General features: G+C 49.9%; 2 protein-coding genes across 3 annotated transcripts; both read left to right on the top strand.

Annotated features, from left to right (window-relative positions):
* The first annotated feature begins 2,680 nt into the window (after positions 1-2,680).
* LOC137670322 (regulator of G-protein signaling 9-like) lies at positions 2,681-31,616 on the top strand. 2 transcript variants are annotated; one of them, XM_068413085.1, is made up of 17 exons: positions 2,681-2,743; positions 9,159-9,255; positions 11,886-11,936; positions 12,107-12,213; positions 12,974-13,025; positions 14,079-14,137; positions 14,533-14,609; positions 16,157-16,238; positions 16,641-16,703; positions 23,275-23,304; positions 23,978-24,039; positions 26,330-26,443; positions 27,427-27,542; positions 28,033-28,120; positions 28,633-28,771; positions 29,819-29,904; positions 31,295-31,616. In XM_068413085.1, the coding sequence occupies exons 1-17, from the start codon at positions 2,681-2,683 to the stop codon at positions 31,467-31,469; spliced, it is 1,461 nt and encodes a 486-aa protein (XP_068269186.1). In that variant the 3' UTR covers positions 31,470-31,616. The 2 variants fall into 2 exon arrangements, with proteins under 2 accessions (XP_068269186.1, XP_068269187.1); XM_068413086.1 differs by lacking the exon at positions 2,681-2,743 and adding an exon at positions 10,169-10,278 and having other exon boundaries at positions 9,200-9,255.
* An 85-nt stretch (positions 31,617-31,701) lies between these two features.
* RGS9 (regulator of G protein signaling 9) lies at positions 31,702-37,400 on the top strand. Its single transcript, XM_068413568.1, has 3 exons — positions 31,702-31,842; positions 35,333-35,703; positions 37,096-37,400. The coding sequence occupies exons 1-3, from the start codon at positions 31,702-31,704 to the stop codon at positions 37,250-37,252; spliced, it is 669 nt and encodes a 222-aa protein (XP_068269669.1). The 3' UTR covers positions 37,253-37,400.
* The last annotated feature ends 18,353 nt before the right edge of the window (positions 37,401-55,753 follow it).

Genomic DNA, 55,753 nt, shown 5'->3' with positions numbered 1-55,753 from the left:
GGCTTTATTTTAGCTTGTCAGAGAAGACTAGAAATGGGAAAAAATCCACCCCTGCCCTAAGAGGGCATGTCTGTGGGGGATCAGCAGGATTTAAAATTACCAGGAGCTCTGGAGCTCAGCAAGGTTGAAGAGCTCACATCTCAGCTTGAGCTCTTCAGAGCTATTTCTCCTGGATCTCCTGCATGGAAATGTTGTTCTTTCTGAATTCATTTGTAGACCCAGTTTTCAAATGTTTCTCATGAATAAGACACCTGTATTCCTCAGTGGAACTTTTAAAGGCAGTATTTTGGAATGAAATGACCATTTTTATTCCTCTTAAGTATGTGGGGCACGTGCAGTTGGTGGTGACTGATGCTTTACTTAGGCCAATGTTTGCACCTCACCTAGAGCACTTCGAGTCCTTGCACCACCCAGGAGGGGAAGGAAAGTAGCTGTTTAGAGGAACCATTTGTAGTTTATAACAAGTTTTCCTGGTTTGCCTAACAAACCAAGAAACTGAGCTACATCCTTTGCGCGCTATTTACCCTGCTGTTACGTCCAAAAGAATTACTTCCATATATAGAGATCCCATTCTCCTGGCAGTATCTGTCTCTCTCAAACAGAGATGGAATCACTTTGGTTAGCTAGCATTGTCAAAAAGCCCACATGCCTTCACTGTCCTTTCTCTTGCTTCCTCTGACTTCACACTGAATTCCCTCTCTCCTGCTCTTTGCCTCCAGAACCTGCCGTGCTGCTGGAGTTTCTGTCACCTTTGCCACCTTAACCTCCGGGATCTGTGCTTGGTTTGAAAGAACCAAGCAGCACCTCAACACTTGAATTACGAGACACTGCAAACGTGTGAAGAACCTTCCTCCTGCTCCTTTTGGCCGTCAGCTGATGCCTTGAGGCATGAGGTATGATAACTTTGATACCAGCATGTGGAACGACAGAGGTTACTCATAATCATTAAATTGCCTAGCAGCACGGAGCAGAGAAGGGTGGAAAAGCCTTCTGGAAAGTAAGGAGTGTGTTAGCCAGCGGCTGCTGTGACTCACAGCAGGGATTTCATAAGGGAATGACTACGAGCAGACACAGGAGAAAGGCCTTCCAAAGCACTGGCTTGCACAGATACTGTGAAAGAGCAGAGATAAAGATAAAACACTTCCATAAGGGCAGCAAAGCAAGAGGGAAAGCAGCCCCTGCCTTCAGGGTATTACTGGGAATGGAAAAAGCATTCAGCTCTGAGCTCAGAGCCAGCGTGCTTTCCTCAAGCGTGCGAACCACAGATGGTAACGTCAGAACACTCACAAACACCGTGGAGGGGAAGGCACTGCCCCGAGAAACAGCGACGCATGTGTATGGGAAGTGTGGGCACTCCCTGTGCGGCTTGGAAACGCAGGTGGGTAGTGTGTGATGCGCACACGGATGTTGGGGTGTAAATGTGCCTGTATGACCTGTGCCCGCGTGTCCGTGGGACGCATGGGAGCATGCTAGCAGTGTTGGGTGGGATCTGCTGCTCGTGGTGAGCGTGGTGTGAGTTCCTGCTCCATACATGTACACGTGGCACTCCGTGCACGCTGAGCTGTGAGCGCACACTCCCGCGGGTGCTCACTCTCTGCGTGGTGTGCAGGAGGTAGGCACCCAGCACGTGTAGGGGTGTGATGTGCAAAAGGCAACACGCCCACATGGCTGGCAGGAATTCCTGGGAATGCCTCAGATGAGCCTTGGCACAATTAGATTCTGTAGGAGTGAGGACCCAGGACCCAGCCCTCCCCTCCGGCCCGGCTGGGCTGTCAGGCCAAGCCCCAGGCAGCAGGAGGGAACTACACTGTTCTCTGAAGGAAACCAGAGAGACGGAGCTCTTGGTTTCCAGTGCTGCCACTGCCCGTACTGTTCCCCCACTCACTGGCACGAGACAGCTCCATCGTGAGGAAGCACTCTGTAACCCCGTGGTCTTCCTCTGGTCACCGTTAGTCACAATTTTCTCACATGGCAAAGCCACCGACTCCCCAAAAACCACCCGGCTGGCTCCTGACCCGCAGCAGGGCTGAGCTGACCAAGGCTGCTGCCATTCAAGGCACAGATGCCTAGAGCACCGCTTACCTCTTGCACACGCACGACGCTTGGTCACAACAGCTTGGTCTTTGGTGCCCTTGTGTTACCCGGGCTTCACACTAGCAGGGTTTTGGGGAGGGATTCTCCTCTCTCAGGAGGAACCAGTGGTGAGTGGGGGCTTTGCCAGCTCCTGCCTCCCCCTCCCTAATGCCACCTGCTCTGCACAAACACCCTCTTTCTCTAAGGACCGTTTCCAGTGTGACTACCAAGCTCGGTTCACACGGACAGCTGCAGGCACCCAGCACCTTCCAGGACCACGTTACACCTCCAGCACCGCCTGCCCTGCTCCCAGCCCCGGCCCCCTCCTTCCGCGCCACGCCCCCGCCACGCCCCCGTCACGCCCCCGTCACGCCCCCGCCGCGGCCCGCGCGGGCTCCCACTAGCGCCCGAAGGCGGCCGCCGCGCCGCCCCTCGTCTTCATGTAAATGAGCGTGGGGCGGCGGGCGCTGATTGGCTGCGGCGCGCAGCGCTGGCTCCGCCCCGGCAGGGAGAGGAGGCGGTGGCGGGTGGCCGCAGCCAGGTGCGCCCGGCCGGGGCCGCCGCTCCGCCAGCCCGTTCCTCCCGCAGCGCTGCCCGGCCCGGCACCATGACGGTCACACGGCTCGACCAGGGCCAGCGCTACCGGCCGCGGATGGCCTTCCTGAAAAAGGTGAGGGCTGAGCGGCGCTGGGGAACAGCCGCAGCGCTCCGGGCATCAGCACCGGCGGGCGCGTCGGGGCGGTGTCCGGGCGGGGCGATGCGGTGCCCGGGGGCAGTGCTGACCTGTGCTCCGGGTGGGGGGACCCGTGTTCATAGCATCCTGCCCGGACACGGCTCTCCCGGGATGTGGGCTCTGAGGAGTGACAGTCCCATCCCCGGGAGTCTGGGGACTGTGACCTGTTGCAGAGCCCCGTGGTTCCCTTCTGGCTCCGGGGTTCAGGCTGTGGGACTGAGGGGCAGCGTGTACTGAAGGAAACAGAACTGTAATTTTGTGTATTTTTGTAGCTTAGCCTCAGCTGAATTATTACTCTGACACGTTTTCTCCCTCTCCCATCTTCTTCCCCAAACACCCTCAAAACTATGTCATTTCCCAAGGGAAAAACCATCATCTGTGGCACCAGGCCACTTGGTTCGGTTCTGGGCCACGGTTGGTCCAGCACACGTGTTTCCAGCTGATGTCCGCTTTCAGAGGATGTATTGTGGCCAACTGTCTGCCTCTTTCCACTTCTTCAGAAACGAGCATGTTTGTGACCAGAAACAGTTGAAAGAGTGGGAAGATGTATGCCTACGCTTTTGGATGTGATGTGTAATTTTGTAAAGCGTTTGGTGTTCTTTTTTTTGTAGCATTCATTCAAAAGTGTAGCCAGTTTTAGTATAACTTGTATCTGCAGATTTTAAAAAGAAAGGTGTTAAGCTAGCTTTCCTCCCACCCGCCTCTCCTGCCTGTGGCTTATCCTGTTGAGTGGAATTAGCTGAATTTCCAGTGACAAGTACAGGCAGACAGTTGTTGTTCGAGTTGTAGTTAGCTCTCCTGCAATGCCCACGACCTGAGGAGGATTCCAGGGGGAGAAGGGGGGGAAATTTGGGGCTGTTCAGTGCTAAGGTATGAGCCTGGCAAGACAAGCACTGTGCATTTTGTGCTAGAGGAGGTAAAGAAGGTATTTTCTTTGGTGTTGAGTCTTTCAAGGTAAATTTGGCTGGGGAGCTCAGCCAAAGGAAATACTCTGGGACAAATTCTGCACCGAGTAGTACTCTTGTGGAGTTGCATGCGGGGGTGCAGAGGAGAAGCTGTGTGATTTGAGCAAACAACCTCCAGCAGCTGTGCTTTCGCTGCTCTGTAGGAGCATAGCAGCCTTTGCAGAGTGCTCCGAGTTCCTCAGGTGGGAAGATCCGTTAAAATACAGCGAACCGCTGTTACAGAGCACGCGCCACTCGTGCTGTGAGCAGCGAGAGCGTTACACAGCGAGTAGTTACAGTGCTTTGCAAGTCTAGACCTGTTAGCCCTAGGAAAGGAAGCTCCCAGAGAAAGGTTTTGGCTTTCATCTCTGCTTTCCTTCCTTCTGTGTTTCGTTCAGACCTCAGGGGAGCCGTGGATGGAGCCTCGGCTGTTACATGGCAGCGTGGTCTGTATGCAGATGGCCGTGTCCTCAGAGCTGCCCTGAAATACTGAGTACCTTTACTGGTCGCCTGCGGTGGGAGCTGAGGATGCTCAGCACGCATCGAGCGAGCACCTTGCGGGCTTAGATCCGCAAGGAGCTAAAATCCTAGAGAGAAGCTTTCTTAATTGCTTAAGTCTGTGCTCAAGCTTTGTCACCAGCTGGCACATAGGCTGTACCGGTGGGCTTGCTCCAGGTGCACGAAGGGATTCCTGCCCTGCTGTCAGGCTGCTGGCCCTGTGGTGCCTTTGCAGCTGTGATGCGTTGCCGTGGGCTGGTTCTCCAGCAGGCAGGTTGTGACCACAGCAATCCTGCCATCAGAGAGGGGGAGAGGAAAGGGGGTTGCTTTGGGGGCAGTGGGCAGTGCTGTGTACTTGCTGTGAGGCTGCTGTGCACGACTCGGGCTGGATGTAGAGCTTGGTCTTCAGGGCTGAACCATGGGGGAATCAGAAAGCACCCTCCAAGGCCCTGCTGGTCCATGAAATACCCATGATTAACACTTAGGTTGTTTTATCCTATTTTTTTCCCCTCATAAACTGTCTTGGTAGGAAGAATACTGGCACAAAAGTCTGTGGGGACAGGGAGGAAGCCTCTGAAATGCATTTTGGTTGTATGTGCTTGGCCAGATGCTGGGAGAGCTTGAATCCACCCAAGCTCTTGGTGCCTGTGCCTGCCCCAGCAGCCAGGATCTGCCCTCCATTGGGCATCAGCTGGCAAAACATGAGGCAGTGCCGGGCAGGGGCGTGCTCTCCAGCAGCTGCTGGGCTGTGTATTTTTCCTTGCTGTGCTACATGAGCTGCATCGTGACTCATGCCTCGTGGGTAGGGCTGATGGATGCCACTCGCCTTTTTCCTCTGCCTCCTCCTTGCTCTGGTCGCTGGTGGAGCTGGTGGCTCCTCCCGAGGCAGTACTGCAACTGGGAGGGACTGGCTGAGGGCTTCTCCAGCCTGGCTTTGATTCTCCAGGCTTAGACTCTCCAGCAGCTGCTGGCCCTCATCTGCTTGGATGTTTCTCGAGGTGCGTGAGCATCTGAAGTGCATTTTTGCTGGGAAGAGCTATCCATTGGACTCCTGCTCTCTGTTAAAGTGAGGCCCTGGATATGGCTGGAGCTGAGCCTTAGGCTGAGCTCAACCTCGTCCCATCCTCCCTCTCCCTGTTCCAGGCAGGGAGGTGCTGGTGCTACTCGTTGCTGTGGAGCATCATTGCACCGAGCAGCCCCGGTGAGAGGCAGTGTGCTTGGCCAGGAGGGACTGTGCTTCGCTTTGGTTTCTGTTGCCACGTGGGGTTGGGTAGGAGGCTCAGCCGGAGGGGTGATGGCAGCACAGTGAGGGGAGAGGGAGCACATGGAAAGAGTCGGCTACAGCCCAGCCCTCCCAGTCACAGATTTACTTCCTTTGGGTGTGGGATCACTGTGCACTGGGTGGTAACAGGCCTCCTTCTCTCAGCTTTAATTAACAAAAACCAGGAAGTTTTAGGTGGTTAACGATTTTTTTTTAATTTCTTCTTTTTTTTCTGATCATCCATGATTGTGCAAAGCAGGATTGGTAGTTGTAGACCTAGAAAACAATTGAATTAGCCTTCTGAGGCCAGAGTTGTGATGAAGGACTGTATTGCTAGCTTGGAAATCAGAGCAGGGAGTACCAGGCAGTGAGGGGGGCTAGAGCTGGGCAAGTACTGGTGATGGAGAAAGCAGATGTTTAATTATAGCACTTGGAGTGGGCACTCAGCTGTGAGCTGGACCCTGCTGGGAAAATTGGTCTTCTTACACCTGAGGCAAAGATGCCCCTGTCTGGGTTAATGCTGAGAGGGGCTGAACTCCTCACCTTGGAAATGTTTTGCTGTTGTGTATCAGAATCTCAGCACCCGGAGCCTGGCGCTTCTGTGGTGCGGATGCCCTGCCCCTGGGGAGCTGGCGGGTGCCCGAAGGGTAAAGCTTGGAGAAACAAAGATGGGAAACACACTCAGGGTAACTCACCCAAGCAATCCATCGGCAGTGATGTGCCCCCACTGCTCCCTCCCATGGGAGAGCATCCATGCTGGATCCATCCTCCTTCTCCAGAACCATGGGTGCCCTGTAAATTTTTGATCATTCATGGGTGAGCACTGCACAGAGAGGACCCTCACCCTCCCTGGGGCTTCCCACGTGCTCCTGAAAGGCAGCGATACTTTTTCTTACCGTTCATGAGTTCAAGTTTTGCTTCGCACTCAGTGAACCCAGTGACTTCTTGTGATCACGTGGAGGGCAGACAGTTTTCCTGTTGTCTCCTCTGTGGCTTTTGGGGTGAGCTCACCTTCGTGCAGAGATTCCGGTTGATCTGAAGGGAGACCTTGGTGGGACTCGTGCCTCCCAGTGGCTCTGTGCTTGAGGTGAGCTCACCCCAGAGCCTGGCTCCTTCAGCAGTCCTGCTGATATTTACTTCAGCGCCCATCTCTACCCATCAACCAGCATCGGGAAGTGGCTTCTGGCGCTACAAAATTCAAACAGACAGTGCTTCCCTGGCTGAAAGCCTGACAAAATGTGCTAGACCCCTTAGCAAAACAAGAAAATGTTCCCACTGTGTTTTAACCAGCCTTCCTGGCCTCCCGGCGGCAGGCTGGTGCTGATAGCAACTTCGAATCGCCAGCAACCCGTAATCAGCAGTGTTCCCTTAGGAGAAGAGGAAGAGACAGGCTGAGTTTTGATCAGCAAAGTGCATGATTTGCAGCCACAGCAGCAGGCACCTCCCAACAGCAGCTCCCTGGCTTATCTCACTGGTTTCTTTTTAATACATGTTATTTCTTCAACGACAAGAGGGAGCCTGGTGGGGTATGAACGTGACAAGAGTCTGGAGCTCTTTGCTTGTTGAAGAAAGGGAACATGCTGTGCTGGGAGGCTGTGTGGGTTTCTGAGCCAATTCCTCCCATCTCTCGAGCCCACTGGGGAGTGAACGGCAGCCCTGTGCCGGGGCAGGGTGTACTGTACTGCTTGGAGGGAACAAGTCCTGCGTGAGCCTGGTGGGACCTGGTGTGGTGGTGATGAGCAGCGCTGTGTTTACCCCCAGTATCCCTGCGTGCTCACGAGGCGCTGTCTGCGGAGCGGACATGCTGTTATGGAGAGAGTAGGTGACTTCCCCAAGATCAGCCGTGTTTGCTTAGAGGGAACTGAATCTGAGTTGCCTAAATTAGCGCCCTGCTGCTGGACTGTCCGGCCTCGCCTCATCTCGCACAGCTACATGGGCATCTCTCCATGCCCAGCCTTGAGCTTGCTGAGGTCAATATCGGGGGTTCAGTTAAAACGTCTAAAAAAGTCTTCATGTTCCATTGCTTTGGGTCTGGTTTTGCTATTTTAAAATATTTTATGTAAGTATTTATACAAATATTTGTGTGAAATTTTACCAGGCTTCTCCATTTTAGTATTAATTTGACACTGGCTTTAAAAGCAGTTGAAATTCCATTTTTACTGTCAGGCCCAGAGTGCATCCTGTCACTACAGGCTTAAATCCTCACTAAACTTGGCAAGACTTAGGACCAAAGTCACTGTGGTGCCTGTGAAGACAATACCCTTCAATATGCGTGAGTGTCATCAAGTCACACTCATTAAATCCTCTAATCCTAGTTAAAAAGCTACAGCCTCGCCCAAAATGAATGTGCAGAGAGGCCAAATTGGTCCTGTTGGGCCAGTTTTGATTTAATATCCCTGGAAGCAGAAGACAAAAAGAAGAGCATCTTCCACAAAGCTAGTGCTCTCACGGCACTCAGATAGTATAAAAAAAGGAGATGAGGAGCGTGCACAACCCCACCGTCTGAGCAGAGGATCCCCAGGGCGAGCAGGAGGCTCTTGCACTTTTAGGGTGGTGCTAGCAAGAAGTCAAATATAAGAGGAGGAGAATAGCTTTGAAAGTCTTAATCTTTAAAAAAAAAATATATATAATTGGGAACCAGAAGTAAAAGAAGTCTGGCCCTGAGGGTGAGACTCATCCTCCATAATATGATCTGTTGAAAGCTTGGGTGGTGAGTCTATAAACGAGTCAGCAGCATCCCTCAGGAATCAAACGTGGGAGATGCTGCCAGGGAGGAGGGTGCCTTGCTGCTGATGGCGTGTCTCTGGCTGGACCCCAGAGGGACTGAGCTTTGCTGCCCACAGACAGGGCTGTCCACAGGAACAGGGGACAGTCCCTTGGACACCTCCTTCCTACGAGCTGGGCTCTATTTCTGTGTTTGCAGTCTGCTTTCCCACACAGAAATTCTGGTCCCTGCTGTAGTCAGCCCTTGGCCAGCTTTTCAAAGCCTTGGCTCGGGTGGTGGCTCTGCTTTCTCCAAGGACAGGCTGTTCTCATCTCCCCCGGGTTTGAGCTTCTTGCTCAGCCCCCGAGCAAAGCGGTGTGCCTTTCCTGTTGTTCTTCTCAAGTCCTGTCTGGCTGTTATCTGCAGACCAGAAACAGAACCTTTGCTGTTTGGTCTTCAGCCAAAATATTGCTTATTTTCTTAGTGCGTGGTGCAATATCTACAAGTCTGTGCACAGCTGGGCTATTTGTACAACAGAAGCACAGATTTTATTTCCTCCCCCTTTTTTTCTTTCTTATTGCCCCAGCAAATAGTCCACTGAGCCAGAGAAGAACGTTTATGGGTAGCAGAGATTTTATTTTTTTTTTCTTTTTTTTTTTTTTAACTCAGCTCTTGTGGAGTGGTTACATCCCATCCCTTGTCTGCTAACCCTGGCTGTTTGTGTGTCTTCTGTAAGAGGGAGTGATACTGTGAGACAGTGTGAAAGCTGACATGGTTTGGAGGTGGCATCTCAGATGGGAGGTTTGGAGATGACTGTGGTTATTGTATCTGCTCCTGTGGCACGCCATTGCACACCCCTCTGGGATGCTGCCCAGATCTGTGGTGGTCCTGGGGCTCCCTCCTGTCCACTCCTGTAGCGCGTCCCATCCCTGCCATGCTTTGCAGGTTGAAGCACTTATGATGGAGATGCAGAATCCAGACACGGGCGTCAAGACGCAGACACAGACGGTGATGATCACAAGCATCCCACATGCTGTGGCAGGTAAGAGCTTCACCGGGGGCAAGGACCGGGCCAAGGAAGTCTGTCAAAGAAAAGCTGTGTGTGGACCCCATGACCACCCCAGAATGACCACTGCCTGGGTGCATACTGGAGCCAGTGCTCCCAAAAATATTTGCTGTACATCCTTTGAGACATATCTGCTCCCTTTATCTCGTTCTCACTCGTGTCTCCTTTCACTCCTAGCCCTCTGAATCAGAGGCACAAAGGTTGATAATCACGCAGTTTTAGGTGTCTCACGTGAGTTTAACTGGAGTGACCTTGCTTTCCCTTAGCGTACAGTTGAATAGGTGCTCTTGTATTCCTGGTGGGACTGGATCACAAATAAGGCTAAATATTAAAAACCAATTAAAATAGGCAGACTGGGGTCTAGAAATGAACAACAATTAGTCTCCCTTTTAATGTTTTCTGCTAATAGTAATTTTTCTTCAGTACACAGGAAAATAATTAAATATTCAAACTACTTCTTTGCCTCTAAATGACAGCTTTTCCTCCTTCAAGCAGGCTGAAGAAGAAACAGGCGGGGAGCTGTGCTGTGTCACATATGGCATTACGGGCAGCTCCTATCTCAGCCTCCTTTGTGCCTCCAGGCTTCTTTCACAGGGTGCTGGCAGTACCTCTGCTTCCCTGTCGTCCAAGCCTCCACAGGCTTGCGAGGGATCCTCCACTATAAATATTCACACGTACTGTACCAAAGTTTCCTCCTTCTGCTTTGGTCTTTCTGCAGCACTTTGAAATTCAGAACAAAAACTCCCAGTGAAACCAGTGAGCTTGCTCCAGGCAACTCAGGAGTAAACTTAGCCAAATAGATTAATTTTTCCTGACCGCATTTGCGAAGCCCTGTAGGCCCTGTGTGTTGTTTGACCCATTTTTTTTTTGTTTTTTCAAAACGAGGAAGCAGAGGCACTAAGATGAAGTCACTTGCCCATGGGTACAGTCAGTGAAAGGGTAAGGAGAACTTGGACGACATCTGAAGCTTGTTCTCGGCAGCACCCTCCATGCATTACGGTACAAACCACCTTCTGGCTTACATAGCTGTCATGCAGCTGAATTTGGTGGAGTGCTTTGCAGCTGGAAAGGATCTGGCCTTGCCTCCCTTAGCTGTTAGTGAATAGTTAAGGCAGCACTGCAGAAAAGTTTCCCCTGTACTGAAGATGACATGCCACCTAGATTAAGTGCAGGGGGAACAAGTACTTCTCTTGATGTCTGACCAATGTAAAATACAACTTCCTAAAAGTCCGTGGCTAGATGATGTGGAGGGAAGATGCCCGTTGGTGCTCATCCTCTTTGCGTGCTGTGTGCTTTGCTCTGGTTCCTTAACCAGAATTGCTACAAGTTCCCTCTTGCATAAGTCATAAATTCTACTCAAGTTCTGACAGGCGAGTTCCAGTCTCCTTGTGTGGCAGACATCGCTCTCTAAACTAGGATATTTTTAGTGCTGCACAAGTTGCACGTATGCTGATTGGCTTCTGGGTGTTGCAAAAGAGACTGATTCATGTTTAGTGAGGGAATGGTGAAGACATTAGAGCAGTGGACACAGATCCACTGAAGAGAGCTTTGCTCTTCATGTGCAGGAAGATAACTAGTTAAATTCTGTGTCAGTAAAATGGCTCACAACAGAAAAGGCAAATAAACCTCCATGCTAAATGCACACCTTTGGGGGACAACACTTACAGAGAGAGCTGTCTAGAAATGAGTGATGAGATAATCCTTTAATTTCATCTATTTCAGGAAGCACGTGGTAGGATAAGAGCTCTGAGCCCCTATTAGAAAGTTAAGTCATCACTGCAATGTCAAGAAAGGTCAACACCTCAGTCTGCAATCCTAGGGGACGTTTGGAGGAAAAGACCAATAACTGATCAGGGAATGAGTGCATTTGGAAGGAGGTTCGTGAAACTTGCCCCCACAATATAAAACTAAAACAGCTGGAGGTTTATGCTGACTGTGGGTATGACTGGCCACACCCCAGCAGAAGAACTGGGAGAGATAAAGTGTTTGTGAATGCAGAAATCTTGTTTCCCTTGGATATGTCCTGTGACCACTACAACTTGGATCTGAGACTCGGGCATCCCTTCTGCGCTGAAAGTTGTGTCTCTTAAAGGACTTGAGAGGACCGGTCACTGGTCTCTTACTAAAACTGAGACAGGACCATGCTCTGTGAATCTGGAGATACTTTGCAGTGAATCTTTCAAGACAAGATGGTGCAAAACAAGGGGCATTTCACCTTCCCTCTGCGTGGAAGCTGTTGCATGGCTTAAGTCCTTTCTAAGCCAATGATGAGGGTTTAAGCATTGCTCAGGCCACGTGTGCTTCTGCATGCTCACGCTGTGCCATCCTGAGGTCACTGCCTGCCTCGGGCTCCCTCTCATGGAGACTGATGCCTGCTTGGTCAGGAGAAAGCCTGAACGACACCATGACCAGCGAGAGACCAGCAGTGTGTTTTATCTCTGCTTCTCTTGTGTGGTGCATTTGAAAGCATGTTTGCAAGAAGGGGGCTGTGCACTTGGTGGGCTCCAGAGCACAGTGAGGGGTGAGGACTGGAGAGGTCTCGTTTTGGCCCGTGGATTTTGGCACACTCCCAGTTTCAGGCACCTGACATTTTCTTTGCTTTACAGGTAATGATATATCGCAGTGGATTCTCCAACGCTTGCAGATCGATGAGGAAGGTGGGTAGAAATGTACAAATTAAGGCTTTTTCAGCTTTGAGTTGTAAATCTTTAAGGTCTCCATAGACAAAACCTCTTAGATGAATTCTTCTCTCCTGAGTAGCAGCTCACTTTTAAATTCCAGTGCAGTGTTTCTGTGCAATCAAAACGCCTGCCTTCTCCATTTTCAGAGGCAGTCCACCTGGGGGACATATTTGTCAAATATGGATACATCTACCCTCTTCTGGAGCCAAAGAATCTCACCCTTAAGACAGACGGCAGCCTGTACAGGTTTCAAGTGAGTTGCACCTTGTCTAAAGCCATTGAGAGGGAGTTCAGCACTAGTTTAAAAAACAGGCAGCTGGGGCAGTTCCCCAGGAGCTGTAGGCATGAGGCTGTGCTGTGTAGCCATGCTAATTGTTCAGTGTGCAGGAGGAAGGGATCCACAGAGAAGCCTCAGGCTAGTTCCTCCAGTTCTGTGTCTCAGATTACAGTTTACAGGCAAACTGTGATACTTCCTTCAACTAAATGAACTTACTTGTTCAACTCCAAAATAGCTGTGCTTCCTTCCAAATATGTATTCCCTTCCGGGTCTTAAAGTAGCAAGTGAAATCACTGGTTGAAAACAGAATGATCTGGGGAGACTGAATAATAAATATACGAAAATCACAGTAGTAATGGGATGTTATCAAGGTTCATGGTTAGACTGTTTCCACTACGATGGGAAATTAGGGTACCCTTTGAACGAGGAGTCTGGTTCCCACGTGGTACCTGTCAAGCTCCAGCATCTCGGTCTGAACGCGCAGGCAGCAGTGAGAGGTTGGCCTTATTAACTGACTGCAGAGCAGGAGTGGATTTGACATTGGCAGTCTGCTGACCTTGATTCTCCTGCTGCAGCTGGCCCACACCACTGTGCGAGCTGACATACAGCGAAGGAGCTGAGGCTCTGAGTACGGCCAAGGAGAGGTTTCCTCTCCCTCCAGTGTGGGTGGTGCTGTGCCCCTCTTGGCATGAGGTCAAAGCTACTGTGCACTAATGAAGGGCTTGTTTTTCTGCAGACCCCCTATTTCTGGCCTGTGCAGGGCTGGCCTGCTGATGACACAGACTATGGTAAGTGATGGCACTGTGCCTGTTGAGGAGGTGTAGTGCGAGCCCACGTGTTTGTGCACGCAGTCCTGCACTGTCTCTGCTGTTCATCTTTATCTCCTGTGCCCCCACATGCGATGACCAGCCCTTGCATTTTCTTTCATACTATTTTGTGAATAATTCTCAGTAATGCTGGATTGAGGGAACACTCTGGATTTAACTGCCTTGTGGTGGCCTTGATGAGAGAAAGTGCTTAAACTTCTCTTATGTTCCACTAAGATCCATCAGACTGGACATACTGTGCTGGGTAGGAAAGACTTTAAACACAAGGTTAGATTTCCCTGAGTAGTTAAGTGTATTCCTGGATCTGAGCCCAAGATTGTGTTCCTGTAGATTTGGATCAAGTCCTGCATTCAGAGATAGTTCTTTCTTTATATAATGCACAGTGGCTCCCGACATCTCCAGATGGCTCTTTCCATATCAATTTTTGTTGCTTTTATAATGCTTTTTATTATAGGGCTGGTCATGAAACTTGGGCTGATCAGCTTGGTTTGCTCCTGTGGGCTGTGCAGTTCACAGACTGATTTGTTCATACCAAGGTTGTCCTCTGTGGTGTGTATCTGCATTATGCTGTAGATCTTCTGGAGAAATAAAAAAAGCCCATTTTGGATTGGAATGTTTTTAATAGAACTTGTAACAAAACATTGGCCTGTGTTTGGAAAACTTGGAGGTCAGACTCTGAAGAACCTCAGCATATCAAAGATTTGGTGCAGTGTCCTTTGACCTGTGAAAGCCTGGTAGAATTCCCGAAGGAGGAGTGACTGCTGGCAGAAGGCACACACAGCCTGTTCTGCGTGGCTGCTCCCTGCCTGGGCACTGCCTCGTGAAGCATCAGCAACAAAGTGAAAGCACCAGTTCATTTTTCTTCTGTGAGCTTTTGTGAGCTTGGAGCTTATGCCCAGGAAGATATTGTAATAGACAAAGATTCCTTTGTTTCTTGTGTGGGTAAATTTTTAATTATCCTTGGATTTGTTGGTCTAAGTATAACAGACTGCTTATTTGCTTCTCCCTCCACAGCAATTTACCTAGCGAAGAAGAACATTAAGAAGAAAGGGGCTTTAGAAGAATATGAAAAGGTAAGGAGATGTTGTACTTGTTCCATTGCAAGCCCCTCGTTTGCTATAGCTTTAGCCCCCTGTTGCTAATGAATGGAGCGTGGCAAAAAATCACCTCTTCAATTGCATGAGGTGTTGCTCCAGCAGTGTCAAAAGCCAAAATTTTAGAAGTGAAAAAGTGGGCAGTACAGGAAAATACTCTGAAGTCCATGATAATTTTAGCGGGGATAATTGCTCTCCTTGCAGTGGTATTTTTGAACTGTTGCAATTCATGTAATTACCTTCAGAACAATCCAGATTTCTTGGCTTGGTTGCCAGCCTGGCCTAGCTGACCTATGGAGAGTCAAGAAAACCGTAGCATGGGAGTGCCTTGTCCAGAATTTTCACACTAACTACTTTTTTTATTTTTATTCCAGGAACATTACAACATGCTCAATGAAAAAATAAACTACAAGTGGGATTTTGTTATTATGCAGGCCAAAGAGCAGTATAGGTGAGTTGACTTGTGTTCCCTTATTTGCATCGTTGGGGAGGGTATGAGGAGGCAGAGCTTCACTGTCATGGTACACAGTTAAATTACAGTTTATAAACATAAATTGCAGCTTTAAAATAACTTGCAAGTGCCCCTCAAGGTTGTGAAACAAACCTGCCTTTCCTATCAGCTGGGGGTTTCTCACCCACCCCGGCCTGGCATTTGTCTGCTAGAAATGTGGAAACATGTGTAAGTGTGCAAGGGGAGACTTAGATTTTGCACCTGATGGGATTCCCTGAAGAAGCTGGGGTCTGATGCTGCAGCGTGCAAGCCCTCATGAGGGACAGCTTCTTTTAGCTCGGGTTTGACCATGAGCATTTGTGGATCAAGCCACTGGACTTATGATCTGTTATCAGTCTGGTTCAGTTACTGCTTGCACATGTCTCACAGCTGAACTGAATGGCCTGAATCAAGAAGCAGTAAATGTTCCCAGCAGGGACTTCCAGAGAACACTCTGAAGTGCACACTTAGGCACCCAGCCAAAATGACTTGGCTTTAGGAGCTGAATCCTTCACATTCCCAGGTAAAGCTGGTGAATGTGAGATGGGATTACTCCTTTGGAGATAAGATCTTTCCTACTTCTGTGGATTCCTTTTACCTTTTTTACCTCCCAGCACGGCAGGCACCGCCTCTGCTGTTCAGCAACGTCTCTGTCTTCGCTGGGATGGTAGCCAAGTCGTCAGAATACAGCTCATCAGATAACTGTCTCATTAAACACGAGACTGTTGTTCTTGTAAATTGAGGTCAGACTTGGGCTAAGAGATGCCAAATGCAGTTTTAAAGTTAGATACTGAGACTATGTCTGAACTAGTAGATTAAACACGTCTGAGGCTGTTTGATGACGATGCTGGGGCAGACTGGTGCAGAAGAGCCCGCATCCACCCTGTTAACCACAGCAGAGTGACCACATGCAAACAGCCTTTTGGGAATGCTCCCTTGCCCATGATAAGTCCCAAATTGCGCCCAGGACTTGTCTGGGAAATAATTAGTTGGTCCAAGCCCAAACCATGCTGGTACTTCTTCTATTTAACAGTAGAGATGATTTGGGTTTTAGTGCCTGGGAACACTGCTTGGCCCCATTTCCAAAGCATTTCTGTGAGAAATGCCCCCCTTTACTGCAAGACAGGGACGAGATGTGTCCGGGATGTATCTCTGCACAGCAGTCCTCAGATACTGCCCGGGGACACTGGAAATGGATAAACATGAGGCAGCAGGACTGACCACAAGTAGCGGGTCATTAGCATAAAACTCCACCAAAGGGCTTGCTGTCTAATCAAAAGAGGATGTGTCTGCTCCCAGCTGAGCTCGGGAAGATGGTGATTTCTCAAAAGCTACAGTCATGTGTGGCCATGTGAACAGCGTGATCTGCAGTCCAGAATTAGCTGGGGTAAGGTGTGGTCAGCAGGTGGGGAGGCAGGGGGTGTGCCCCCTTTCTCATCCCACTGGGTTTAGGATAGCAAAATTTATGAATTTCCCTGTAGAGTTAAATCTTGCTCTTGGCTTTGCAGGGCAGGGAAGGAGCGGAACAAGGCAGACAGGTACGCCCTGGACTGCCAGGAGAGAGCCTACTGGCTTGTGAACCGAACTCCTGTAAGTAGAAGGTGTTGGCATGTGGCTTTAGTGCCTCGGTGGTGCCCTCCCTGCAGCCACCTGGGACAAAACCCCTCACACTAAGGGCATGGCCTTGACCTCCAGGCTGTACACCCTGTTGCTTCTCCTCGGGGAAGGGGTCAGCCCAGGCCTGCCCTGAGTCCACACCTTTCTCCTTTGTTGTTCTCAAAGGTGCAAGGGAGTGAGATCTGGCTGCAGCACCCATGCTTGGAGGGGAACGTTCCCAGATTTGGGGGCAGAGCTCCCCCAGGGTACTGCTGGCTGGGAGCTGCTGGCACTGGAGCCCTTTGGGGCTTGGGGGCTCTGCTTATGCATTTGGGTGAACCACAGACTTTAAAACAAATGAGTTACAAAGCTATTGATGTTTCTTGTTCATAACAGCCCGGCATGCTAGACGCCCTAGAGTATGGATTAGACCGTGTAACGGATCCCAATGAAAATAAGGTAAACCAGGTGAGACAGGTTTGGTTTTTTTTTCCACACCTACTGAATTTGTTTGGGAGGACCCAGACAACGTCCCTGGGGTTGTGGCTTTTTGGGCACCACAGGCTGAGCGAGTCAGCTCAGCTGTGACAGCCAAACGGGCCAGAAGTTGAAGCCGTCTCATTGTCCAGGGGGTGGGGCCCTCAAAATAGGCTTTGGCAACATCTTTTGGCTTGAGAATACTTTGTCAGCTTTCTTGCCACACCAGTTAGTGTGAGTGTTTAGCTACAGGACATGTTTTCTCTGGTGGTAAAGCTGAATTAAGGAGTCCTCTACCTCCAGATGCTTGTTGCTGCCTTTTTATTAGTAGTGAATGGACTGTGGGGGGTTGTGGGGTGTAAAGGATCAGAGGAAAGATCCAGGTTTAAAATAAAATGGCAGAATACCTCCAAAAGGGTGACGTGTGGCAAGAAGATGGAGAAGTTGGTGTGGTGGATGGGAGACACAAAATGTTGCCTAAAAATTCATATTGTATAGCTAGTCCATAAAGAAACAGAATTAATTAACTGAGAATGTGGAGGCTGTAACTGGGTGGGACTGGTTCAGGGTCCACAGTAAGACAAATGCAGTCAGTGGATGAGGAGCTGGAACTGCTCTTCTCTTTCTCCATCAGTGCTTTTAAGCAATCCTGCATTTGTGCACTTAATGGTGTTCATTTGGAAGTGAAGTCAAAATGTCTCTCAGCAATTAAATGCAAATGTTACTGCGATCACACTCACTGTATTCCCACAACTTCTCATTTCTGTAACAGCCTTTAAACATCTCAACAGCCAGAGGCAGGATAATTGCTTTGGCCAACTGTGTTCTGTTGCTATAGAGACTGAAAATGAGCAAAATGTAGGGTTGGGTGTATTTTATTTTTTCTTGCTGTAAGTAGCAGCTGCCGAAAGCCTTTTTTTCCCTTTTTTTTTTTTTTATAAAGAAAAAAGGAGTGGAGGAAAGCGAGAGGGATGGAAAAGAGGAGTAAGCCAACTTCTCGCCCACAGTTTTACAGATGACATGGAAAGAGATTTTAGGTTTGCAAACAGTTTGAAAGCCTGTAGCCATCTGCCAGCTGCTTGGTAGCGCAGAGGAATTGAGCTGAGGGATCTCCGTTCAGTTCCTACCCTGGACAGAAGAGGGTGGTCGGCTCCCCTCATCAGCAGAGACTGCAAGGAGGGCACGAGCCAAAGGACACCAGCCTTGGGGTGACTTCACTGCATTTCTCCTTTAAGCTGATCTCTGAGCTGTGTCTCCTTTCTGGAGGCTGAGCTGAAGAGGGAGGGTGCTTCTTGCTCCTCTTTTTGCTTTTGCAGAGTGATTGACAATACACTAGACAGCCGAAAGCCCACGTAGAGCCACCTTTGGACTAGCAGCTTTTTTTTTTATTTCTGCAGGCTGCTCTCACAAACACCTGTGGCTCAACAGCCTTTGGTGAGCAGAAAGGATGGCCCAAGCTCTGCCGGTAAATACTGAGCTGGACTGTGCTTTGCTGGCTGTATTTGACCCCTGCTGAAGGCAGTACAGAGTTTTACTGATGTTTTCTATGGGCTCAGCCTCTGGCTCTGACATAGGTGAAACAATGAGGGCAGAAAATGAGTGCATGAATCCAGTGCCCATTTATTTGATTTTTGGCTCGGGTCCTGCTCAATCTGGCTTCACTTTGTTGGCCGATTAGTTGTCTTGACAGCTGAGAAAGAGAAAATATTCCCGGTGATAATTAATTTCTGACATCAGAATGACTTCTTTGAAGCTGATGTTGGCATGAACATCTCTCCTTCACTTGCCTCAGACCCTTTGGTGGGCTGCTCCCTCCCTAACCGATAGAGTCCTCTGGGGATAAACAAGTGCTCAGCCAAACATTGCACTCCTTTGAAAGGGACTTTTATTACTGACCCATGAGCGTCCCTCCCGGTTATTATGAGTTAGGAGTTGCAATTAGGCAGGAAGAATAAGGCAGAAGTAGCCATCCATTGAACAGCTAATTAAGGGATGCTTTAGCCTTTTGTTACCCAGGTCTCAGGCTCATGATGGAGCCTCACTGCTTAGTGAGTTACCAGGCAACTGCCAGAGCCTGCAGGTACACACTCAGCTTTTGCCTTCTGTAACCAGAGAGTCTTTCTGAAAGGTGCTTTCCCTTAGCCAAAAATCACTGCGCTACATTCAGGGACTACTCAATGAAATGCCCTGGCTTGTTGTACACAGCAAATCGGCCACACGTCATCGTTGTCATTGCTGGCCTTTAATTTCCTAATTCTCTGTCAGTTTGTCTGCCTGATAAACACATCACTTCTGCTGCATCCATCACATCTTCTGAAATAACAGGGTCAGAAGCAGATAAACAAGATAGGGGTAAACCAGCAATTTGAACCTAACTGGGCATATGGACTGTTACAAATTTGATCGAGGGAGGTCCTCCTCCCCCTAGACTCTACCCTGGTGAGACCTCACCTGGAGTATTGCGTTCAGTTCTGGGCTCCCCAGTTCAAGAGGGACAGAGATCTACTGGAGAGAGTCCAACGGAGGGCTACAAGGATGATTAAGGGACTGGAACACCTGCCTGATGAGGAAAGGTTGAGAGACCTGGGGCTTTTTAGTCTGGAGAAGAGAAGACTGAGAGGGGATGTGATTAATGTGTATGAATATATGAGGGCTGGGTGCCAAGAGGAAAGGGGCAACCTCTTTTCACTTGTGCCCTGCGATAGGACAAGGGGCAATGGATGCAAGCTAGAGCACAGGGAGTTCAACCTCAACGTGAGGAAGAACTTTCCTGTAAGGGTTACAGAGCACTGGAACAGGCTCCCCAAAGAAGTTGTGGAGTCTCTTTCTCTGGAGACTTTCCAGACCCACCTGGATGCATTCCTGTGTGACCTGCCCTAGACTGGTCCTGCTCTGGCAGGGGGGTTGGACTTGATGATCTCCAGAGGTCCCTTCCAACCCCTGACATTCTGGGATTCTGTGATTTCTAGCTGTTGGGCTGGATGCACCAGCACGGTGGAGATGCATGGTGAGATGATTTTACGTTAGATTCAGAATTTGGCTTTGGCATGTGGGGCTCTCGGCTGGCTCCGTGTCTGGAAAGGCCCATGTCTGTGCCCGAGAAGAGGTGTTTGTGTGTGCAGAAGCAGAGCTGTGTGCGTGCCGAGTGCGGTTTGCCGCTGCGGTGGCAGAGAGGCAATGCCCACAGGTTTTTGCAATGAAGTGAGGTGCAGAGGGAGGCCGAACAGTGCTGGCACTAACAGTGGCCTGTGCTTGTTCTTCACTCCAGGCTCCCTGTGGGCATACACACTAAAGCTGTCGTCCAGCTGTTTATGGCCTCTGTAAACACTGAATGGTGGCCAGACAGGCAAAAACATAATGACCATCATCTCCACAATGTGGTCAGGAAGACCCACACCGAGAGCAGAGGAGGTCCCTGCGAATGGTTAGCTGGAAATGAGCAGATGTCCCAGCTCTTGTAGGAGCTTGTGGCTTCAGCCGTGTGGATCAGCTCCAGACACAGGGCTCTTGAGCAGGTCCTGGCTGGCTCCCAGCTGAGCTTTGCAGCCGCTGCCTTCGTGCATGGGGAGTGCTCAGCTGGTGGCAGCGGGGTGTGCCGAGGCCGTGCAGGGTGTCCAAGTGCTGCTGCGTGTCTCGGGGAGGAGGATATTTAACAGCATGTGGCACTTGCCTGAGACAGACCGAGGTCTTTCACTAATTGCCATTTTGATATGAAGCCTGCAGGGCTGAGGAGCTTATCCGCGGTAATTGCAATAAGTCACTCGTTAAGGGCATTGCAAAATTAATCTCATAAGAAATGACTCTTTTGTTCCAAATATTATTTCCTTCCAAATGAGGGAGGGCGGGCGGATGCTACAGGGCACTTGGGCATTGCTGCTGTCAGTAGCAGGGGGTAAGGATGGGTAGGATGGTGGGGATGACTGGCAGGGCTCAGTAGGACACGGAGAGTATTCAGGGTCCCTCGTACCAGCAGCAAAGCTGGAAACTGGTCATGGGAGCACTGTGGGAGAAAGGGAAATGAAGTGGTGTGCAGCTCTGGGGTGAAATCACTGAGATCCTTCGCAGTTACTGTGGATTGGAGAACTGGAAAGGGCTGAGCACAGGCAGTACCTGCAGCCCTTAGCAGGGTGTTCAGCACTGGGCTCCTCTTTGATTCCGCTCCAGTTCAGTGTGTGCCTCTACTCAGTGGTGCTCAGCCCTTCTCGTGCCATAGCCCTGTTTTCTGTGCAAGCCTTGGCAAGTCCCCTCCCCACCCTGGAGCACCCCACCAAAGCCCGCCTGGTTTTCCCAGGACCAGCTGTCTGGAGGGCTGACCTACACACTCAGGCTGTGGCAGGAGGGGATCCTTGGTGTACGATGCACTGTAAAAAAAAAAATCTTTCCTTGTTTGCAGACATGGCATTAGCTTTGATTTTTACTCACCCACATATAATTTTTTCTGTTGTGATGGTATTTTAATTGATACCTTTCTTGCTCTATATAACATTTAACTGACTGTGTTCTTTTTCTCTTTCCCACCAGCTGTTTGTCTCGTGTGTGTGTGGTGTGCTGCCTGCTTCTAAGACCCCTGTAGAAGATAACACAACTTTACTACCATGTGAGCTGCCTTCAAGCCATTATGCCAGCATCCACCTCTCCTCGCCCCACTGCACCAGGCCTGTCTGAGGCACTCACTTGACCAAACAGAGGAAGAAATGAGAGGCCTTTTAAAACCATCTAATGGTTTTGATGTGTCAATTTCCCTAAAGTAAATGCCCTAGCCACACTTAAGTTCCATCAAATGGAACAGTTCAGCTGGCACTTGTAAATCTGCTGGGGCCTGGTTTGTATCTCGGGTTCCCCAAGGAGATAGTGAACTTCTACTGTGCAGGAAATAGCTGGCCTGAAACAGAAACAAAGTTCTCTAAAGAGGACACTTCTAGGACAGTAAATACAGTGAATTCCTCTATGCAAGCAGGTGATTTTTTTTCCCCTTCCATTTCTACGGTCTATCTGAAACAATGATGACACTGTAGAAATGGGGGGAAAGGTGTCTGCATGGAACATGGTGTCTGCATGGAAGCTGGCCTGCCATCAGGGCTGCAGCTAAGAGCAGAGAAGGGTGAAAAGCTGTTCCTTGGTCCATGTGTCCTCCATCATTTATAAGCTGTCCCAGGAGGCTTTGAATCAGCAAGGGAGGCTGTACAGCCCTGTGGCCAACGATCCTGTTGTCCAAGAGCTTCTTCCTCCCCCTGATGTGTCAGCCCTTACCCACTCACACGCAGTCCCTTGTATGTGGACAGCAAGCACCCCTGCTGGTGCAGCTACTGTTTGCTTTCCTGTTTGTCCCTGTTGAGATTGTGTGCACTGCAGTCATTCAGAGCTGGTCATGATATTTCCAGCAGAAAACCCTTCCTCCCTTTACAATGCCACAGTGAGGATTTCTGTTAGTACAACACTGGCTAGGCTGGGTTCATGTTAGGATCAGATGGGCTGGCTTCATGGTAGTGCTGTACAGATTGGCTGCTCTGCTCCTGCTGCTGAAATGGTGAGTGTGCCCTCTCAAAACCAACCAAGTTTCAGCAAAATATGCATATTTTTCTTCAATATAGAGAACAGTTTCTCCCTCCTGAGCAGGACTAGTGATGGTGGTTAAAATGCAAAAGCAGATCTGCACCGGTGTCCCCACGATGGTCCCCTCACAAAGGAGCCCTGGGAAAGCATGTTGCCTTTCCCAAAACAGGGGTAGCTCAAGCTGCAGGTTCTCTGGTGAGAAGATGGGAGAAGCAGGCTGCCTGTGGCATTCAATAGCAGATGCTTCATCCCTCATTGCTCACAAACTGCACTTCACCAAGGCAGACCCATGTCTGCCACAGGGTTAGTTTGATAGAATAATTCTGGGATGCAGATCTTGTCGGCTAAAATGGGAGATGAAGAACTGAAACACTGCTTAAGCCTTTAAAGGCTTGCTGGGAGCATCCCTGACTTAGCTTGTCTTTCCTTCTCCTGCCTCAAGCTTATTTCACACAAAGTAACTGTGCTTCAAAGGAAGCTGTGTGAATAAACACCCTGCAGTTAATTTCTTGCCTTCAATTGCTTGCTCATTTGTGGATGACATGTAACATAGTCTGAGTTATTCAAATCACAACGTAAGCACCCTTTGCGCAGCAGATACTGCTTCTGAGGCTTTTAATTGTGGTGTTTATATTTTGCAATGTGTTGGTTCCTGTCTCCTTTAGCTAATATTGAATGATCTAATCTGTGTCTAGTAAACGAATCTATTTTATCCCTATTAGAATAACCCCTTAATTGAAGGCATACAGGCAGCCTGTGATGGAAGAAGCAATGCTAAACAGTAAATACAGCTAATGGAACGATTTACGGTGTGTGGATGCTCTTAGCTTTGATGGTACCCTGATTAGCTGAGCTGCTGTGTTTGATTTTAATTGTAGTGAGAATTAATTGGAGAGCGCTGCACAACAGCAGCCCTGCAACGGTGTTTTCATGTCTCAAAAAAAGGTGAGTGAAAGCATCCACCTCAATTTAATGGGTGGTTTTTTTCTTTATTTTACAGAAAAAAACTAAAGACGCTTATAAGAGAGAGGTAAGTGGTCCTTCCCTCCCTTCTAGGTGTCCATCCTGTGTGTATTGCTTACATCAGCGCTGCATGGGGGCTCAAAGGCCCCTTTGCAGGGGATGAGCAGTTTTAAAAATGTCTGGGTTTGGCTGGCAGAGTCTCAGCCCCACGGAGCTTTTGGTCAATGTGCTTTCAGGACACTGTCTGCCTCTGCACCTCCCGCTGCAGGCAGCCAGCAGCTCTCCCAGTGACGGGAAGGCTCGAGCAAGGACAGACATCAGGGCTAAAATCCAATAGATCAAAGTTAGTGGTGGGGAAATCACAGGAGATACGTCCAGTGGCGCCAGTGTAGACAGCCAAGGATCAATGGTAATTATATGCTAAATCGTCCGGAGCATTTGTAGGTGCCTAGAATGGTAGCTATTATCCAATTTTTATATAGCATGGGGAGTGCTTTTTAATTACTTGCACATTGCAAAATGCTCTTCTGACATTTGCAATACGCTCAGAGAAAACAGTCATTTTACTAAGACAATTTATGGATTCTCTGATTCCTCGGACATCCAATAATTAGGGAAGAAGCAGTCCCTGTTTAGTTAGCCTCACCACCTGGGAGAGGGCATGTTTCAGGTTCAGATAGAGACGGCCTTGTCTTCACATCTCCATGCTCCTAACTGTGGATGTGTCTGATCCCTCTCAGATCATCTACTATCAGCAGGCCATCATGAAGCCCAGAGTGAAATCTTCTGTCTCTCTCGGAGCGTAAGTCCTGTTTTCCTTCTGTCCACACATCAATTAGTCTTCAGCACTTATTTCCTAATGAGATGATGAAGCTATCTGCTCTGGCAGCTGATGACTCAGTCAGGGGAATTGATGTGGTGGCCACACGCAGTGTTGTTTGTGCTGTCTGGGCTGTGTGTTGCCTGTGCCAGGAGGCACAAGGCAGAGGAGGGGTCAGAGTCCCAGTCCTGATGAAGAGGCTCCCTTGGAGCTAAGGAGAGCTTTGCTATGAATGTCTGCAGGGCAGCACCAGCCTCTCGGTTGAGATTCCCTCTGAAATCAAGAGATGTTCAGACTGGTCAGGGTTGGATCACGGCACCTGGGACCCAGCACAGCTCTGCAGTCCTTGTGAGGGTGCAGCAGTGTGTCCATCCTGTACCAGCTCCTGTGCAGGAGGATTAACCAGCAGAGACAGACTGACCCTCCTGTCCGTGGTCCCCGGCCTGCTGGGCTGGATTCAGCCCCAGGGAGTGTTCTTGCTCATATGGTGATGCTCACCAGAAGGCAGCAGAGCTGGGAAAGTCTCTGGTTATTCTGTGTTATGAAGGAACACACACCTCTTCATGAATGTCCACACAATTAATTAGCAATTATTCTTAGTGGGAATGTTTGCTGATCAGATTTTTGATTAAGCCAGTTAAGTGCAAAGCTCCAGTCCTGGCATTAGCCATTAGCATGCTTGCCACAGGCATTTATTAGGTGGAATCTCATGTGCTGGCCAGTTGCCTAGAGGTGCAGTCCATACCACCAGTCTGTTTTACGTAGTCATTGCCACTCTGAGATTCATATCGAATCTGAGATAAACAAGGTGCTCAGCCCTGTTCCCTGGGAGAAGGCAGTCGTGGATGGCTGAAATGGGAGGAGGAGCCTGGGAAGCTGTCCTGTCTTCTGAGAACCACAGCTTACAAGGCACCAGCAGTTCTGCTCATTCCATCTGCCACTGACTCCCACGTCACTTAAAACTCTTGTGCCTCAGTTTTCCAAACTGTGAGCTGGAGCTGGGGACTCCTGACTACCTTTTAGGAATTTTGTGGTGCTTAACTGTTTGGCTATGGAGCTTTTCACATGTTAGTCCTTGTCTTCTGATGGATAATGCCTATCACCTAGGTCAAAAAATCCTCAGGAGATTTGGATCTCCATCTCGGCTGCAGAATTGAATCCAAATCAAATTATTATTTATGAGGATAAAAGCAGCAACTAGATAGTGTGCATTGCATTGATTTAGGAGGAGCTGCAAAGCATTAATCATTAAAAGGACAGAGCAGTGTTACCTGAGTTGACAGGTTTAGATTTGTAGCTTGATTAGGATATATGGATTGGAGTGAATTACGCAGGTGCTGAATGCCTTGGCATTTCCATGAGAAGATAGGATCGAGCACTTCTGTGCCAAACCTGTGGTATGGTTTGTGCAGTAGCATTGTATAACTGGAGGATCTGTGCCAAGGTGCCCGTTAGCAACGGGTCCTTGGACAGTGCACTCCCAGCTTTGAGCACATGAAAGCAGTTTGGCCTGGAAGGAATTTTAAACGCAGAAACCAGATGATTTTTTTCAAGAATGAAAAAGGGAGGAGAAAGCTGAAATTCCAGGACATTAGTGAAATCGGTTGTAATTACAAGTCTGGCCAACTTAGAAGGTAGGAGAAGTGTTTGTCTGGTTCTTGCTAGGATAGAGACATTTTTGCTTTGTGCCAAGCCCTCAGAGTCATTTGCAGAGGAATGAGCTGTGCGGTAGGTGAGCGGGGGAAAGGAGAAGCCGGGATGTGCCCTCAGCACTCCCTCACCTCTCCTGGAGCTCCCTGGGCTCTCCCACACCCCATGGGAAGGCTGCGGAGAACCCACCCTGAGTGAATACAGCACTTGCTTTCCTCTCTTCTGGCACTTTCCTCTCTGTAACGTGTGGCACAAAACAGTGCAGGATCGGGGCTTTGCCAGTTGGCTGGAGAAGGAGACAGAAGCGGTTTGGGGGCTTAGTCCCACTTCTTGAAGTGAAGAGGCAAAAGGAGGTGGTGGAAGAGAGTCTTGTATCGAAGTGACAAAATCACTGCTTTGAAAGTCAACCAGGAGATTTACTGTTTGGAAAATGGAGGAGATTAACTGAGCTACCAAATTGATTTTTCTAGTAAGGCAGGGGCCACATTCCAGATCCCTGTGTTAATAGGCCCGCATCTCTGAAGATATCTATAGCCTATGCAAGCATTTATTTGGTGGTAATGGGGCTGGCTGCAATTCTGCCTGCAAATTAATATTTTGATTTTGTTGGATTTACTTGCAGGCTTGTGAAGTACTCCGAGCAGTTCCTCTCCAATGATCCTGTCCTGTCTGGATGTCTCCCCAGCAACCCCTGGATAACAGATGACCCTGAGTTCTGGGATCTCAATGCAAAACTGTATGTATTTGTATTCTTTTGCCAACTTGTGGTTGACACTGACCTTTATGCTGATAGAAAAGGGAACCACTGATTTCGTCATGATGTCTGGTCTCTGATCATGAGCAGGAAGCGTTCCTTTTCTGAGATAGCTTGGCCACACTAAAGAAACTGTCTCTTGGGAACACTCCATGCTGAACTTCCAGCATGATCTTCAAGTGGAGCCTTCCTTAACGTTGCAAAAATTCCTAAACTGATGATGGGAGTATGCATTCAGCCCCTGCTGAGTGGGTCTGACGCTCCCCTTGAATGAGTGAAGTCCACTTTTACTAGCACAGGAATGGAATATGACCAGTTGCGCTCAGGTATAGCACTTGGTTTAGCGTTAACCTTGCTAAATGAGGTGCTGTCAACGGTGTAGCAATTCAGAGTTCAACTACTGGCCCTTGGTCTTTGCATACACCTCGGGCTGCTTTCTGAGGAGAGAGTTTGGGTTGCATACTGGTGGTCCATCCCTTCTCTGAGGTCTCCCTTGGTTTTCCAGTCGGATAGTATTTGCTAATTATACAGTGGCATCTCTGGGCTTGAAGCATACAGCATATTACTGGTTCTCATTTGAGACCAGCAATCCTGTTAAGAGGGATAATATCCCATTAGACAGCCCCAAAGGATACCTTCACAGAATGCCTTTGTGAGAAGCAAAGCTTTGGGCAACCACCAGTGCCTCCTCTAGAACGGGACTGAGCCAAACCTCGGGCAAAGCTGGGCTGTCATTGTGAGAGCAGTATAAATCCGAGATAAATCCTCATCCCACTGTGTACCAAGTTGTTTAATTATGGTTTGCTTAGGGGGCTGACTTCAGGAGCTCATTACAGCATTCTGGAAAACAGAGAGTGCTGAGAAGTCTCTTGGCATTCCAGCAAAGGGCATTTTGGTTTTAATTAATCTGCCAATTAGATGGGCCACATGAAACTGGCAGTGCTGTTTGTTTTCAACCTGTGCAGAGTGGAAATCCCCACCCGGATGCGTGTGGAGCGATGGGGCTTCAATTTCAGTGAGCTGATACGAGACCCGAAAGGTCGGCAGAGCTTCCAGCTCTTCCTGAGGAAGGAGTTCAGCGGTGAGTCTGTTGTGTCTCTATCTTTGTCCCTGCCTAGGCCACGCAGCAGGACGCTGCACAGCTGAGACAGAGCAGTGGTGGAATTCCATGCCTTTGCAGGAGGTGCTGTGAGCTGAGACAGTGACAGAAGTCACAAAGTAAAGGCAGTAGAAGTGACTTTGGAGGCGATGGCTGTGCAGCCAGTGTGTGCAATACCATCTAGTGGCACAGGACACAAAATACAGCCCAGGGCACTCCCTGTGCCGGGAGGGGACTGCTCCCAAGCAAGCTGGAACTGGCTGGATCCACAAGCTCTTACAGGTGTCATGTCCCTGGGGAAAGCTGTTTTCCTCCTTCAATCCCAAGGGGGTTTTCAAGGTGGCTGTAAGAATTGGAGAGACTGAATTGGGGCCAACACATATTGAGTCAAACGAATTCAGTTTAGGAGTTAATAAATGGGATTGCGTTATCCTCAGTCTCGCTCTCTGCTGACTGCGTCCTTCTTATGCAGGAGAGAATCTGAGTTTCTGGGAAGCCTGTGAGGATCTGAAGTATGGAGACCAATCCAAGGTCAAAGAAAAAGCAGAAGAAATTTACAAGTGAGTGTGATAATTTTACATTCTTAAACTCTTTGTACATGAGTCCCATATGCTTCTTCCACATGCTGTCATTCTCCAAATGATTTATTCCTGAGACTTTTCTTTGTAAGCTGACATCAAATGTGGCTGTCCTGTGATCCCACGTAGGAAAGGAGCTTTTAAAGATGAAAGCATAAGTATTGTTTTGTTATATGGTTACTTTTCCTCTCTGTTCTCCACTATTACATTTAGGTCTTAGCATGTAATTTCAATAGAGGTGTGGAACAGCAAAGATCGTGGGGCTGCCACGAGGAGAGTACAAAGACCCATTTTGCTTCCAGTGGGCTAAAATTTAGTTTATATTGTGTGTTAACAGTGCAAGAGGAAGTGACTGTATGTTGGAAGAGGAGATCAACTGCCCAAGATCAGACAGCAAATTGTAGTGGGGAGCTGAAGGAACTCTTTTGTGCACAGACAGAGGAATCTCCAGGAATTCTGCAGTTATTAATGGCACTGTCGATTCCTCCTTGCAGGCTCTTCCTGGCTCCAGGAGCAAGGCGCTGGATTAACATTGATGGCACAACAATGGGCATCACAGTCAAAGGCCTCAAGCACCCTCATCGTTATGTTTTAGATGCTGCTCAGACCCACATTTACATGCTGATGAAAAAGGTTTGTTGTTTGTTTCCAAAGCCTTAGGGGGATTCCAGTTCTCTGGGCCTTTCCATGCCTTGGTGTGCTGTCAGCTGCCACTTTCAAGTGGCCTTTGTTTGAAAATCCCTCAAATTTGCTGACTTAAGCAAGCACTGGTGCAGGCCTTTGTATTTTGCTGCTGCTGCTTCCTTCTAAGGCAGCATGTCCTCAAGGTGGTGGAGGTCAGATGTCTGCTGGAAGTCCTGCTTTCTAATACCAGCTTGGTCACCAGCTCATTCAAAGCGTGGACAAGCCTTTTAACTTCACTCAGTACCACTGTGTGTGCCACATCAGGCATCCCTATGGTGGGATGCTTGTGTCCAACTGGATTCGAGCAGTGAATGGGAAAGGTGGTAGCAATTGTGATATAACTGTGATATAACCAGACATGGCCCATCTCGAGTTTTACTGAGTTTTTTCACACATTTTTGTGCAGTTATGTTGATGGACACACGTTTTTAGGTCTGACTGATGCAGCAGACCACGGGCTGATGTCAGCACACACAGTATGTCACAGCTTTTATTAGATCACAGTGACCACAAATAACCTGTAACTCCTCCATATGAGCAATACAAAACACACTTAGCAGGAAGGAGCATTATGGGCCGGAGCAGCAGCTAGTACACATTGACACTGAAAGCAGCAGAACTAGACTGATTTCACCACTTGCTGAAAAGTTCGGCTCCTGAAACATGAACACTTCACCCTGCAATGACTGTGAGACACTGCTGGCCTGGGCTAAGCTCAGTTCAGACCTCTTGGTCTGGATCTTACCTGGGAAGCCGTATTGTGAGATGGAAAATCCTGGGAATTTTACACCAAGATGAAAGGGGATTGGTTTAAATAGCTACATTTGCCTGAAAGATGCAAAGTCCCTTGGGCTGCTGAGGGAGATTATCTAGTTCCCAGCCTCCCTGGCTCCTGAGCAGCTGTATTTGGTGGTGTTTTAATAAGAGTTTTTGCAGCCTATAACTACCAGTTTCTCTTTTTTTCTTTCTTTTTTTTTTTTTTTTTCCTCCTAGTAGGACTCCTATGGCCGCTATTTAAAGTCTCCAACATACAAGGAAATGCTGGCCAAGGCTATTGTGCCACAAGACGCTAGCAAAAAAAGGCAAGTGAAACTGGATGTAATTGTGGGTTTTGTTTTTCTTGTTGTAGCAAGGGTATAAAAAGCCTGAGTTGCAGCAAAATTACTATGATTTAGATGTTCGCTTAATTAAATAACATTTTTCACTAAAAAGATGCCTCGCTTTGGGACTGATGATGCTGTTTGTGAGCCTTTTGGAAGTGGCTTGTGTGCAGTCAGAATCGGCTTGACAGTTGCTCGGCTGCCTTGTCTGTTGGGCCTGTTTAGAAAGGCTGTGATTGTTGAATTAATCATGACTCCTTTCCTGGAAGGAGAGAGCATTGTTTACAGCGCATGGGAAAGCTTCTGCCCACGAAACACTGGCTGCCAGAGATGACACAGAGCCACCGCAGGGTCCTCCCTGCTCAGCTCTGCCTGCACAGAGCCGCTTACTCCCTGCGAAGTGAAGGTGACAGGCAGGCACATGGGAGCAAGCAGCATCTTACCTGCGAGGGAGGGACTGCTGCCACAAGCTAGACAGCCTTAGAAGGGGCAGGCTTGAAATGGCTTTTTCCCAACCAAGATGAAGGTCGCATAGCAAATTTAGGCCATTTGAACTGTAGTTGCTTCTTAACGCTGGGTGTGCAGTGTCAGAGCCAGACTGGGTGGTGTGCTGATTTCTCTGTTCCTCTTCCACCCATCGACCTAGCAAGCAAGAAAGAGGAATCACGGACTTTCACACTATTGTTTCATCTAAAACCCCTTTCAAGTCAGTGGAAAAAACCCTCCTGCTGACGTGCCTGGGGTTTGGTTAGTTTTTCCCTGAGCCACGCATCACAAGGTCACTGGCAGATGCTGGTTGACCCCTGGTGACTACCTTCATGTTTGTCAGCGCCTGTTCTGGCAACATGATACTCAGCATCATGGTAGGTAAGCTAAAGACCTAGTACCTCATCCAGAGGTGGCCGAACACTTGTTTCCACTGCTGCTGGTAATGGCTTTGCTGAAGCAGGTAGTGGGTGTTTTTGTGGGGTATCACAGGGACCAGCGTGGGTGTTTCTGGTGTCTATCTTGATCTTACTGAGGACACTAGAAAAATTTTCACTGGTGGCAGTGGTTTGGGTTCACCCTGAGTGCTTGTTACATGCAAGCGCTTACAAGAAAAGGAATAATGTACTGGCCATCTCCTGGCCCTGGAGTCCCTCACGAGGACCAGGAATGGGACTGCCTTTATGCTTTTAGCAGTTCTGTAGCTGATGTGTGACACTGCGTCACCAAGTCCCACTTTTGTGCGTCCTTGTTGTGTGGGTGACAGTGGCATGTCAGTCTCTGTGTCTGAGCTTGCCCTTCTCGTAAGTTTACTTACCAGGGTGAGTTTTTGGTGCCTCTCTACTTTTCAGTAATGTCCTGCTGCTTTCTCTTGCTCTCTGCCCAGTGCTGCTCTCCCATTCGGACGCCGTCGCCTCCGCTCCAGCCTCAGCCCCGTCATCCTGAGGCAGCAAGAGGAAGAGGCCAAAGCCAGAGAAGCCGCCACGACCGTGGACATCACGCAGGTCATGAGCAAGCTGGATCGCAGGAGCCAGCTCAAGAAGGAACCTCCTCCCAAGTAGGCTCTGAGCCCTGCAGGGCACAGCGCAGGGAAAAGACAAGCCAAGGCTGGTGTTGAGCTTCGTCTCCCCTTCCTGAAGGTGTCAGTGCTGCTTTAGGTTTCCCAGGCCGGCTCTGCCAACAGCCTGCTTCCTGCACGTTGCCATGGCTTCTGGAGCAGCAGATGTCACTTCCCAGGCATGTCAGGCCCGGCAGTGCTGCCGGAGCCAGGCTGCTGGCTGTGCCGGGCTCGGCATGCAGGGCCCCGGCTCCCTGCCCGCACACCTCGGAGCAGGGATGCCTTCTGGCTGCCCCAAACCCCCCGCCGAGGCTGGGCAGCTCAGCCACCTCTCCCTGCCTCCTGCTCCTCCAGGAGGTGGGATGGCACAAGGCCAAGTAAAGCTGTGCCATCCCAATCCTTTGGGTTCAAATCAGCCTTCCTGGGAGCAGAGGGGGGTGACCCCATAGGGAGCAGGGTGAGGTGACCCTCCTCAGAGCACGCCTGCACTGCCGTCCATCCTCCTGGGGGGCTGTGCACCCTCCCATGGGGTGCATCCTGGGCACCCCCTGAAAGGGTTGCACCCCTCACTTCCAGTATCCTGCACCTCCTTGCCAGTGCAACGGAGCCACAGGCAGAAGAGTGGGGTAGGCTTCTTCTGACAACAGTAGGATGAGCATTTCCGAAGGTTTAGCTGACCCTTTGAATTTTAGTGACATTCCCAAGTCCCCCTCCCGGTGTGTTGGAGATGATCAGTGGAAAGCTCTGCTCTCCCCTGCACGACGAGCTAGGTGTGCAGGCACAGAGCTGTCTGGCAAGAGCCTGCAGGAGGGCTTGTGAGAGCCAGCCACAGCTTTGTGTTTCCTTTATCAAATCCTTCCTACCTCTTGTCTTGTCTTTTTCCTGCTCTTCTATTTTCTGTTGTTAAAAAAAAACTAACAGGAAATAGTTCCAGTTGTCACTGGCTTGTAGCCCAGAGGCAAGGAAGAGCCAGAGTAGAGGTGTTAAGAGCTGATTTTAACTTTAAGCAGTGTTTTGTTCGTTTGCTCTGTGTCTTTTGCTCTTTAGAATGAGGCAACGTAATATACTATGTTAGTGCTAAAGAGCTCGGGGAGATTCCAGGCTCTGCTGGCAAACCCCAGCGTGTCTGGACCAGGCCAACGATTACCAGAAGTGGGAAGATTCCTGCAAAGCCCAGTAAAAGGAATTGGGGGGGTGGAAAAGCTTCCTTGTTTGTTAAAATTTGGGGGAAGCAGAGGGACTGGGTGGGAAGGACTGAGGTCCAGGAAGCTGCTTTGCTCTGGTTCGTGTTGTTCGTCCGTTTTTACTACTGGTATGATTTTATAGAAGTGGAAGAAAGCTGGGTGTGAGTGGGAGCCCCCAGGTACCAGGGTAGTCAGGCGATAGCTGTGCCCCAAACAGCTTTGAACAGCGATTCTTGCCCTCCCTGTGCCTCTTATCAGAGGCAGGATCAGGGCTCTGTGGTCTGATCTGGTATCACTGCAGAACCAGTCTCCTTCTCTTGGCAGCTGAGCTGGGGACATTTTCATGACCTCTGGTAACCTAACGGTGATAAATCTTCTCAGAGGAGTTGAAACCAAGTTACATGAGTCTTTTGCTCTGATGTCAAGGTGCTTGCTAAGTCTCTGCTCTTCTTCCCAGTAGAAGCAATGGCAAATTTTGCAATTCTGTAAGCGTGAGCAGGCTCAGACCGTATTTTTTTTTAAATTCTGCTTAAAACCACAAGGCTTTTTTATGTGAGATACTAAGCACTGTCAACCTACCTTGACATAAGAGCACTGAAGGATACTCAAGAACTTGGCAGGGTTGGTCCAAAGCTACTTGGATGTGATAAGCTCTACAGTCTCTGCAGAGTTGTGTAATGTGGAGCACTGAGCATGTTGGGATTGCCAGGATGTAGTAACGTGGAAGATCATGCCAGGGTATAAGTAATAAATAACAAATCTGTGTGTTCCAGTCAGTCCCTCTGATTCTACTTCTGTTTTGTCTGCAGCTTTGCTTTTTACATTCTCTCTATCCCTTCCTTTCTCTGATTTTTCATCCTCTCAGCTTTGCATCGCTGTCCGCTGACGTGGGCTAATGCTGCATGCTCTGGAGTCACTGTGCTTGTGAAACACCAGGCCTACACTTGCAGGCAGAAGCTGGCTCTGTTCTGCTTGGAGGCTGAATAAGCTGGCACGACCTGGTGTACCGCTCCTCGGTCCCTTGCTGTTCAGTCCCTGAAGAGGAAGGTCGCCTGGTACAAAGTGTGACCACGGTACAAACTGAGCTTCGCTTTGCGCCAGCCAAGGAATTGTTTGTTTCCGTTGGAAATCAGAGCAATATGTTGTTTCATTTCTTGGCCATGACTTCCATGCATTCATCTGTCTAATAAAAATAAATGTAGAAAATGAAAAAAGAGCCGAGTTCATCCTTCTCTGTCTTGTCTCAGTGTGTTCATCCTTCACTATGTCATCTCTGCCCTGCGTGCATGCATTTTCCGTATGTGCCTCTGCTCTCAGCACTCCTCTTTGGACACTTGAGCTGCATTTAATTTCTGCTGGGACTGAGTCCTTGGGAAGTGGAGGGGGGACCCTGGCATGCAGCATGTCCTCTGCTGCTGAATCTGTGCTCGGGCTTGTCCTGAGGGCTGAATTAGCTGAGCTGGAAACTTCACAGCATCAACCAGGGACGCGGGGGGCTTCAGTACCAGATGTGGCTTCTTGTATGATCAGTCATCAGGATTTGGAGCTCAGTGTCCTATTTCTTGGCCACCCCCGCAGCCAGCACATTGGTGCTTGGGGTGTGACATGGTTATGCCGTTTATAACCAAGATCACATTCTCGGGATAGCAGACTCCTCTGTGCCTGGAGCTAATTGTTGTAAGGAATGAGACAAGCTGGTGTCTCCTACAGCATCCCAGCGGGTGTGGGGCCGGATCTGTCAGCACCCGCTGAGGCTGGTAGCAATGACCCTGTTGCTTTCCATGGGCAAATCGTGACACCTCCACCCTCCTGCTGCGGGAGGGCAGGGAGGGGGCCAGCACTGCAGAATGGGGGGGGCACCGGCCCAGGCTTGCCTGGGGTGGCTGTCGGCTCCCTCCCAGCTGGGCCCTGTCTCTCCTGGCAGCACAGGCGGCACTTCTCCTTTGGAGGAGAAGGCTTCTCCTTCAGTGAGCCAGCAGTGTGTGCTCGCAGCCCAGAAGGGCAACCGTATCCTGGGCTGCATCACCAGCAGGGCGAGGGAGGAGATTCTGCCCCTCTGCTCTGCTCTCGTGAGACCCCCCCTGCAGTGCTGCGTCCAGCTCTGGGGCCCCCAACAGAAGAAGGACACGGAGCTGTTGGAGCGAGTCCAGAGGAGGCCACGGAGATGCTCAGAGGGCTGGAGCTCCTCTGCTATGGAGACAGGCTGGGAGAGTTGGGGCTGTTCAGCCTGGAGAAGAGAAGGCTCCGGGGAGACCTTCTAGCACCTTCCAGTACCTGAAGGGCCTACAGGAAAGTGGGAGAGGGGCTTTTTACAAGGGCATGGAGTGACAGGACGATGGGGAACGGTTTTAAACTGAAAGAGGGGAGATTGAGATGAGATATTAGGAAGAAATTCTTTCCTGTGAGGATGGTGAGACCCTGGCCCAGGCTGCCCAGAGAAGCTGTGGCTGCCCCCTCCCTGGCAGTGTTCAAGGCCAGGCTGGATGGGGCTGGGAGCAACCTGGTCTAGTGGAAGGTGTCCCTGCCTGGCAGGGGGGTTGGAAGTAGATGATCTTTAAGGTCCCTTCCAAACCAAACCAGTCTGTGATTCTATGATTCTCCTCCTCTCGAAGCCCAGGGAGGCCACCACCAGCGTGCTGCTCCCCCGGGCCTGACCGAGCCTCTCTCCTTTTCCTCCCCACAGCTGTGCCACCTCGCCTCCCCGGCCCCTCGCCCAGCTGTCTACGCTGGCACCGGCCCCGGCAGCCTGCCTCCCGCCTCCCCCGGCCCCCCGGCCCTGCCCCACGGCACCGCCTGTCCCTCACCCATCAGCGTGGCCCTAGACAGCACCGCGGGCACCGGGACGGAGCCCCAGGGGCCCAGCCCTGGCCCCTCCGGCGGCAGGAGGTCCCGTGCGGCCGGCCTCTCCTTCAGCCGGCTCCTGAAGAGGGGCTGCTGGACCTCGCCCGTCTTCGCCACGCTCTCGCCCAGGTGCCCGGCCGTGCCCCACGGGAAGGTGCAGCCACTGGGCGAGGGGGAGCGGCGGCCCCGGCCGGACTCCAAGGCGGTGAGCAGGTAAGCACCGTGCCGGCACCCGGACACCCTCATGAAGGGCTCGCCTCTGGGACCAGTTTGGTTTGTAATTAGCCTGCAGTTGAAATGGTACCAGATGAGCCTGTTAAAGTGGGCCTTGTGCTTCATGTTCCAGGCAGCCGTCACCATCTCACGCCCATGTCTGCCTGCTGTGGGGCTGCGTGTGATGGTGGCTGCCAGGAGCGGGCACCGTCTCTGCTCCTCCCTGGCGTCAGTCCCTGTCCTCCCCCCGGGGACACCAGGCACCTGTGCTGCCCATCCCCTCCTGCCCCACGTCCTGAGCCTCCACGTGCTGGAGCAGGCTGGGGGACATGGCCACCCTCTTGTACCAGGCAGCTGCGGCCCAGCGTGAAGATGTGTTTGCGTTTGCCCCTGTATCAAGCAGCTTCACAGGCTGTGGGGCCTTGCTGCCCTGTGTGCGTTAGCAGGAGTTTGTCCTATTCGGTTATTTCGTTGGCTTTGGAGACGAGATCGAGGTCTTTGCACCAGCAAAGGTTGTGAGGTGCTCAGGTAGGGGCAGGGACCCGGTAGATCCCCGAGGACCCTCCCCGCGAGGCTGTGGTGCTGTGAGCCCAGCTGGCTGTTGCCTTTCCTACAATGGCATCTAAAACCCACCGCTGGTGTTTGTGCTGCCTGCCCCAGATCACAGCCAGGCCCCCAAAAGCGTCTCTTCCCCTTGGCTCCTTGTGCTTGCTCTCTGCGTTGGATGTGTTTTCTGATGAGAAACGGGCCAGAGGCCGTGCCGGTGGTTCCTCTCTACTGCACTTACACCTCCTGTTCATGGTGTAAAGCCCCCAAGTTTTACTTTTGATCCCTGAATTTGGAAAACCACTTGTATATTTGTATTTGTTCTCAAGCGCTGATTCAGGTTTGGTTTAATGATTTGAAAGTCAGAGACCCAGAAGTGACCAGGGAGGAGAAATCTTGAGGGAGAGTCGTGAATTGTTTGTCATTCCGGAGCAGGATGTGTCAGAATGGGGATTTTTTGCCTGGAGAGGCTGTCATGGTTGAAGCGAAATCCTGGCCATGTCCCTCACTAAGAGTAACTTGTCCTCAACCTCTTTGAATCCACCTCAGCTGCTGACCGAGTGGCTGAGTCCACAGTATAAATTCACAAGCACAAATCTGAGGGCTCCTTCTCCACCCGGCTCTGCGCTCTGGCTGTGTCACAGCAGTTTTGCTTCAAAGGGGTGAGAGTGCACATTATTTCCTTCATTTTCCATCTCTGTGGGCTTGTGGCCAGGAGTTTTGCTTCAGGATTTGGGGTTTGAACAGTGCAAAACTCAAAGCCAGACTCAGTGCTGTGTGTTTGCTGCCTCAGAAAGCAAGTCAAAAAGTGCCGTATGCGTGATGAGTTTTTATTTCACACCACAGCTTCTTCCAAATAAAAGCAGACACTCCTTTGGAGAGCCGAACCCACCCCACAGACTCTGAGGAGACAGAGGACAACCGCCGCCGAGCTCGTAAGGACTCTGCGAAGGAGGTGATCTGCCCTTGGGAGAACCCCACGGAAGAGGGCAGAGTCGGGTAACAAGCAGCCCAGACACAGTCCCTCTCCTTCCAGGCCTGAGACCACCAGGTCTGGCACGTCTGGTTCTGTCTATGGGCCATGCTGGGGGAGCCGTGCATTGGAACCGTCCTTCAGCATCAAGGAAGCTCAGCCTACCACAGCGGTGGGTAACAGACCCTGGTGTGCCCGTCTGTTTGTCCTTCAAGAATCTGAAGCATTTCTGGACTGGTTTTCTTTCCTATCTTTGGTATATTCAGATCTATTCATTACAAACTTCTTGATATATGAACCTCATTTCTTGCCTTATAGCAGATGGAGAATTTATGTGTCTGTATATATATATCTCCTGGGAAATGATGTCTTATCTGAATGCCTGGCTTGGCCATGAGGTGTCAGCACACTGTACGCAGCACAGCTGGAGCAGAGCTCACAGAGTAGGACTCAGACTTCAACGTCAAGATTGGGGCTTGTTTGTGTCCCCAGCTTGGGTCCACCTCTTATTATTAATAATAAATTTTAAATTTTAAAGCAAGTTCATGAAGAGACAGCTGATTGCTGGGGAAAATGAATTAAGCCCCTCATGAGAAGCTGTGTACTGTGTGGCATCACATCATTCCTTAATCCAACCCAAAAATGATCCCGAGGATCAAGCAGTGCAGGAGAGCAAAGGCTCCAGAGCGGTAGCTCCAGTTTCCCTGTTGTGGCCTCTCAGTGCTGAGATGGGTTTTGAAACCATGCCTTGAACTACACCGCGGGAACACCTGGGAAGATCCAAAATAAATCTGTGTTGGTGTTTTGGGCCTCTCTGAACTCAGACTGATGCACTGTCCCAGTCCTTAACTGTGTTGTTATTGAGTGTGAGAACGCTGCTTCCCTTACGTCATGTCGGTGCTTGAAGATGGTTTTTTTGTTCAAGTGTGGAGGGATTTCCTAGATGTGTGCGATGTGGGTCATTGCTCTGTAATTTGGCCACGTAGCCTGTGACTTTTGATGTCGTTATTTTGTATTTCTAATTGCAAACGGAGCTTTGCCTGTGTGGCTGGCGTGGTTCATCGTGCTGACTTCTACTGCGGGATTTAAAGTCTCTCCTCACACATGCTTGTGGTCCCCATTTCCCCCCAGGTCTGGGACGACACTTCTAATCACAGGGCAGTTTGGGAAAATCCAGAGGCTGTTTCTGTTTCCAAAGACTCTTTCGCAGAGGAGCAGAGAGATGCAGCACCCTGAAGCAAAGCTCAAGGAGGAGGGTGCTGCCCCACGCCGCCCATGATGCTCCTCTTGTACGAATGTGCGTTTGCTCTTGCTGGCTTTGCTTTCTCGGGAGGATCCGGTTCTGCTCTGGCAGTCGCCCGCAGTGACCAGTCACCTGGTACTCAGGAGAGACAAATGCGGTGTCTTTTGTGGTTGTTTTTGTTACTATTGTTACTCAGCTGCTCCTGACTGACACTGATAATGTATAATCCAGGAAACACGACAGGAAGACATTGTAATGTGTAAGAGTTAGTAATATTATATGTAACTGTGTACTTGTTATAAGAGCTATTCTACAATTAATATTTCTCTCATTGGCTTGGGCCTCCTCTTGTGCACCTCCTTACCTTCTAGTCCAGAGGCCAACAGTGGCCGCGGATCAGCAGCGTGTGTCTGGGGCTGGGACGTGGGTCACGCTCTGTGGAGACAGTAAATGCCATCCCGTGGAACCCGGTTGTCTGTGGTTTCCTCCTCTTCAGCACTCCTGGTGTGCAGGGAGCCGGGGTGGGCACTCCACACCAGCTCCCCAGCCTGGCTTCCTCACCACCTCGGCTCCACGTGTCCTCACCTTGCTGAGGAAGCCGATGAACGCGTGTGTTCTCCATGAGCTTGGGCACTATCATTTATTACGTGCTTAGGAAGAGTAACATAACTGGTGCTATGTAATACCCAGCTACCAGGAGAACCTCTCTGTAGCGGGGTGCAGTTTGCCAGCCACAGGGAGGAGGGGATGCACCAAGAAACTCCTGTCAAAGAGGTGGGTCTCACCCCCGCTGCCCCCAGTGAGGGGTGGCACTTCCTTCGCTCCAAAGAGGCACAGAGGGAAATATTTGTATAAACATCACTGGGTTTATTTCCAGTGCCCTGGGGCCATCAGCGTTTCACCTCCAGACACAGCTTTGCGGCTGCCGAGCAGGGTCCGGGCTGTGGCTGCGCTGGCTCTCTGCTGGGGCACACGCAGGGGACAGAAGGCTCACGCTCTCCGGTGACCTGTCCTGCTCCGTAGGGGATGGACTGTGAAGATGTCCCCAACTTTGCCAAGGAATTAAATAGTGCCTTGGCCTCATGCTCATCTTCTAAATCAGAGGAAGGACTTCAGGATCCAAAACTGTCAGGGCTTGGGCACCCTGATGCAATTACAGCCAGCCAGACAGATACATACATGTCCCAGAGGCCAGCAGGGGGGTTCCCAACATTTACCCCTTCAGGGCATGGCTTTTTTTCCCCAATGTCTTTCAATTTCAGGACTCTCACTATTTTTCCTGTGGGGGGGGACAGGTCCCCGTGTTGTGCATCTCAAGCCCGTGCCTTGCTTTCCTCCCCTCCTCCCTTCACCTGCGGACTCCTCAGGCTCCTGCAGGTTGAAACCGCTGCTCCAGAGGCCCCAGGTCCCTCCTGCCACCGCGCTGCACTCACATGGTGACATCTGAGGATCTCGCCCCGGCTGGAGGCCTGGCGTGCTGGAGTCGGGAGCGCTTTCAGCTCTTGCAGTTCAAATCCCCTCGCTGTGCGGGAGCCCATTTAACGCTGCCTGGAGTCACCTGGAAGAATTAGCTCACTGCAGCAACTCAGACATCCAAGGTATTCCGATAATGTGAGGGATGTGTAAGGTTAATGACTGGAAAAAGTGATTGCTCCCTGTGGGCAGTTTCTCAGAAAACTCCCTGCTGCTTTGGCTGACAGAAGAAAGGAGGCTCCAGCAGCAGCGAGGACGCCCCGTGCCCTCACCGCAGCGGCTCTGCTCTCCGGCCTCCCACGGGGGCTCATGGCTGGCACAGACCCACAGAGCAGCCGTGGCCCCGCTCCGGCTCGTCGGTGCTGGAAGAGCTCCCCGCGCTGCAGGAGGGGCCGCAATGGTCGGACTTCAGATATTGTCTGAATGAACCTGGAAGGAAGATGCTTAATTAGCCATGTGGCTCTACAACGTGCTCCACTCCGACGTGTGGAGGTCCCACACCCCGCGTCAGGGTGGGCTCCTCCAGCACCCTTTGCTCGGGCTCAGGCTGACCCACGGCTGCTGGGATTCGTTCGCATGCTCGCTCGGCAGCGGAGGGCCAGCCTGAAGAGCAAGAGCAGCTTCTGGGGTTCCCCCAAACCTCCGTGAGGGCTCTTCCCAGGCTGCCTCAGCCATCAACCTCAAGGGGACACTGTTGGGATAGGATGGGAGTGAGTCCCATGCTCGTGAACCTCAGCCTCTTGCTGGAGTGATGGGCAGGAGGTGTATCCCGGGGCGTGGGCTCCAGCTTTGGGGCGAGCCCTGCTCTGACGTGCTGCTGGGCTGCCGCTGGGGCTGCTCTGCGGCTGTGCTGTGGGGCTGGGGGACACACTGTGCTGGGGATGTGCTGTGGGGCTGGGGTACACGTGAGGCTGTGCCGTGGGGCTGGGGTACACCTGGGGCTGTGCTATTGTGGGGCTGGGGTACACACCGTGCTGGGGCTGTGCCATGGGGCTGGAGTACACGTGGGGCTGTGCCGTGGGGCTGGGGTACACGTGGGGCTGTGCCGTGCGGCTGGGGTACATGCCATGCCACACCTGGCCCGCAGGCTGGAGTGAGAGGCGTACCTGGGGGCATGGCCAGCTCGGTGACCCTGGTTCAGATGTCCAAACCAGAGCTCTGTTTTCCAGGCGATCGGCATCTCTCAACTCTCCCTTTCAATCTGACGTTTCACTCTCTCCTCTCCAGCTGGGACCTACAGCCAAACTGCCAAAACCACCGAGGGCCTGTTTTTTCTCTGAAGTCTTGGACTGGGCATTGCTCAAGTCTCGTTAGTTTAAAAATGGAACAAAGGCTGCTCAGCACCCAGCAGGATGGGGCCTCAGGAAGTTCCCGCTGGCTCGGGAGAGGGCTTGTTCCCTTGGGATCCCCGGGGTGGTTTTGGCAGGCGGCACGGTTGGGGCAGCTCTGCACACAGGCTCAGCCTGCCTGACCTGCCAGCCGCGGCAGAAGAGCTGACTCAGAGCCTGAGAGCTCTCCACAGCATCCCCCTGTGAAAGGAGCCGTCAGAACCGGTCCTGACACCACTGCCTTTGGGTTTTGTGAGGGTGGCTCGAGAGCCGAGATGTGAGCCGAGCCCACATCATGATGCTCTTGGAAACGATGCTCTGTGCAGGGGCTGCGTCCTACTGCATCCTCCTCGGGTCCCAGAGCAGGACGTCAGTCGAACTGAAGTTGTTCATGGCGCATTCACCCCAACATCTGAATATCTGAATTATGACCAATAGATTATGAAAGAGTCATCGTGACTTGGCTTTTTGGGGTGCAGGAGCCTCAGGGGTGCAGGCAGAAGTCCAGTCACCAGGGCAGTTTTCCCCTTGCCACGAGGGATGTGTTTTATGCATTTTGCAGTACGCCAAGCCCAGAAGCAGAGGTGAGCACCTCACTGGATGCCCTTTAGGGTAGAGGTTCCCAGATCTGTTCTGCACCATGCTAAAAAGGAAAAGATAAGCTCTTGCAAGTCAGTTTACTTTTTAAAATTCCTGTTGCCATAGCAGCTTAGCACACTGTCTCAAGTCCTCCTTCTTGCAGAACTTTGATCACCATGAAAACAGAATTACGTTGTTCTCCAACATGTTCTACATACAAATATATTGAAGTTCCCACAGTTCATGCTTCAATATCTCTGCAAAGACCTCTTTTATTTCATGCTCACAAAAAGTTTCTCTGGCCAAAGGACAGTATTTTAAATCCTCAAGCCACATTGGGCTCAGTCTTGGTGTAAAGCCGGGTCCTCAGCATCTCCGTGGTCCTGCTGCTCGTGTTCCCAGCCGAGGTCCTGGTTCCAGTGGTTTCTAACACGCTCTGGTACACCACAGCGCTGAAGCCCAGCCACCGCCTGCTGTCCCCAGAATTGCAGGAATACCCTCCTCCCTTGGCTCTGCTCCCTGGACATCAGCCTGGTCTCTTCCCTGGAGTATTAAAAGAGCACAAATTCCCCTGAAATATCCACCCTTTCGTTGTTACCCAGCAGAAGCACTGGGCTGTGTTATCCCCGCTCGCCTCTATTCCCATCGTGCTGCATTTCCTCTGTCCCCGGGGAGGGAGTCGGTCACCTGGCTTAGGATGGGATGAATCAACTTTGGAAATGGCTTATTCCCTCCATTGGCTGTAGGAGACTCACTCAAGACTGGACACAACTTCTACCTGGGTAGGATTTGGTGACAACTTCTATATGGGTGGGATTTGGTGACAGCTTGTATATGGGTGGGATTACCTGACACCAGTGGCTTTAATGACAGTTCGTGCATCCACCATGTAGCAGTTAGGGACCTGCTGCAGCCCCAGGCACGGTGGTTTGGCCCTTGGCAAGCTCTGCTGTGAGCTTTAGGAGACCTGCGTGTATTCTCGTTGTTACCCAAGGTGGGGCTGCTTCATTCTTGCTCCTAAACTTTCCCTCTGGTGCATTGTGCTGGGAGCAACGGAAGGAACTTTAATAATCACCAGCACTTTCAAGCCTGCCCAGAGCAATCCTTTTGTTTCCATCAGGTGTCCCATTCCTCTGGCTGCATTCATGCTAGCAACATTGGAAAAGACCAAAAAAAAAAAGAAATTAGGCTCCACACAGACAAATTTGCAATGACAACGTATGCAGCCGGTTGGTTAAACAGCACGTTACCCCTTTTGCTGCTGTTGTTCACACAAATCCATCTCCTCACCCCAGAGAAGACCCTTCCAGACCAGGACTGGGAAAGGTCAGTGGGATTTTTATTAATGTTCACAGCCAGACTTCTTCCAGTCAGCTTTCTTATTTTCCCAATCAACTGAAGGGAAAAAAAAAAACGAAGAAGAAAAAATTGGGCCAAAAGTTGAAGAACACTTTAATTTATAAGAAAAAGAACTGAATAATTGATGTAGTCATGGTGCCAAAGGTAATTTCTGCTGCTCCCTCTATCTCACAAAGACATTTAGCATTGATTGAGATCAAAGTATCAAAAACCCCTGCTGCTGAGCTGAAAGGCAAAACTTTCGGCTGCCTTTCTCCGCTCTAATAATATCGTCTTTATGTAGTTAATAAACTGCACACTTCAGTCAAACTATATCATTACAGAAGACTTAGGGAGCTAATAATTTAAAAGCAAAGAATTGCCTCTGTTCTTCGCTTTGAACTAAACAACATTCTGTTGAATGAGGGGGACATCAAAGCTTTGTTACTATTACCAGTGTGGCTGGAGCATAGGGCCGCACAGAGTGTGTACTTCAGTCATCAAGAGAAAAAAAAAAAAAGATTAAAGATATTGGCTTATCAACCCACAGGCAGAACCAGGTGTTTTCTTTTCTGCTGTGCAAGCATCAGGTGGTTTGCTTATCAATGAGTTTTCTTGTTAAATAGATGTACATGACTTAGGTTGATCCCTCCAATCCCGTGGCCCTTTTATTTTCTGAGCAATCTTTGAACAAGTTGGGATGAGGGGCTGTTTGTTTGCGGGAGGACGGCTAATCGGGCCCTTTGTTGAGGGCCGGCTCGCGTTTTCGCCCCACAGATGCTCTCCCGTTGTGCTGTGCTCCGCCGCAGCAGGTCTCCCACCTGCTCCCCACCTTCCTCCTGCCCACACGCCGTGGGGCAGCCCCCAGCACGTGGGGCAGCCTCATCCTCTGCTCAGAATCAATCAATCAGGTTGGAAGAGACCTCTGGGATCGTCGAGTCCAACCATTGCCCTGACACCACCATGTCAACCAGACCAGGGCACTAAGTGCCATGTCCAGTCTTTTCTTAAACCCCTCCAGAGATGGTGACTCCACCACCTCCCTGGGCAGCCCCTTCCAATGGCTAATGACCCTTGCTGAGAAGAAATGCTTCCTAATGTCCAACCTGACCCTCCCCTGGTGAAGCTTGAGGCTGTGTCCTCTTGTCCTATCGCTGGTTGCCTGGGAGAAGAGGCCGACTCCCACTGTGCTACAACCTCCCTTCAGGTAGTTGTAGACTGCACTAAGGTCACCTCTGAGCCTCCTCCTCTCCTCCTGTTGAGGAAACAGGGCATCTAAACCCTCCTGCTCTGTTCTCCTGGGCTGCATGGATCCCAGGACATTCCAGGCAGGTCTGGAGTTGGCAATTTGGTGTGGGCTCTATTATGGGATACTTGTACTTCTTAAATTATGCTTTTCATTTGCATCAAAAACTCTCCTTGGTTCCTGGCGGTCTGGATCTCATCCCCTATTAAAGACTGGAATTTAAAAAAGCAGAAAATAATGGCTTATTTCAAAGTAACAATTCGACTGCTTTTTGAAATGCTGTCCTTATTCAAAACCACTTAAATTTATACATATCTCTAACTCTTTATTATCCTCAGAGGCTGAACCAATTTGGATCTTGATTTCTGCAAGTCTTCTCCTTGATTTCTGTGTCAGAAAGTTGAGATGTACTGTGAGCAGATTGGACGTTAACCATAGGTAACAAATGGTTTCCTGGGAATTATCGCTTAAGTTATTCTTTAAAATACTTTGCAAAGCCTATTACTACAGGGAGAAAATTCATAGCAAAAAGACTTTCAGAAAGGGGTGATCTTCTGCTTTTCATCCTGTCGAGCTGCAGGCTGGAGCGTGTGCCTGAGCACACGTGTAGCCATGTGCGCATGTGTGTGCTTTTGTGGGCTTCATTCTTTTTTTCAGTGGAAGTGGCTTTGCCATGCACCGAGAGTGATATTCAAGCCCTGCTGAAGCCTTCTTTTCGCCTTGCATTTTGGTAAGACCAAAATTTTCGTTTCTGAAATGGAAGAGGGTCTTCTAGCAGGTACACACACAGCTGACACACATCTTATGACCAGAATAATGAAAACTGCCCTGTAAACAGAGAGGAACTTGTCCATCGCTCCTTCTGCAGATTAATGGATGACCTGCAGATACCACATGCTGGTGGTGTGTGTTGTTTGAGGACAGTCCTCAAATAACACGCACCACCAGCACGTGTTGATATGTAATATGGTTGATATGTAATGGTTGATGTGTTGTCTGAGGACATCAAGTTTATGGTTGGACTCGATGATCCCAGAGGTCTCTTCCAACCTGATTGATTCTGTGATTGAATAATCAAATGAGGAGGTGGGAAAAGGTCTTCTACCCGCTCTGGCTCAGACAGCATGTGTTTCACATGCAGGTGTAGTGCCAAAGTTCTAAGAAATGTTTTCTGAAATGTTGGCCTCGTCTGTCGGGAAGGTTTTGAGTTTGTCTGAGCTCGTCAGCCAGCCACCATCCTGGGAGGGTTGACGTATGTCACGGTTCAGTCAGTCCGATGGGTTGTCTCTGAGAGACAGCCATCAAGCCAAAGGAGACGCTGATGTATTCTGCTTCACTTGTTTGGACTGTCACTGATGGGATCTCTTGTACACAGCACCCAAGATTTGCACCCAGAAACCAGAACGCAGTGGGTAGTATTTCATACAACCTCTCGAGCAAAGTACCTAATGCAAATTCTAGAGCAGAGTAGCTGCCTGCCCATCTGTCTGTCTGTCCATCTACCTATCTACTACAGGCAGACTCATTCATGGAAAGACTATTTCTGCAACATTTAGAAGCGCTCCCATGTTCAAAACAGTGCTGTGAGCCAGCACGGTGCTGGGAGAGGCTTTCCAGCTGGACAGAGATGCGGAGCTAAAGGCTCTTGAGCCAACCTTTGCAAGATCTGGTAATACAAAGATAATAAAGTGACTCTGATGGGAGTGCAAGGCAGAGTGAAGCTGTCTTTAGCCTTTACCAAAACCCCTGTCAGTGCCTTTGCCTTTTCACAGCACAGCTCTTCGCAAAGCTAATTGGGTTAGTGCCTTGCAGGGGGTTTTCAGTGTCTGCAGGAGATGGGCTGCTGCAAACACCTTCCCCTTCAAGGCACACAGCGTTGCCTTTTTCACACCACAGCTCTCTCCCTGGCTTCTGTTCTCAAAAAGCAAAAGTCCCAGGCTGTTCTTCAGTATCAGCCATTACAGTGTTTCAGTTCTTTCCTCCCAGCCATTTTCAAATGTTCAACTTAAAAGGAAAATGTTTCATTTTAGGCCAAATTCCCCCCTCCTCTCCCTTTCCCTTCTCTTCTCCTTCACCCCCCCGCCTTCCTCTGGAAGAAGAACAAAGTCATTCAAATCAGGAAGCTGAGGAACTCCATGTATACTTTCCACTGGGACCTCGATCCCTACTGGTTTGGCTTGATTTGATTGAAGTGTAATTTAATCCTTCATCATTTGTCATAATGTCATTTATACATAAAAGCAACACTGCATCCAAACTTCAGATCAGCACCGAGGAGCTCTCCAGGAGGCCTGAAAACGGAGCCGCGGAGCAGGCTTTGCTGATTGCGAGGAGGGCGTGAGGCTGGCAGGCAGCACGACTGCCTTGCTCCTCGCTGGGAAGGCACTAGGGTGAAGCGTGTCGTGGTTAAGTCAGGTTGCATTATGTTGGTGAAGATGGGTCTGGATTCACAGCGAAATGTAGGGGTGACTCTGAGCACATCCATGCAAAATAACTCAGGTTGTGTAGGTGAAATACCTGCGAAGAGGTGAACAACCTGGATTTCAGCGTGGGCTAGAAGATGGAGTGTATTTGCAGGTGCACTGGTAAGCATGGTGATGATAATGTCAGTGCCCTCTGTTACCAGCTGGAGCAGGGTAGGGCTGGAATCCGTAGACCTCAAACCACGGATTTATTTGTAGTAGAGGAAGGGGAGGAAAGGGAACAGCCTTTCATGGTAGGAATAGAATCACAGAATCACAGACTGGTTTGGGTTGGAAGGGACCTTAAAGATCATCTAGTTTCAACCCCCCTTGCCACAGGCAGGGACACCTTCCACTAGACCAGGTTGCTCAAAGCCTCATCCAACCTGGCCTTGAACACTGCCAGAGAGGGGGCAGCCACAGCTTCTCTGGGCAACCTGGGCCAGTGTCTTATCACCCTCACAGGAAATAATTTCTTCCTAATATCTCATCTAAATCTCCCCTCTTTCAGTCTAAAACTGTTCTCCTTCATCCTATCACTACATGCCCTTGTAAAAATGTCTTCCCAGCTCTGCTCGGCCATCATGTGCAGGTTTCCTCCATCCCCTCTCTCTCAGAGTGACCTCCATGGTGTTGGTGCTTGCCTTCAGGTGCTGGGGTTGGGGCTGCAGTACTTTTTTGACACCGGGTCCCTCTCATGGGACCTGTAGGTAAGGCAGCAGAAATTACCAGGCACTTATCTCAAAGCTGTAGGGAGATGAATCTTCATCCTTTGCCTCAAGTGTCTCATGTTTATCTACGCATGGAGCAAACACTGAACATCTGAACTGCTCTGCAATCTAACACGCAATCAGAGGCACCGACCTGGCTCGACACCCGGACAAGGTTGTTTCTCATCCTCTTTCAAGCTCGCTGGCTCACTGCTCCTTGCCCGAGCATTCTTGGCACCGTCTGGCCTCGCACCTGGGCATGTCCTGGGATGCACCACAGCACATCCCACAGAGCCATCCCACAACAGGAGGGTTATGGCTGATCTGCAAATGTCGTGTGAGGTGGTTTTACTCGAGGATTTTTTTGAGAGAGATGCCAAACATCTTTACTTTCCCCTTCCTATCCATTCTCTGGACACCCGAAAAGGAAGCATAGATGAGGGGAACAGATAAGCCTTATCCCTTGGAAAGCAAACATTCCTGCGGTCAGAGTCACCCTCCCCGGCTCCCGGTCACTGCGGTCGGGGCTCCGCTCCATCCCTTCCCCCTGACAGCAGAGCAGAGCATCCATTCACAGCGCTTGTCAAAAATTAAAGCAGAACCTTCTTTCAAATGCTCCGTCTGTACTTGACTGCCAGAAAAGCGATTCTTCCTCCAAAAAAAAATTTGCATTTAAAATTCCAAATATGCACTTTTGCTCAGAAGAAAGAATGTGTGTTCCCACTTTCAAGTCAGGTTCTCTGTGACCTCTAGATTTTAATAATTTCAGCAAAGTGTCATTTGACAATTCAAATACAACCGGTAAGCACAGAAAAGTAAATGTCCTTTAAGATAAGCGCATATTACACTGAGAGTTGATGATGAGAAGATTTCACCTACAGCTAGAAACTTCAGAGTAATATGTACGACACTTCTGCACATTAAAAAACTGCTTTGGTGAAATATTGGTATTTCCAGATTCCAGCTTTGCCAGCGCTAATATATTTCCACTGTTTAATTCATAAGAAAGTTTGAGGCCTCCTATGTAGAGGTTTCACCGTTTAGCTTTTTCTTTCCAATTAAAAATATATTAGTGTTCAAATCCTGCTTGCTGCTGGTCTGAAGGGGTGAAGGACCACAATGGGGATGCTCTGCTGACCCACTCCCTCGCCACGGTGCCACAGCCAGGAGATGCTGCAGTGGGGCCAGGGTACCGCTCCTGGTCCAGGGATGCGCAGGAGGCCGGGGCTGACCCCAGCAGCTCTCAGCCCAGGTGGACAGGCTCCTTCAGCTTCAAGTTCCCCCCTCCTGCTCTGGTTTCCTCAGATCCTCTCGACTTCGCTGTGCTCTCCCGAACCCTCGCACAGAGAGGGCCCTCATCGCACGCACACCCACCCCTCCGCTGCAACTCAAGCCACCAGGCAGCGAGCAGATCAGCTTGTCACAATAATTAATAGGCCTCCCTGTGGTCCCTGGTAATCCATCCCAGGGCTGCACAGCTCCGGCTCTGTTTTACTTAGGTATATGTAAGCCTTAGAACTGCCCCAAACAGAGCCTTTTTCATGAAACTGCTTCACTCAACACCTTATAAGGGCTGCGGGCGCAGGGAGGGGGCAAGTTTACACAGATGCTAGTGTCTCAGGACGTGCTAGCAGGTGTCTCCTAACTTTACACAGACCACCCTCACACTAAAGGGACTCTTTTGCTTTGAGCCTCTTTGAGTTACATGACTTTGGTCTTTGAGTTCCTGTTCAGCGGGCGATTTATGACTCTCCTTATTGATAATGCTCCCGTAAGCAGAGGGATGGATTGCTAGCTGGTGGTGTGGCTTACACGGCATCTTCGAATAGCTCAAGTTCCCTGACCGTGCAATTCCTCAGGCTTTCTAGGGAAAGGAACACAACAACAACAGCCGTATGGGCTGTGGGGGTTTTTAATTTGTTTGTTTGTTTAAAACAGGGGAGGGGGGGGAAAGAGCTAATAATAGGTTTAAGCAAACAGTTTTCTCTGAATTTGGCTGTTTTCTCTTGCTGAGGTCATATGACAGCTGAGATTACACGATTAGAAATGTTTTAAGGCATTCCTTCAGCCTCAAGAGGGGAGGAGGACAAATATTTAGGGTTTGCTGCCTGTAGTTCAGGGAACAAACATCTGAAGAGCTCTCCTGCGTAGGGTGATGGTGGAGGGTGTTGCCTCTTTCTCAAGGGATGGAGCTGGGACGCAGCGGTGAGCTCAAGCTGCCAGTCCTGACGGAGAATCAGAGGTCACTCAGGCTTCAGGAAGTTTGGGTTGGGACAGGCTATTGCAAAATTTGTGTCCTTTTGCAGTTCTCTGAAACCTCTCCAGTTCTTGTTAGGAGATAATGGGGAGAAAGTGTTATTGGGGTGACTGCAGTGCCCAGGAACCCCACAGCAAAGAGCTGATCCCTACCTCAAACCTCCAGTTTCCACCGGCCACCTCTCCTTTGTCTCCTCAGGTCATTTCATATTTTGCTCCTGACAGAGCTGTAGAGGCACCAGTTGAAGCCCAGACTCTGTGTGTCAGGTACCAGATGGACTCTCAAAAGGCATCTGGTCCCATCTGTGAATGGTCCCAGGCATGCATGGATGCCTTTCCATGCCCCCAGCCCCCTGCCTTACACACACACGCTTTATAAAATCTGTAAGGGGTTGGTTTGGGTAGACATGATAAAAAATAAATGACTTTGTTGTGCTTTTGGAACTAAATAATGCTTTAATAGCGGAATCCTTTTTCAAAGTTAGTAGTTAAGAGTAAGCAGCACTTTAGGCAATCCAGGCATCGGCTGCAGGGACTTTCCCTTGTAATTAGTTAATGAGCTTGAAGTATTTTTCCCATCTAATTAAGATGCCATCTTTTTAGCCTTGTTAGGAAAGGTAAACTTTTGAAACATATTAGAGACAGGTTCCCTACCTGACCCTTGCATGTGCGCACTCTGGGATGGGTAAGGAAGATGTCTGTCAGTCTCTGTGTGTACAGAGTCGAAGCAAGATGGGCAACGCTCACCACACACAGGGAAGCTGGGACACTGAAGGAGAAGAGCAGGCAAGAAAAAGTCTTGTCTTGTGTGGTTCTTTTCTGGGTGTGCAGTGAGTCAGGCCTTTTTTCCATGGATGAAAGTTTTGGCCATGAGAACAGGCTCTCTGTTCCCAAAACCTCCCGTCTGAGGGGCAGAGTGCTGCTGGTTTTGCATGGTAACTGCAGTGATCACCTCACCAGGACATCTCTTCTTTAGGGCTTGTTCATCAGCCTTCCTTAGGAGCAGTGGTTGTGGTATTCAGTGACAGAGCTGGCCTTCCTAAAGCCCGGTATCGGGGATTTACAACAAAACTGAGAAAATTGATCTAGATGAATCTATGAAAGCTCGTTTCTCTCAAGAGCTCCCCAGTTCCTGAAGCCAGAGGAGGCTGTGTCATCATTGATATTCTCTGCTTGTATATTCTGTCCTGCATGGAGTGTTTGCAGGTGGATAGTACCTACCCCAGTCATTTCTCTGGTGGATCTATTCACAATGCTCAATTAAAAATTAGTTTAGAAACACTAAAATGGAATAATTTCATAAACTGGGATTTCCTTTGTGAGCCCTTTTCCACCTCCCTTGCTGCCAATGCACTTTGGGAGCTCCCTGGTCGCTGCACACCTGAACTTAGATCCAACCACCAGCACGTTAATGGGTGATTTGCTGATTTGTGAGCACCATCTGCATGAGCAGAGGGAGTATCGCTTATTCAAAGAGATACCCCGTATCCGAAGAGAAGCAGCAGATCTCACCAAAGCCAGTGGTTTCACCAAACTCAAAAGAAAGAGCTACTTTGAAAGACCTCCAAGAGCTGGGAAGCTGCAAGTCCGATGGTTGGTCAGAGCTGTGGGCTGAGAGTTTTCTCTGGCAGCAAATGAAAGTAGTATGAGCTACAGTAGCTGGAAGCTGCCTGTGCGCTGGAGTGCCAAAACATAGGAGAGAGCACTGTGAGCATGAATCCAAAAGGAGAAGGGCTGGAGTGCTTGGCAGAGGGACTGCTATGCAAGGAACCTGCTGGCTCGTGTGCTGAGTTTGCACAGGCACCATCAGCATCACCAGGGCTGCAGGAGGGGGAGGCATCAAGAGTCAGAAGCGGCAGAGGGGACCATAACCACCCTTGTTTGCTCTGCCTGGGGCAGAAGTCACTTTGGGTGACATGGGAGGGAACAGTCATGGACCTACACGACCTCCCATCACTATCAGCTCCACTCAGTTCTGTTACAAACCGTCGTCAAGCACAGGGGTCTTCGGCATAAGTCTCCCCTGCTAATGGGGGAGCAGCTGGTGCACCAGATCCATGTTGGGATGAAGGAGACTTGGTAGAACAGAGTAACTTACTGCCTTTGAAAACCAGCGAGGGAACTGGTGGCCACACTGGGGTTTCTGTCAGCTTCTTTTCCCAGCTGACCCCATTTTTATATGTTCCCCTTTCTTAGCTGGGCTCCAAAGCCTGGATATATTTCCTCCTGGCCTGCCATCGTGCTGATGGGATTTAAATATGAAAAGCATTGCTCTCTGTGCAAGTTAAGCCTTTGGTTAAAAGTGCAGGATGTTAAGAGATGCAGGATTTTTTTAGTCTCTCGTAAGGTCTTTTTCAGTGTCTCCTTATGAGACGGCGTTGAAAGTCTCTGTAATATAATGATCTCACACACTATATATGCAATATCTCTCCTCCCTTTATGTAGAGTTTTCCTAGCTAATTTCACAGTATACTCCATTAAATCGCCATCCTTTGCCGTGAACTCTGGAGGTTCTTGCTGCCACATGGTACATGTGGCTGCTCCTTGTGTATCTGCCTTGAATTAATGCAGACAGCCTTCATGTCCTGCAGCCTTTTTGCAAAGATCAATGGGCTTAATCCTTGGCCTCCAGAATCAGGCCCCAGAGCCACACAAATCCCCTCTACTGAGCTTTCTCTGCCTCTTACCCTGTGGTCCAACTTTTTCTTGGCAGCCTTTGAGCAAAAGTTTGACTTCCTTCAATTTTGGAAATGCCAACTCCTAGAAACTCAGATGAGTGAACCAGGAGGTGTCCCTTGGCCAGCTTAGGACCCTCTCCCTGGACCACAGCCTGCTCGGGTCGTCGAGGCTGGCATTGCTCCTGAGTAGCTGCAATTAGCAATTATCCCACACCTTTGCCATTGCTCATCTGTGCCCAGGTTTGGAGGACTGAGGTTGCAGAAACCTCCCTTCTCCCCCCAGAAGCTTCAGAATAAGGGCAGAAAGAAAAAGGGAGCAGTTGTGGATTCAGGACTGCCAGCAGCACTGCTGCAACTAAGATAATTGGCTTCAACCCTTCACTTACATTTTCCCGAATTGGTCAGCCCAAGGCTTCATCCACAACCCAGTTCTGTCAGTGGTGTTCTTCCCATTGTCTTCAGTGGACCATAAATCCAGCTCCCTGAAGGTGACCCTCAGCTGCCCCCACCTCGGTGCCAGGCACCCCACCGTGCCCTCTGGGATAGCATTTCTTGGCGTAGGAGCCCTGACCATAAGGCAAGGACAAAGAGGGCACTGTAGGTCAAGCCAAGGACTTTTACATTCCCATGGCTTCCTCTTGCCCAGTCAAAATAAAAAGATAAAGCAGGGATGAGAAGATGAAGGAAGAACAAGCAGGGCAGAAAAACAAAGGGAGGAGAAGGTTGTGGCTGTAAAACACACTTTAGCATAAGCTTCTCCTGCAGATATTATCCTGCAGATAGATACACTGCAGCAGGGTGAGCAAGGAGGTAAATTCTCTTCTCCCCAAACCACACACACCTCACTCCTTTCAGAGTTGCCACCTCAGTCCCCCCAGGCTGCCGGCCAGAGGGGAGGCTGCCGGTCACTCGCTGGAGCTTTGATGCGGGCACAAAAGAGCAGGTCATCTGAGACGCTTCCTGACTGGTGGCCTGTATCATCTTTTGAATCATCTGAACACTCCTGCTTAATCCGCTTGTGTATCTTTGAAGCCTTTTCTGCCTCGCAAACAAATGATCAACTGCAACTTATTTTTAACCCATTAAAAGGTTCCAGATATTCCCCTGTAAAAACAAAAGACCCAGCCTCGGTACCTCAGGGAGGAGTGATTTTTGTAAGTGTTGATTTGGTTTCCGCTGAGGACAGTCAAATATTAGCGTCAATTTGTGAGTTACTTCCTAGGAAGGAGTGTCGAAGGTTCAGCTTTTGCTGCGATCTCATCCTAGCTATTAAAATACCGGTATCTCAAGGAAAGTAGCTGCAAGACAGTGTCAAAATGGCTTGGCCCACAGTGTTGTGGATGGCATACTCGATCCGAGGGGGGCTACAAAGTCAGGTCTGGTGTGTGGAAAGAAATCCTGGCCAAGCAGTACAGGGACCAGCTCAAAGCAACACTTCCACTGGTGTCTTCCATTTGCAGCCAGACATACATGGAAGGACACCGCTTTGTGTTGCAAGACATTTATGTACCTACCCTCCTGTTAAGTTTTATGTGATTAATTGCTGTTTTCCATTCCTTCTTCCATGTTTTGCTCTAACTCTCTGAACAAAAAACTACAATTACAAAATCCAGCTGAAACTTAATTGAAAACATCAAGTTCCATCTGGCTTCACATAAATTACGGTCAAAACTGCCATTTTAAAGAACAGTTGTTGATGTTGTTGTTGTTGTTTTTTAATGCTAAACTATAAATCAGCTCATATTGAATTCAAACCAGCTTGAAATTGGGACCAGGTTTGCTCAAGGAGTTTGCAAACTTGAGCAAAAATCTTTGGGCAAACTCAGCTGAACGCCGAACTTGCAACGAGCCAAGTGAGCGTGGGGTTTTGTTTTGAACGTTTCCCAGGGATGTGCTTTAACAAAGAGGCACTTGGGGCTGGTTTATGCCCAGCGGAGGGTGAGGAGGATGGTGTGGGTGGGGATGTCCTTCCCTTCGCAGAGGAGAGGCCAGAGGGAGCTCAGGTGGGCACGTCAGGCGAGGAGGGGAGGGCACCACAGGTGCCTCTTGTTCTGCCTTGACGGGCTGTGAGCACGTGCCCCAGCCTTTCCCAGGGAGCTGCTCTTAAGAGTGGCTGCAGCACTGCCCAGCTCCTTCCCTGGGATGTGGGGGGCTGAGAACCCTGATATTGTGGCCTTTCACCCCACTGCTCAGCTGTGACAGTGGTGGTAGCGAGGCTGTTGCTGCTCCGGTGAGCATCCTCTATGAAGCCAAAGGACGACAGGACCAGTGGGTGCCTGATGTGAGGCTAAGGGCAACTTCATGGCTGTGCAGGTGAGCTGGGTGTGTGGAGGTGTGCGAGGGCTTGTGGCAGAGGGTGAGTGGTTTGTGTCTGGGCTGGTGTCACTCGTGGTGCAGGGAGAGCCTACACCTGCCATGTACAGAGCGTGTGTTGTGTCCTGGTACCTGTGTGAGAGTGGGCAGAGGACTCTTCCCTCCTCTGAGTCCTCTGCTGTTTTATTTAACCTTAAAAGACGTTGGTCTGAGGGTGTTTTTAACCATGTACTATAAATATCCCTTGCATAGCACTCATTTTCCCTCATGTAAGTAGAGCAAGTCTGTATTTTACGCTCTTCCTTGGCTTTCCTGACGCTGAGGAGGTGTAAGAAAGCTTTTCTCTGTGGTGCCAGCCTGGTTTTGTGCTGTGGTGCCAGCCTGGCACCAGTGTGCTGCTGTCCTGTGAGCTACGGGTGGTCGTGCTGCTGGGGCATGGTCTGAGTGGTGAGAATAAGGTGCCTGGACACAAAACGTGTCTCTCTAGCACTGCCCTGCTATTTGGCTGTAGAGCAGCTCTTGAGAGGCTGTAAATAACACAGGAGAGATTCCACAGGATGATTTTGTGTGAGGAATTGGAAGTGAGATTACTCTGTGACGTTAGGAGTGAAAACACCTCTTAACTCTTTGGTGAGCCGTAGAGTCAATAGTTGTATACAACACGCATAAATTGTCTGAGCATAAGATGCCTCTGCCCTTGGGAGGCTGACTAGGTTATTTTTTTTGGTATTTATTTAATGGCTGCACATCTTTAAGACACAAATACTCAGCTGATTCTTTTTCCTTTTGGCTGACTGTGTGCCTTCTGGAGTTGAGCATCCCCCTGTGATGTGTAAATGATGAGTGACTTCTGATGATCAAAGGGCACTGGTTTGATAGGCATATTTCAGCTTCCTATTTGATAC

This window comes from Nyctibius grandis, chromosome 15, assembly GCF_013368605.1.
Source record: "Nyctibius grandis isolate bNycGra1 chromosome 15, bNycGra1.pri, whole genome shotgun sequence".
Taxonomy (NCBI): Eukaryota; Metazoa; Chordata; class Aves; order Nyctibiiformes; family Nyctibiidae; genus Nyctibius; species Nyctibius grandis.
The sequence above is the reverse complement of the archived record's forward strand: the minus strand, read 5'-3'. Positions and strand labels throughout refer to the sequence as shown.

Bases quoted from the DNA above. Each gene is read 5' to 3' on its own strand.
- RGS9 (XM_068413568.1), top strand. From the start codon at position 31,702: ATGCAGGGCCCCGGCTCCCTGCCCGCACACCTCGGAGCAGGGATGCCT. The intron at 31,843-35,332 runs GTAAAGCTGTGC...TCCTCCCCACAG, and splicing joins GTGGGATGGCACAAGGCCAA to CTGTGCCACCTCGCCTCCCC. The intron at 35,704-37,095 runs GTAAGCACCGTG...TTCACACCACAG, and splicing joins GACTCCAAGGCGGTGAGCAG to CTTCTTCCAAATAAAAGCAG.
- LOC137670322 (XM_068413085.1), top strand. From the start codon at position 2,681: ATGACGGTCACACGGCTCGACCAGGGCCAGCGCTACCGGCCGCGGATG. The intron at 2,744-9,158 runs GTGAGGGCTGAG...CATGCTTTGCAG, and splicing joins GGATGGCCTTCCTGAAAAAG to GTTGAAGCACTTATGATGGA. The intron at 11,937-12,106 runs GTGGGTAGAAAT...CTCCATTTTCAG, and splicing joins CTTGCAGATCGATGAGGAAG to AGGCAGTCCACCTGGGGGAC.